This window comes from Gossypium arboreum, chromosome 10 (genome assembly GCF_025698485.1).
Source record: "Gossypium arboreum isolate Shixiya-1 chromosome 10, ASM2569848v2, whole genome shotgun sequence".
Classification (NCBI taxonomy): domain Eukaryota; kingdom Viridiplantae; phylum Streptophyta; class Magnoliopsida; order Malvales; family Malvaceae; genus Gossypium; species Gossypium arboreum.
The window spans coordinates 39,706,416-39,778,504 of NC_069079.1; the positions used below are offsets into that span (position 1 = coordinate 39,706,416).

The following is a 72,089-nucleotide window of genomic DNA, read 5'->3' on the forward strand; positions in this document are numbered from 1 at the left end:
GTAGCTCTGATACCAATAAAATTGTAACACCCCGAACCCGAGACCATCGCTGGTGTCGGACATGAGGGGTTAACGAGACAAATCCTCTTAAAGTACCGACCAATTCGGCATTTCCAGACAGGCTGGAAAACTGCGTCACCATCGCCTTAAAAATCATATCTTGAGTTTCAAAACTCAGAAACTGATTCCGTAAATTTTCCCTGAATTTAGACTCATATATCCATCCATGAATTTATTTCTAGAATTTTTGGTCAGGCCAATTGGTACAGTTTATTAGTTAAAGTCACCCATGTTACAGGGGTCGACTATGCTGACCTTCACGCGTTACAACTTGAATATCTCTCTGTACAGGGCTTTAATACTGGTGCTGTTTGTTTCTAATGAAACTAGACTCAAAATGGAATCTTCAAATATAAGGAATGACCTCTAATTATTTCTATATAATTTATAGTAAATTTTCAAAGTCGCGACAGGGGACCCAGAAACCATTCTGGCCCTGTCTCACGAGAACTTTAATATCTCTCGATATACTGTTCATATGATCGTTTCGTTACTTTCATATGAAAATAGACTCGTCAAGGTTCGTTTACATAACTTATTCACAATTTAATACCCTTCCTAAAAATTTTGGTGATTTTTCACATCCACGTCACTGCAACTTGGCAGCATCCGTTTTTAAGGTAGGCCTTACCTATTTTGTAGTTTCCATGGACCAACTATAGTCTAGTCATACATAGGTCCTCCTATGATCATGTTTAGCCATTCCAATGGCTGATCATGTGACCAACACTCCCATTCCAATCCATAATAACATCATGAAACCATATAAAATTACAAACCACAAATGGTCTAATTCCGTACTCCACTTTTACGAACCATTTTCGCATGGCCGTACATATATACATCACAAAAGCACTTGAAAACAACCGAGGGTAGTCCTATACATGCCATTTCCAAAGTTCAACTAAAAGAGTACCAAAATGGGGCTTTGATAGTGTGGATGACTTGACTTCAAGGATCCCGAATCCGATAGCTAACGAGCAAAATCTATAAGACAGAGAAAGCAGAGGAAACGGAGTAAGCAATTTATGCTTAGTAAGTTTGAGCAAGAAATTCCAGCACAACAAAAGCTTAGCATTCATAAAGCTAACGGATAATTTCATATGTACAAACTCTCAATATCATACTCATTTCACATTTCAACCCCTATGATCATACATAAGGGATCACCTTAGTCACATACCGGAAACTCATTACTCGACTGAGCGAATATTATTCGAAGGGAATCAACTGATTCAAGCTCATATGAACATACCTCATTGCTGGAATTTTCTCAAGTGCATTAACTGAAATTTTACAGCAAGATTGCTTATTCTAGAATCACGTACCTTCGGAATTTAACCGGATATAACGACTCGCTCAAATGCCTTCGGGACGAAGCCCGGTTATAGCGACTTGCACGAATGCCTTCGGGACTTAACCCGGGTTTAGTAACTTGCACAAAGCCTTCGGGATTAGCCCGGATTTATTAACTCGCACGAATGCCTTCGGATCCTAGTCCGGATATAGTCACTTAGCACAAAGCCTTGGGACTTAGCCGGACATCATTCAATAACCGAGCACAATTGTCAATAAATTATGGCACATTCGTATTTCATTTTCAATAGCAAAACTCAAACACAAGGCACTTTTACACTTGCAATTTCGGCTCAATAGCCACACACAAAGAGCATGATTTTAATTTGCTTTAAACATGATCTAATCATTTCGAATTTAAGCTCTATTACTCAAGAACTTACCTTGGATGTTGTCGAGCGATTTCGACGGCTACTCGACTACTTTTTCCTTCCCTTTATCGGATTTAGCTCCCTCGCTCTTGAGCTTAATTTGACAAATAAATTGATTTAATCATTTGAGCATCGAAGAGGAATTCAAGGTACTTAGCCAATATATATACTCATTTGGCATCAAAGTCGCATATGTACGAAATCATGAGTCGAACTCAACACATTAGTTAATATTCCTCTTAGCCAATTTTCTAAGCCAAGAATAGGCATCAATATGCTTGCCTCTAACCGAGTGCATGCACACCAATTTCCCTCATGTGGCTGAATATGCATGTCCATGTTGAGGCCAATTATACACTTTATACCACACCAAAAAAAACAGCATACATTTTACTAACTAATGCATTCCATAATGTAACTCAATACACATCTATCATTTCCTTCATGATCGAAACATCATCACAAGCAAATATACACCTTGAAATAGTATATATGTCATACCAATACATCATGTACAACATATATACATATATATATATATGCTAGAGCCGAATCTCAAGTTGATTGTAACTAAACACGAACAAAATTTCAAAATACAAATCTTACTTTCCATGCAATGAGCATAAATCACACTTTTGGATGTACCATGGCTGAATACATCACAACACCATAATTTTGGTCATGATTAAACAAAAAACTTAGCATCTCATTCGAAAATGCTAAAAGAAAATCTAAGAGTCCTCAATCCCCCCCATCACATGTATCATTATCAAGCTTGATATTTAGCATGCAATGGCATTTACACCATATTTACTTTGGCCGAATTTCATTCCCATGACATTGCAAAGATTTGAACCATGGGCTACCAAGAACATCAAGCTAGCAACTAAAAACATGCATGAATTTCATGGCACAATCTCAAACATACCTTAATCTTGATGCAAGTTTAGCCAACCTCTTCCTAATCCTCTTCCAAAACAAACATGAAGCAAAATTCCTTCCTTCCTCTAGTATTTTCGGTCAAGAGAGAATGCAAGGTTGGATGAACAATTTTTTTTTCTTTTTTTCATCTACAATACACGGCAATGGGGTTTCACACTCACACTCACATTTTTTTTTCTTTTCTTTCTTTATTACCCATGCTTATTTGTTTATTATTTCTCCCTAATGCCCAACAAAACATGTTTCATGACATGTTTAGCCCATGATTCCTTGTCATGGCCGGCCACTACAACTTGGGGAGGGGGGGAATTTGACATGCAAGTCCTCCCCTTTGACTACATGCACTATTAGGTTCTTATAGATTAGCCTTTCACTTTTCAAAAGTGTCACACAAGTCCTACTAACTGAATTCACATGCAATCGGCTAAATCGGAACTTGAAATTTTCACACATTCATAATTACATATTCTAGACAATAAATTTTACATTCAAACATTTCGGTGACTCGGTTTAGCGGTCCCGAAACCACTTCCCGGCTAGGGTCAATTTTGGGCTGTCACATCGAATCAGAGATAATCCCAAAAGTTCTTCAGAAAACACATCAGGGAATTCACTGACAACAGGCACCAATTCAACTTTCTTTTCTGACACTTTCAAATCGATCATATAGGCAAAGTAAGCTTCACAACCTTTTTTCACAATACTCAGAGCTTTCATTGATGAAATCATAGCTGGTAACCCATTCAAATAACTGGATTCAATTTGAACTATTTTATCATTCTTGCATTTCAAATCAATAGTTTTTCGTTTGCAATTCACAATAGCATCGTGCAAAGTTAGCCAATCCATGCCCAAAATTATATCAAACCCATCGAAAGGTAATAGCATCAGATCAGTCGAAAAACAAATCTCTCAAAACATCAACAGACAATTCTTGCAGACTTTATCAACCAAAACACATCTACGTAGGGGGTTCAATACTTTAATTACGAATTCAGTAGACTCTACAGGCAAAGTCTTACTGTTCACTAAGTTCATGCATATATAAGAATATGTTGATCCAAGATCTATCAATGCAATCATAGAAGTATCATAAAGAGTAAATGTACCCATTATAACATCGGGAGACGAAGCTTCCTCACGAACTTGAATGGCGTAGGCTCTGGCAGGTACACGAGCCTAGGATCTAACAGCAGTGTCTTTAGTTCCCCTCTGACTACCACTCTCATTACCCATATTTCTAGGAGGTATACCATGAGATGCATTGCCACTTGGCCTTGGATTTTGCACAATTTCTTGCTCAACAAATTCGAGGCAATCATTGATGAAATGGTCTAATAATCCACATTTGAAACAAGCCCGATCATACAATCTACAATTTCCAGGATGTCTTTTACCACAGTGTTTACACTCGGGTGGATCAGATAGAACATTTCTAACACTGGCAATAAATGTCGCTGAAGCTCTGAAGCTCGAATGTGATCTAGCACGATCTCTACTCGAATGTCCCACATTAGTTTTTGAACGACTAAAATCATCTCAGAATTTCTTTGACATAGACTAAAATGATTTACTTACAGATCTCTTTCTCATATTTCTAGCTTTAAAATCAGTTTTTCTTTTCTCTTTCCTGAGTTCTTTAGCTTTACAGGCTCTTTCAACAAGCAGAACGAATTCTTTTATCTCTAGAATCCCAACTAACAAACGGATATCTTCATTCAAACTATCCTCAAATCTTTTACACATAATTGCTTCAGTTGAAACACAATCTCGTACATACTGACTCAGTCTCACAAATTCTCGCTCGTATTCCGTAACAGATATACGGCCTTGTTTAAGCTCAAGAAACTCTTTGCACTTCTGATCGATGAATCTCTAACTGATTTATTTCTTCTGAAATTCAGCTTGGAAGAAATCCCAGGTAACTCCCTCTCTCGAAACCACCGATATCAGTGTCTTCCACCAATGATATGTCGTATCTCTCAGAAGTGAAACAGCATATTTTATGCATTCATCCGAAGTCAAAGACAATTCATCAAACACTCATATTGTATTCTCTAACCAGAACTCGGTTCTTTCAGCATCATCATTTGTTGTAGCATGAAATTCTTCAGCCCCATATTTTCTAATTTTATCAATCGGTGACTTGCTTAACTGAATCGGATTCACTTGTGACATAGCAGGAACTTACGGAGGATTAAGTGGGGTTGGGGATTCTTAAACAGCCGGATTAGTTCTAATGTATAGGGTGAACCAATCATTCATCATTTGATAGAAGGCTTGTCTAGCCTCTCCATCATGGCTACTCGTAACCGGTCTAGATTCAAATGGTGCTGTCCCTTGTGCGGAAGCAGGCGCATTGCTCTCGACATCGTCAGCTACGGCTCGTTTGGGATCCATTTACTATATAAAAGCACATTTTCATTGTAAGGATTCATCACACTATCGAGATTCATAAATATTGCATGTATCGCTAGATTCACATATGCTATGGTAGTCCTAAAATTGACTAAATTGTAGCTCAGATACCAACCAAATGTAACACCCCTAACCCATATCCATCGCTGGACTAGTGTTAAAGGCATTACCGGACAAATCGGAACATTACAAAATCATAAATCATACATCATCATATCATAGCAAATCATACACAAATAGTCCCTTCACAAAGTTTACGAAACCTTAAACATGCTTTGGAGAAGATTCGGGACCAAACCGAGCTCATACAAAATTTTTCAATAACTTAAACATTTTTTTCAGAGTTGTACAGGTTACACGCCCATGTAAACAGGCCGTGTCCAAAAAGGGCATACATACTGAATTGTCCACATGGCCACAAGACACACCCGTGTGCCAGGCCGTGTGAAAATTAGGGAGGCTACTGACTTAGATCACATGGCTAGTCACAAGATCGTGTGTCTAGCCCGTGGTTGAAACTGACTTAGCCACACGGCTTAGCATACGCCCGTGTGTGCGACCGTGTGTTTTGCCCAGGCTCATTTCTAAATGGCCCTCGAACAACACGGCTAAGACACACGCCCGTGTCCATGCCTGTGTAGGCAAAAATAGGCTATTTGCAAGGCCAAATTGCCACTCATAAGGGTCCTCCCCACAAGCATCAAAAACCACAAATTCATGCTTGTAATACATACGAAAACATGTTATCCCATAAGTCAAAATTATACCAAAACATATGGTTTCATAATCTCTAATCATACAATCAAATCTCATACCAAAACCTTACCAAATTCCATACTAGGCACATTCCAAAAACTTACCAAATTGACCAACTCTCTTGGCCATCCAAAACACTTCACATAGATAATATTGCATCATATAATTCATACCAAAAACTCATTTATATACACAACCAAAACCAAGCCAAATCACATGGCTAGATATATACACTTCACAACATATATTTAACTACTTCTAGCCTATACATGCCATACTTTAATATTCACATTTTCAAAAGGTACCAAAAAGAAGTTCGATAGTATGGTGATGATCCTCAACGATCCCCAGGCTTCCAGTAGCTTCGATGATCTATAAAAGAATTGAAAAACACACACAAAGTAAGCTTTCAAAAGCTTAGTAAGCCATATACAAATAAATTTAACAAATAACATCAATTCATTCATATAATTTAAGGCAAAATACATTCACTTAGCCATATATCTCTTATATTTCATTTGAACATAATTCACATATACATATCATAACTCATTTTCATAGTAACTCATACTTATATCATATATTCACCAAGGTACATATACTTACCTTTCATTCTCAAACATGGTATACAATTTAAACATACCTGAGTCAGATACAAATTCACATAGTAATCTATCCTCTTGGAATGCCCGTTGAACCGTTCGGAATCATAAGGATACAAGGATAGCTTAAAAAGCTCGTACAATGCCAACGTCCCAGACGTGGTCTTACATGTAATCAAATATCGATGCCACTATCCCAGACAGGGTCTTACACGAAATCAAATACGATGCCAACGTCCCAGACGTGGTCTTACACGTAAATCATAAGTCGATGCCAACATCTCAGATGTGGTCTTACACGTAATTATAAGTCGATGCCAACGTCCTAGACGTGGTCTTACACGATAACACATATCGGATCCTATGTCATGACATATGTATCCTAACTATTCCTAAGGTTCGTACGGAGCTTTACAGACGTCGGAGCTTTGTAGATACTTTCTCAAATATCTCATATTCAAGGCATAAAGCCATTCATCATTGTTCAATAACATATAAGCATAAATAAACTATTTCAAATACATTTATTTGTATATAGACTTACCTCGTATGGATTCAAATGAGCAGAATCGGCTACTCGACGACTTTCGACTTTCCCCGATCTAATTCTATTTTCTTTTATTCTTGATCTATATAAATTCAAATTTAACTCTTTTATTCACCAAATCATTCAAATCAATCCACAAACACATATTTAGGGAATTTTACAAATTAGCCCTCACATTTTGACAATTTAGTCCCTAATCAAAAAATCACAAAATACACAAAATTTGCATATACTTATGCTTTGCTGAATATTCATAGAACTCATACAAGTCTACCCATTTCATTTATTTTACATTTTAGTCCTTCAATTTACAAATTTCACAATTTAGCCCATTTTACTCAAATTCATCAAAAAGTCAAAGATAAAATATATCAACCCAACACATATCTTTTATTTTCCAACAACTAACATCACTAAGCTCACAATTTCATCAATGGAATATTTCAAAATCATCAACAAAATCAGAAATTAGGGCATGGGTTTGATAGATTACAGAACAACAATCACAAAAATGTGGAAATTATCAAAAACGGATCAAAACACATACCTCAATCAAATTCTTCAATGGTCGAATGTTAAAACACACCTAGCTTTTATTTCTTCAATTTCGGCAAGATGGTGAACATAATGGCTTATTTCATGCTTTGTTTTATTTTAATTAACATTATTAATTAGTTTACCAATTTGCTCTTGCATTAAAACATTAATAAACAATTATATATAAGGCCATTAATGTCCATTAACCATACCAATGGTCCAATTACATAATAAAGACCTCTCATTTAATAATACAAATTAATTAAACACTTTAACAAACAGCAGACAACTTTTACATTTTATGTGATTAGGTCCTTTTATCAAATCGGGCACACAACGATAAAATTTTCACACGAAATTTTCATATATACTAATTCACATATAATAAACTCAAAAAATAATATTACAATATTTTTATGACTCGGATTTGTGGTCCCGAAACCACTATTTCGACTAGGGTCTAAATTGGACTGTTACAATCACCACAAACTTGGGGTTCCAATTTTCATCAATTTAGTATGGTGATTTTTCCTTTCTAGACAAATGTTCACTCAATTGAGTAATTTTGTACTTTTGCCTTTACATGTTTTGGATCACATCAACAAGCTTATATTTTTATCTTTACTGTGTTAATATCTTCATTAATGGTTAAATTACTTTGAGATGAGATAGTTGAGATTATTTGATTAAGAGGGAGACCCTTAAGGGGAGGATATTTATATGTGATGATTTTATTTTTCATTGTACATGTTTTGTTCAAAAATTACTAAAGGAGGAGATTGTTGACACATTTGTTAACATATTTGGAGGCAAGGAAAAATTCTATGGCTAGTTCTGTGGCTAAAACATTGGCCACAACTGGAGACACTATTTCATTATTTCACTTGTCTATTTTCAAAGTTGGCAAATTTTAGAGCAAAAGTATTGGGCTATTTGTTCCAAAGATATTTGGACAATTTAGAGCCCAAAACATGAAGACCAATTGAGTTAAAGTTGAAGACTTAAAGAATGATTACTTAAGGATCAAGTAAAGCCACTTTCCATATTTGAATGCATTGGATTACACCGAGACTCTTATAGAATTACGTCAAGATTATCCTATGTTTATTTTTAGCTTTACTTTATAGAACAGTGATTAAACTATGACTCTTATGTAAGCAAAACTTAAGTAGTATATAAACTTAAGTTTTGTCGATGTTAAAGTGAAGAGAGATTGAGAGAGCACAGATTTGTTCAACTTAGGGACGTTTTATGTGTGAATTGTTTTTCTAAGCAATCAAGAGGATATCTTGTATTACAAAACTAAGCTTTTGGAGGAAAGCTTAGTGGAGGAGTGACCTAGTCTTTGTACAATGATGAGATCGCTAAATTAGCAAGAGTTAGTTGATGTTAGGACTTAAATTGTTGGTTGTACTGTGAGAAACATAGTAGATCGCTCTAGGCAAGGTCTCGAAGACATAGACTGAGGTCGAAATATGTAAACAATCTCGGTATTCATCTTTACATTTATGCACTTTTGGTTCTGTGATTGAAACTACGGCCATAGTTCCAAGCACTATTTCAACCACAGTTTTTGTTTGCTAAGCAAATAACCCCCTCCCCCTGTTTCTACAATACCAAATAATTATCCTAATATAAATTTTTTTGACAATGTCACATGAATAGAGTCAATTACTACGTACGACCTACAACATTTTCTTTTGAAAGTGCCTACAGCATTTTCTTTCAAACTTTAGTATAATAATAATTTCTTGAATCGAGTTGGATTCATTAGGGCTAAGCTTGGATTAAATATTAACTTTTGTGACTACTTTGCACCTTATTCGAAATATGGGTAGAATTTTATGCACATCCCACATTTACATGAAAATAGCCGAGACCAGCCTTGCCCTCCCAATTTTTTGTTTGAATAAAAAAATTCCCCCTTTTTCGTGATTGGGTGGATTTTTTTTTCAAAAATTATGATTTATTGGAGAGGAAAGAATCCATTAGAAATTATGAAAGACGTTTGTTACAACACTACCATTTTTAGTTTCCAAAGATAAAAAATGGCCTCGTTTTCAATCATGTAATAGGCTCAATGGAGCCACCACCATTGGCCTACTCAGATCTCCAAAAAGGTCTTGAACAAGTGTGTTATTTTAGTCTTTAGTTTAGATGTTATAGTGATTGGTTGTTCTTTGGCTGTGGAACAGTTAGTCACCGCTCTCATTTTTTTCTCGAACTTTGTTTGTATGTCAAATTTCAATATTTTTTTCTGATAAGATGAGGTTTGGTTGGAATAATAATTCTATCTCCCTTTTGCCTTGGATGATGGGAGACTCGATTCTCTATATTTTATGTGACTTTGTTTATGTGGAGTCCTTTGAGATTTTGACTCCTTGTGCTTATGTTCAATGTTATCTTCATCCTGTGGTTTTTAAGTCTATTAGTCAGTGAAATTGGGAGATTGGTGGATCAGTGTGGTAGGCGAGATCATAAGCATTTATACTCTTCTATTAAATATCTAACACCCTTTAGTAGGATTAGATTCCTCTTTGTAATGGTAATGATCCCACTTCCAACCTCACTATTAAAACGATTAATCGGTACTCGTTTGTTTAAACTTTTGGTAATATCACTGCCATTTATTTCTAGTTTAAGCTAGGATGATGTAATAATTCAATTTTGAGCCTTCCTCTTTTGAATGAAATGAAATCTTTTGTATGCTTAAGATTTTGCAGCGGGCTCAGTGGAGGACTAATGAATGCATCAAGGTAATGGTTGATGTTATAAAACTTAACAAAGCATCACTGTAACTTTGATTGTTATTTTTATTCACTTATTTGCCCAAAAGTATAATTCCATAAACAAGGGGAAAAAACCTTAATTTCCCGTCTTTTTAGCTTTTTAAGGATAATATGCCAAAATAAAAGGTAATTAAAAATTAGCAATACTATTCAGACCAAACTAGCTCAAAACTTCTATACCCAAACCCAACCCATTTTAAAATAGATTTAACATTTTATCCAAGCTTATTTTTTGTACCTAATAATCTTATTCAAATCCTCCCAAATATCGAACAAGTCTTCAAACTAAGATGAATAACCCGACCTTTTAACATACCTACTTAAAACTTACAACACCATTTATAATTCATTTTGACTCATATTTCATTTGTTTTGCACTTTGTGAAGCTATAATATTTCAATTCTACACTTTATACCTACCTCACCATGTGCACCATGGCTCGGTAACTTGACAAAGGGGTAAACTGGAAGTGCTTGGGGAGTATGGATCCATTCAAATCCCAACCAAAAGCACCACCACTACACAGCACTTAGTTCAAATGGGAGAGGTACGAGAATACTAGCATTGATATGTTCATAATACTTGTACCAAGGTGACAAGGTCCCTTGCATGGTTACTACACACATCACTGGAAGTAAAGATATCGAAGGATTAAAAGACAGCAAACTCCTCCTGAAAAATGTTAGAAATGACCCATTCCAAATCACCATCAAGTATGAGCAAGGGAACTATTGTTTCCGAAAACAACATAATAGAAACTTTTGTTCTTGGGTTGGGGATGGCAAAGAGGGGTAATTATGAAGAGCATCAAAGTAAACTCCTAAAACAGGTCCAAAAATTTAATAATGCAACTATACCCAAGTGTTCATTTCTCAAGCTGTAGCCTATTCTTTATATGGTATTTTGATCGTCCATGGGTCACCAAACTCAATTTCTGGTATCTAGGCAAATACTAACTTCCTACTTTAAGAGTAAATTATTACTCATTCCCTAAAGCATTAGATGTGAATTTCTAGACATAGTAAAACAGTAGCCCCCTATCTGTGTGTATATATATATGTAACATCAGAAAGTAGGTTTTTGCCTCATCCATTTTGTTGCAGACCATTTTTCTCCTGATAAAACTTCACATCCTCCATGTATGCTATTTGGATCTGACTGTCCATCTAGTCCCTAACAGAAGCAAGCAATAGAAACAACAAAGTTAACAAAATCAGTGAAATCCTTCTAAATTAATCTAAATCTGGGTAGTATATAAGAAAATATACCTTTAGCATATCCAATAGATATCAGTCAAGGCAACAAAACAAAGTCAAACTTAATGATCGTATCATATCGTTCATGATATCGGAGTCTCCATGATGAACAAAAATCATTACACTTAATGCAACTAAAATCAGAAATATTCGTAAACACTATTTTCAAACCAATCTCAACATGACCAAGTTTATAACCCTTGAGATATGTCAAAGAAAAACTCACAAGAAATTAAACAGAAAAATGAGAAACCTCAAGAGATGTACTGTAAATTACTAATAGAGAAAGAAAAGTTTTAACGAATGAACAAAGAAAAGTTCATGCATACAAAGGCATGCAAACAGGCATTTTTGAATTTACGAAGAAGAGCAAGGAAACGTACCATGCTCCAGAAGAGCACTGCATCTCCTTTGATCGGTTTTACAGACATCCCCTTCACAGTCTTCCCACCACAGCTACAATCGCCCGTACCAGCCTGAGATTTTAAATCACATGTTTAACAAACCAATACCATGAAAGATATAACATTGAAGGTATTGTCAAAGAAAAGTTGACAAATAAAAACAGTCAACAAATTTTAAACAAGAAGATTCAACGCAACATCATACTAAATATTGAGTGACTGGCAATTATGAACAATGACAAAACAAAATTGTTATGCAAGGCAAAGGCAAAGTATTTTGACTTATACAAGGGGCAAATATCTTGAAGAAAATTCAAATAGACTTGAAGTAGCTAGAGACAATAAAGACATGAAAGACTAAATATACCTCTCATTTGGCCAAATAAATAATAATAATATACCTCTCATAGGATTAATATCTAAATATTAGAAGTTGAGGAATTAAATACGAGCTGCCACAAGAAAATCAACAAAGACATGAAAGACTAAATAATATACCTCTCATTTGGCCAAATAAATAATAATAATATACCTCTCATAGGATTAATATCTAAATATTAGAAGTTGAGGAATTAAATACGAGCTGCCACAAGAAAATCAACAAAGAGGTCGGCCAAATTTCTTACTTGTCTCCATTATTTTTAAAACAATCCACTAGCTAAATCATATCGAAACCTGATAAGCCTGGAAAGCAGGTTGTCCAGTTGCAGTGTAGAATAAGATCATTTCAAACACAAATATTTCTTACTATTCATTATTCTAGACCCTACTTCCTCATTTTACTTGTCCAACCGTTTTCAAGAAAGAGCTAATTCTTATACTTCTCCTCTAGTATTTATTCACAGTTATGACTGCAAAAATCTTTTCATATAATAGATTATAGTTGGAAGTAAACCAACATTGTGGGGAGAGAAGGAAAGAAATGAAGAATGCTAGTGGGTTTGAATCTGGTCTTGTCCATTGGACTATTATATCTCCATAATTCCCCAACTCCACTGCCTTCCTCAGGAAACATTGAAATCTGTTTTTATGTCATTGCCTTCAAGTAACTGACTTCCTCACTTCCAAAAAACATTTTTCCATCATACTCTAATTATAACCCTAATTTTCATCCATTGAACCTAATCAACTTTCATTGTTACTTTAAAACCAGTTTCCAGTGCTTACCCTTGACACCCATTAACAGATTTCAGCAAACTTCTGTGCTTACTCTTTCTAGAGCAAAAGCATCTATAAATTGCCTATGCATGTCGAGCAAAGTACCAAAGGCATATTGACAGTTATTTCTCAAAATACCTATGAAAAGACAAATAAGTTGAATGTCTCTTTACATGCAATAGAAGCACCAGTTACCTAATATGATTAATCACGCAGGTCACTTAAAGAAAAGGAATTACCATGGGGAAATATGTTTCTCCCCCTTCAACATCATCACTTAGATACATAAGCATAGTTGCTATTCTTTGACCACCGCGCTTCAAGTTAAACTGAAAAAATAATAATAATCGTAAAGAAATGGCTCGGGATTTCTCCATATCATAAGAACAGATATATCTGACACAACCAATAAATCCACCATGAAAATTATGGGAAAGGCAGATAACTTACAGTATCAGAAAAATAATCATGATGGGGCTTGTAAAACTGATCCTTTTCATACCTGTGCTGCATTAAATGTTAGCCTTGATAAAGAACATATCAGTTCTCTTTCTTTTGAGCAATATTTTACAGATATTGAAGTCAGAGACCCACCTTAAAACTTGGATAAGCTCTCCATTTTCAGCTGGTATTTGAGAAAATACAGAAATCCGCTTTTCAATTGCCTTTCAGTTCAAAGGAAAAAGAAATCGAGGGAAAACACTCAGTTACAATCTATTAGATAATTGCAGAAGATAGATGCAAACACTTCAATTGCTAGAATGGAAACATGCATGCAGAAGAAAATTCATCCAGAGCTGCTTTAAACTTATGGTAAAAAAAACATCATAAGCTGATCAAAGCTATTTCTCATATTTATATATATATATTTCCAAGTTGGCATTCACTTTCTATTTGCCATCTAGAGGGGAGAATATGTTTCTGAATTCCAAGAGTTGCAGCCAGTATATCAAGTGCCAATGTTTGCAAAACCATACTGTTAAGTGTAAGTCCTCAGAGAAATAGATAAACTCGTAAACAGCTGCTTAGTAGTTATCAACAGAAGAAAGAGGAAAGAAAGATATATCTTAAACACATACCACGGAAACAAGGGCATAGTTCCTTCAGGTAAATGAGAACAAGAGCTTTGCAAACTTTTTTGAAGAGCTTCTGTGAGTGGGAAGTTTTAGAAACTCTCTCTTAGCCCATGAAAGAATTTCAGAGCTTACTAACAAGGAAATCATATAAGCCATGGGAGGTTTAGGGAACAATGAAATCAAATAACCAGGGGTTCGTCTTTCTACTTGTTGCCAATCTGGCGGGAGCAGAGTTTGACTCATTTTTGTGATCATTCCATGCCATGTATCAAAAGTTAGTCTCTCCCCGATGGTCTCCATCCACAGGTGAGATTAGTTGTAATGCCATTTTTGGCACTTCATTAAATATGCAATTCTGGCAACACCTACCATCGATGTTCCCATAAAACAAGCTATAATATATGGTAGTCTTGTAACTATATGTCAATTTGTACTGATGCTTGTGATTGTTTTTCCTTGGATACTAATAGATGCATTGTTGAGAATCTTTTGATTTTTTGATAGCATTAATTAGTATCTTTAGAGACTACAACTAATTTTTAGAGATTCTAATTAAGAGATATTCTTTCCTTAAGTTGATTCAATTTTCATGTATATATAGTTGTACATATTTTAGGAAATACATACATTGATAGAGTTTTTCCTGAATATATTAGATTATTCATCTCTAATTTCATCATGGTATCAGTTTTTTATCCTATTTTTGGGATTTTTTATTTCTGATTTTAAATTTTTTTCCAAAAACCCAAGAAACTCAAATTTGGTACTTTCCACCCTAGCCCTATTTTTTTATCTCACCGCCCCTACCATTGGAGTCGACATCCACTCGCCGACGAAACCCCAAACTCCGGTGACCAGCAAACCCACAAGTGGGCGCCACGTGCCGTCGCAAGTTTTTGCAACTCCATTTCACGCGCCATGCGTGGACTCCACCTACTGCCGCCGTGTTTTTTCCGACGCCTTCGCTGTGCTCTCTGCTTTCTTCCGATTATTCTTCTCTAAGTGGTGATGTGTTGTGGCTAAGTTTTTTTTTTGTGTGGGATTTTTTTTGGTTTTTTTTTTTTGTTCTAATTGTGCAAGCAGATTTTTTTGGGGTTTAGTTGTTTTTTCCAGCATTATGTCTACAGACGAGAAGCATGTGATTACAACCGATAATCCCTCGTTGCAAATTAGCCCTATGAAGCTTGATGGTCATAATTACTTTACTTTTTCAAGGTCCTGCTTGTTGTTTATCAAGGCCCATGGCTTGCAGGGATATATCACCAGTAAATCGTCGAAACCTGAGCTCACTGATCCAACCTTTAGTCAGTAGGATTCAACGAACTCTCTTGTTATGGCATGGCTTATCAACTTGATGCAACCCCATATTTCCAAAATTTATTTGCTGCTTGATACTGCGGAAAAGATTTGGAATGTTGTTGCTCTCACATACTCTTGTGTTGGGAATGATGCGCAAACTTTTGAAATTCGTAATAAGGTCCATGGTACAAAATAGGGGGAGCTAACGATTTCTCAATATTTTGCCGAATTATGTGGGTTGTGGCAGGAACTTGATTATTATCAATATTTTCAAGCGAATTGTGCCAAGGATGCCGAAAAATTTCAGAAGATGGTGGAAAAGAAACGTGTTTTTGATTTCTTGGTTGGGTTAAATACCAAATATGATCAAATTCATGGTCAAGTTCTTGGCAAGACTCCATTCCCTTCTCTCTATATGGCATACTCCTATGCACAACAGGAGAAGAGTCGTCGTGTTGTTATGCTCAATAATCCACCTTTAGAAAAAGCTGGCCTCATTGCTAACCAGGATGGTAAGTCTGCCAAGGATCACTTGACGTATGACTACTGTAGAAAGCCTCGGCACACTAAAAATTCGTGCTAAAAGTTGCATGGTCGCCCCACTCGAGGTCGTGGTGGAAAACGAGGGGGTAATTCTCGGCCTCAGGCAAATTTTTCGAACTCTGTAACAACAGAGGATAAGTCCACTTCTGATGGAAGTTTTACCTCAAATGAGATTCAACATCTTCGACACATCTTGTCTCAATTGGACTCTACCTTGATTGCCAAGTCTAATCATGCAAACTCAGGTATTGTTTTAAATGCTACATCTACTTCTTGGATTATTGATTCCGATGTGAACAAACATATGACAAGGTCAAACAAAAGCTTATTTAACTATACTACTTGTCCATCTAAAGATAGTGCGCGACTAGCCGATGGCTCCCTTACCTCCATCTCTGGAACAGTTTCTGTTGTTTGTACTCCTAATATCACTTTATCCTCTGTCCTTCATGTCCCAAAATTCCCAGTTAACATTTTATCTATTAGTACTATCACTAAAGCCTTGAATTGTAAGCTTGAATTCTTTCCCGATCACTGTGTTTTTTAGGACCTCCAGACAGGGAAGACAATTGGCAGTATTAGATTGTGTGATGGCTTATATATTCTGGATCGATTGTCCAAAATGTCTCAAGCATTATTTGGAAACAATAAATTTGTCAGCCGGGAGATTATTTAGTGGCATAGGTCGTTAGAACATCCATCATTTACTGTTCTTTCCAAGATGTTTCCTAACTCAAAAACTCAGGCTAGACTCTTTAGTTTGTGATGCCTGTGAGTTTGCTAAGCATATAAGAAACAATTATCCTTTGCGTAATAATAGAAGTACTGTTCCTTTTGAGATTATTCATTCGGATGTTTGGGGCCTTACTTGCTTTACATTTTTATCTAGTAATCGTTGGTTTGTTATTTTTATTAACTATTGCACTCGAATGACATGAGTATTTTTATTAAAAAGTCCAAAAGTGATGTTTTCTCGTGTTTTTGTTCTTTTCATAAATTGATAACTACTCAATTTGATGCTAAGGTTAAGATTTTGTGAACTGATAATGGAACCGAGTATAACTTTAAGGATTATTTAGAATCGTATGGAATTTTGCATTAGACTAGTTGTCCAGGTACAAGTGCTCAGAATGATGTCGAAAAAAAAAATCGGCATCTTTTGGAAGTGACTAGATCACTTATGTTCACTATGAATCTCTCAAAGCCTTATTAGAGGGATGCGATTTTGGTTGCGGCTTATCTTATTAATCGAATGCCTCTTCAGGTCCTTGATTTGAAAAGTCCCATAGAAACCTTACAGGACAAGACGGATTACCTAGTTTCATCGGTCTTTGGTTGTGTTTGCTTCGTTCATCTTCGACATGGAAACAAACTAGATCCTCGAGCAGTCAAATGTGTTTTCATTGGATACTCTCCCACACAGAAGGGTTACAAATATTATCATCTGCCATCTAGAAAGTATTATGTAAGTATGGATGTAACATTTTGCGAGGATGAACCCTACTTTTCTTCATCACACCAATCTCTTCAAGGGGAGGTTATGGAAAATGAAAGGATGACACCTTGTTCTATTACTCTTTCGCGGGAAAATTTAGTTCCCATAGAGACTCTGGTTCAAAAGAAAACTAGTGGACGGTTGTAGGATAGGCCTGATTTAAGGACATAAATTAAAAAAGGCAAGAAGGAAGATGTCATTATACAATCTACTTTATGCCCTGACTCTTCATTGCCAGGTGAGTCTTCTTTACCTCCATTTGCTACTGATTTGGAATTACCAATAGCCCAACGAAAAGATGTTAGAACTTGCACTTTACATACTATCCCTAACTTTGTCTCTTATGATTCCTTATCCACATCCTATAGAGCTTTTGCTTTGTCTTTGTTCTCTATGTCTGTTCCACAGGATTGAAGAAAAGCTATCACTGATTCAAGATGGAAAAAGGCTATGATTGAAGAAATGAGAGCTTTAGCAAAAATGAGACGTGGGAACTGGTTAATCCTCCTAAAGGGCAGAAAATGGTTGGCTACAAATAGGTGTTTACTATCAAGTATAAGGCTGATGATTCAATTGAAAGATTCAAAACCAGATTAGTAGCACAAGGATTCACTCAAACATATGGAGTGTATTATCAAGAAATATTTGCTCCAATTGCTAAATTGAACACAATTAGTATCCTTTTATCGTGCGCAGCAAATCTCGACTAAGACTTACAACAATTTGATGTAAAGAATACCTACCTGGAAGAAGAAATGTATATGGAAGTTCCTCCAAGATTCGAGGATAAAAATACTCAAGGGAAGGTATGTAAACTGAAAAAGGCCCTATATGGACTAAACCAATTCCTAGAGCCTCATTTGATAGATTTAGTAAGGCCATGGTGTCATTTGGCCACCAACAAAGTAATGTTGATCATACCCTCTTTATAGAACATCACAAAGGTATAATTACTCTCCTTATAGTTTATGTTGATAACATAATTATGATAGGAGATGACAAGGAAGAAATGACTCGGCTTAAGAAACAATTGGCTTAAGAATTTGAAATCAAAGACTTGGGAAAGTTACAATATTTCCTCGGAATAGAAATGGCCAGATCGAAAGAGGAAACTTTTATTTCACAAAGAAAGTATGTCTTAGATTTTCTGACAGAGACTAGCATGTTAGGTTGCAAACCAGACGAATCATCTATTGAGAGGAATCACAAGTTACAAGCAAGGATCGATGAAACGGTGGATAAAGGGAGATATCAAAGACTCGTCGGACGTTTGATTTATCTAGCCCATACTCGACCTGATATAGTCTATGCGGTTAGTTTGGTAAGCCATTTTATGCATGATCCTCGCGAAGCTCACATGCTGGCATTATTGCAAATTTTATGCTATTTGAAGTCTGCACCGGACAAAGGTATTCTCTTCAAAAAAAAAAAAGTCATCTCAAGATAGAAGTATTTACAGATGCAGATTGGGCTAGCTCTCTTGATGACAAGGTCTACAGCGGGTTATTGTACTCTTGTGAGAGAAAACTTAGTCACTTGGAGAAGCAAGAAACAAACTGCTGTGGCTCGATCAAGTGCAGAGGTTGAATATAGGGTCATGACTCAAGGTGTTTGTGAGCTTTTATGGCTACAAAAAGTATTGGAAGAGCTAAAGTTGTTGAACAAAAATGGATCAACCTTGTACTGTAACAACAAGGCGGCCATTAGCATAGCTCAAAATCCAGTATAGCATAATAGAACCAAGCACATCGAAATAGATCATCATTTTTTCAAGGAAAAAGTAGCCAATGGTGCTTTAAGTCTATCTTATCTAGCATCTGAAAAACAATTGGAGAATGTTTTTACTAAAAGGCTCAATTGTAAGACTTATCATAATCCTTTTTGCAAGTTAGGCATGCAAGACATCTATGCACCAACTTGAGGGGGAGTGTTGAGAATCTTTTGATTATTTGATAGCATTAATTACTATCTTTAGAGATTACAACTGATTTTTAGAGATTCTAATTAAGAGATTATTTCCTCAAATTGATTCAATTTTCATGTCTAATAGTTGTACATATTTTTAAGAAATACATACTTTGAGAGAGTTTTTTCCTCAATACATTAGAGTATTCATCTCTAATTTCATCATGCATTATGCATCAGCAAAATCTAGAAGGATTAAAACATTTAGGATGGATCAAAATCATTCTCTTGGCTCCCTAGATTACCCTCATCTAAGAATGGACTGATGATATATAAATTTATGTTGGAGGGAAGTAACTTGAAAACTAACCTGTATCATTGGATACTTTTTCTCTGTTGGACTCAAGAACATACCAGAGCTTGTCCTGACATTACTCTTAATTCCCTGAAAAACAACAGCTGCAATAAGATCAATTCTTCCTATGAAAAATATGGTCTTAAAACTATAAGTAATTGGCCAAAGGTAGGAAATATATATTTTTATAAAACTTACAAATATAACTGCCTTCATAGAGCATCATTATTCAAAGCATTAAAAACTTAAAAAATAGCAACACAAGTGGAAGAGTCCTTTTTGAAGTTTGGCTTGCAGGAATATGTAAGAATATATATTTTTTAATGTACACTAGAATGCATGATGCAGCTAAAGAAGGTAAGTTAATCCACCCAACTGCCAGACTCTAAACTCAAAATATTTAAGAGTTCTTCATGCTTAAGTATCCTTTCTAATGAATAATGAGAAAGAGGGCCCTTCATCTTAGTGAACCCTTAAAGTAATGGCAAAGTTTGATTGGTCAGTAGAAGCACCTATGTAGTAGTGCTGGTATGCTTCTTAATAATGTTTTCAAGTCAAACCCACTTCAAAATATGTGAAATAAGGGCTGGTATGCTTGAATGTTTTCATAGAGTCTTAAAGGATCATATGCTCCTAATAAAGAAATCTCGAATTCAGAACAAGACAATATCCACTCACTAACTTCCAGCGAACTTTAAAAAGTGGATATTTTACGCATCACACATTACCCAAAAAACAAAAAAAAAAAACTACATGCAGACATAAGCATATTTAGATATATGACCTCAATAAAATATGAAACCTGATGTATCATCAAGAAATTAACATGCCCAAAAACTTTTTACACCATTAGCAAGTAATTCAAGGAAAAAAAATAGTTTTCAGATGTACCTTCCCAGTTTTTACATCTACCACAGTGGAAACTTGAAGTCGAGGGCGGGCAATGGCTCTAAGGTAGTCACATTCCTGCAGAGAACAAAATAGTAGGTTTAACACTCTTTCGTTGAATTACTCATAAATATAGTATTTCCAAACCACTCAACTTAGCGCAATTTGATTGTGTTATGCGCCTTGGCGTAAGATCTAGTCACAGATCTAGACGAGAAAGTATCATTGCTTCGACCTATGGTTATTCAAAGGCAGATTCGTCTTTGACTAAACCCCCTACCCAAACTAACGTTTGTGATAAAAAATAAACTCGCCTTTTATTTCATATTGGCAGCCTTTTTATAGGCTGTTAATTACAAAGGAAAATCCTAATCTAATTCCTAATTTAAAGTCCTAATAGAATTCCTAATTTAAAGTTTATAAGGAAATAAAAAACCTAGTAAAACTAAAACTCCTAAAGAAATTAAATAAATGTAGAATTCTAATTCCTATTCCTCCGTTGATATTGTTTTCCAATGAAAACATCTATATCATTACTCCCCTCTCGAGTTGAGCTTGTCCTCAAGCTCAAATTCGAGATAAGTTGCTCGAAAATTATCAATTGGTTCCCAAGTGGCATCTTCTTGAGGACATCCTGCTCATTGCACTAATAGTTCCCGCCGACCCCGATTAAGCCTGGTATTAATAATAGCTTGTGGAGGAGGCGAGGCCTTGCCATCATATACTAAGGGCAAGTCTCCTACCGCATCTGGTTGAGGTCCCTTGTATTCTTTGAACAAAGAAACATGAAATACATCATGTATTCTGCTGCCTATAGGTAATTCAAGCTGATAGGCCACTGATCCTATTTTGTTCAAGACTTTAAAAGGACCAAAATATTTTGACAATAACTTGTGATGCTTCTGTTTAGTTATCGTCAATTGTCGATACTATTGAAGTCGTAACCAAACCCAATCCCCGACTTTAAAATTCAACTCTCTGTGCCCCAAATCATAAGTGGCTTTCATTCGTTGCTGAGCTTGCAAGAGTCTATCCCGAGCATTGTGTAAAAGTGCATCCCTATCTTGTAGAGCCTTATCCACAGCTTCAATCCTTGTAGAACCAAATTTGAATAGCAAAGAAGTCGAGGTGAATCCTCACCGTATACTAATTGGAAGGAGTGGCCTTTAGAGGCGTGTGATATGAGGTGTTGTAGCAATACTCACCCATGGAACCCAATCGACCCAATCGTCGTGGGCGATCACTAGAGAGGCATCGTGGGTACATTTCTATTGTTCGGTTAACTACCTCTCAATCGACCATCGATTGGGGATAGTATCTTTGAGGAAAAGCGAGCTTAGAACCACTTTGACGAAATAATTCCTTCCAAAACAGTGAGGAAAACTTTATCACGATGCGAAACTATGGATTCCAAAGAAGCCATGAAGTCGAATACCTCTGTAAAGAAGACGGTAGCAACAGATATAGCATAAATGGATGGGACAAAGGTAAAAATGAGCGTGCTTGACGATCATCACAACCACCATAAGTCTTGATTTCCTTTTACTTTGGGTAGACCCTCCACGAAATCCATAGAAATATCAGCCCAAACATGTTGTGGTATTGGAAGAGGTTGAAGTAAACTGCTGGCTGTAAATTTTGCCATTTGTATGCGTTGGCATACTAAACAATGTTGCACAAATTCTGAGGTTACAAGCTTCATTCCTTTCCAAAAAAAATCTTGGCGAAGACGATGCAATGTTTTCAATTCCCCTTCATGTGCCATAGCATGTATAGAGGAGATAAGAGTGGGAATAATTGGTGAGGTAGGTAAAAGGTACAACCTCCCTTTGAAGAAAATCAACCCATCTTGTGCAACCCAATCGGGCCCCAACTCTCCTTGTAAAATTCTTTGCTGGAGTTGTGATAATTCTGGGGAAGCTTCTATTTCTCGTCTGATGGCTTTAAGAATTTCAACTTGAGGGAATGAAACAGTCATGAGGTGTGGTAAGTCTTCGTCTTTTCTAGATAAAGCATCTGCAGCCCTGTTCAACTTCCCTGCTTTATATTCCACTCAAAAATCAAACCCCATTAGCTTGCTGATCCAATGTTGTTGTGGGGATGTCGTAAGTCGTTGGTCTAACAAATACTTAAGATTGAAGTGATCAGTACGGATGAGGAAATGCCTTCCCCAAAGATAGGGTCGCCAATGAGTCACTGCCTTTGCCAAACCAATTAATTCACGTTCGTAGGCAGCCAAATTAAGGTGTCGATCTGCAATCTTGCAACTGAAAAAGGCAATGGGTGTCCTTTTGTCGTAGTACGACTCAAACCCATTGTCCAAGCATCACATTCAACCACAAATTCCTCCGCAATGTTGGGTAATTGCAAAACTGGGGCTGCTGAAAGAGAAGTTTTTAATTGGATGAAAGCAACATCAGCTTCCTTAGTCCAGTTGAAGGCATTTTTCTTTAGAAGAGATGTTAAGGGTGCAGCCACTTGTCCATAATTCTTGATGAATTTTCTGTAATATCCTGCCAACCCAAGAAAGCCTCGTAGAGCCTTGGTAGTTTTAGGAGTTAGTCAATCGGTGACATCTTTAATTTTAGTGTGATCAACCTCGACCCCTTCACCATGGATGACATGACCGAGGTAGGTTACCTGAGACTCTCCAAAGAAACACTTGGATTTCTTTAAGAACAACATATTATCTCGCAAGAGTTCAAAAACTAATCTTACATGATGCATATGTTCAGTCCATGTTTTGCTATAAATTAATATCAAAGAAGACTAAAACAAACTTACGCAAGTAAGGGCGAAAAATGTCATTCATCAAACTCTGAAATGTGGAAGGGGCATTGGTAAGCCCGAATGGCATGACAAGAAACTCAAAGTGTCCATGGTGGGTTCGGAAGGCTGTCTTTTCCACATCAGTAGTTGCCATTCTAATTTGAAAATATCCCGATCGTAAATCCAATTTTGTAAAATATTTTGTCCCATGAAGTTCGTCCAACAATTCATCTACGACAGGAATCGGATATTTGTCTTTAACAGTGCAAGCATTAAGCTCTCGATAATCGATGCAAAAATGCCATGACCCGTCATGCTTCTTTACTAATAGTACTGGAGAAGAGAATGGTGATCTACTGGGTCGAATGATTCCTTGTTGTAACATTTGGTCATACTACTTCTCAATCTCATCCTTTTAAAAATGTGGATATCGATAAGGCCTGACTACAATTGGTCCCGTTCCTGGTTTGAGAGTTATACGATAGTTACATTTGCGGTTAGGAGGTAACCCAGACGGTTCTTGGAATAAATGCGCAAATTCTACCAATAGCTTATCTAATACTATATTAGTTAAATCCTGTCCCTGTATCAAGCTGAGTCGTGGAACGTCCTCCGGGTCTTGCCTTGCCAGTATCTTTTTCTTGTTTACTGCAAACTGCATAATTAAGGAGCTGAAATCCCATAAAATTGGACCAAGGGTACACAACCATTTAACCCCCAAAATCATATCAAACCCATCTAATGGTATTGTATAAAAATCAGCTTGAAAGTTGTCATTGGCCACAACGAACTGTACTGATTTACAAATGCCAATGTTAGGAACCCGTTCTCCGTTTGCCACACATAATTGCAACCCCCTTTTCTTTTGTATTTTCAGTCCCAATCTTGGCACTAGACCTTCGCGTAGAAAGTTATGTGTACTGCCTGAATCAACGAGAACTAACACTGTTTTTCCTGACACCTTTGCTGGTAGTTGCATAGTAGATGAATTGCAAGTTCCTCTAATGGCATGTAAGGAAATTTCAAGATCATCTACCTCATCATCTTGCTCATCTTCAATATCTGGTACTTCTATCCAAAATAGCCTTTTACATTTGTGCCCCATGGAGTAAGACTCGTCACAATTATAACACAATCCCTTAGCCCTTCTCTCTGCCATCTCTGCTCGTGTCAATCTTTTGATAAATGGTGCGGAAGAACCTATTTTGCTGTTATTCCCCATTAGTTTCGTTGTTTGTCCTCCTCCCTTTGCAAAGCTCTTAGTTGTTGGAATAATAGAATTGTTGCCGGTGTTTTGGGAAGTCGACCGGTTTAGATTGGTTTGAGATAACATCTTGGAAGAGACTTTTGTTTCCGCTCCAAAGCTCGAGCCATATTCATTGCAACTCCAAGGTTTCCCAGTTGTTGCATCTCGATATCAATTCTAAGTTCCTCTATTAATCCAGCAGTAAAAAGGTTTACTTGTTGTCGAGGTTTAAGATCAGTAGTCCTAGCCAGTAGTGATTGAAATTGACGTTGATATTCTTCTACCGTCCCAGGTTGTCTCAAGTTTGCAAGTTCCCCCAAGGGGTTATTACTCATAAGTGGCCCAAACCTGACATGACAACACTCTCTAAAGCGCTCCCAATCCAGATTTGCCTCCTCTTCCTCGATTTGATCAAACCACAATTGTGCTTCTCCTAAGAGATGGAATGAAGCTAAGCCAACTTTGTCTTCTTCGTTGGTCCGCTGATTGCCAAAAAAATTTTCGCATCTTTTTAACCATCCTAAAGGATCACCAACACCATCATAAGTGGGAAATTCCATCTTGGAGTATCTTGGCACCATGCCCCCACCGTATTGTGAATCAATTTCTTTTCTTGCCTCCACCTTGCCTTGTTCTTCATTATTTTTTCTAAATTCTCTTCGTTGTCTTTTGGACCGAAAGAGATAAAATCGCCATCTGCTCCTCTAATGCTTGTTGCCTTGTAGCCATTTGTTCCATAAATGCCTCCACTTGGTCACAAAGTTTTTTCGTCACCCATGACACTGGCTCGATACCAAGTTGTTATGCGCCTTGGCGTAAGATCTAGTCACAGGTCTAGACGAGAAAGTATCCTTGCTTCGACCTATGGTTACTCTAAGGCAGATTCGTCTTTGACTGAACCCCCTTCCCAAACTAACGTTTGTGATAAAAAATAAACTCCCCTTTTATTTCATATTGGCAGCCTTTTTATAGGTTGTTAATTACAAAGGAAAATCCTAATCTAATTCCTAATTTAAAGTCCTAATAGAATTCCTAATTTAAAGTTTATAAGGAAATAAAAAACCTAGTAAAACTAAAACTCCTAAAGAAATTAAATAAATATAGAATTCTAATTCTTATTCCTCCGTTGATATTGTTTTCCAATGAAAACATCTATATCAGATTGTTTTAGAATATTTAGTGCTCAATGAAAAAGGACACTTCATTCTCATTAAGCGGGTGATGGATGAAATGGGAAAGCACAGATATTCAAAAGGAGCTATTTACAGGGATCAGTCTTCTACCCTCCTGCCTTGGGAACAGACAACGATTGGCTTTCCTTACAAAATTTCTTTTACAGCCTCTAAATACATTTCCACTTAGCACTCAATCATTATAAGTATATTCTTTTCTCTTTCTTGCCACAACTAAATATATCTAACAATTCAAGACTCAAAACATCAACTTTTACTTTTGGCATTTTGTAGAGAGACATAACTCTGATTGGGGAATATTTAGCTGCATTTTTCTTACCATTGTGCGATGCAATCAACCATCCACTAAAGAATCCTAGGTTTGCAGCTAATGAATTTTTTCTCCTTCTTCATTTATTCATTTGTCCACAATTTCATATAAATATAAATCTTAAAGCTGCCAATATGCCCTAATCACATAGCAGTTAGCTGTTGTTCTATATCAGCTAGTCATTGCATGAATCAAACTGACAATGTGTACAATCAATTCTCAATCATGGATCACATACATACCTCATTGCTGAGGAAATTATGAAGTACAATTATTCGAGGTGACCAGCTTATTATTTCAGGTTTGACCTACATCATCAGAACAAAAAGTAAGTCAAACATTTTTGTTTTTCATAAAAAAATTTGAAAGATGTAAGAAGAATTAACTTCTAGATCAGTTTCATACAAGTAGAAAACCTTAAAGTAAATCCAAAATCCAAATAGAGAGCAAAAGTAATTCATTTCCATCTAAGGTTAAGTCCATACTCTGCCAGGCTCTAATATGCATAGAAAGGCTCCCACCTTCCTTTCTAACTTTGTATCAAAGTTTGCTCAATTTACTCCAAGTTGAATTATGAAAGAGCCACTCAACCCACGCTATTATATAAACAGTGAGACTTCCCAACCTCTTTTCCTCCATCAATCGCATTCAAGTTCAGGTATAGTAATTCCAATATAATTTGCGAGCAAATAAAACTCCACTTATAAGATAGGCAATAAGAATGTGTGATTGTTCTTGTCTGTATAAAGCCGTGCAAGTCTAAGTATGAATTATTCTGCAAATGGCTTAGAATATTTTAAAACAACACAAGGCAGAGTCCAATGTACTAGTTATAAATGGAAATCTTTTAATATAAGCTTTCTCTATTCTTTTTGTTCTCTTTCTCCATCAAAATTTTAAAACTTAATTGATTTCATCAAAAAATTAAGGTTCATACTTATCCCTAAGATTTAAAAATGAAGGGTTAAAAGGATAGGCAATAAAGTACTAAAAACATACAAATCCAAGACGCAAAATTTCTGCTTCTTTGTCACCGTGCCAGTGACTCATACCTGACCAAAACAAAAATGTAAAGAGACAAAATAAATCAATGAACTTACAGAAAAAAAAATATACAACTTGGCTAAGATCAAAGATTCTTTAACTGAAGTTCAATTAGTTAAACAAATTTCGATTACTTTATTGTTTGTGAACCGAAAAGAACAATACTAACCTCTTGGCAACTTAAGATATCCATCACTCTGACGTCTATGTAATTTTGTAGTTGGAAAGTCATCACCTATTAAACATGTCCGATAAATTTAAAATATGTCTATATCATCAATGAAATTTTTCCAATGGTTATTCTAAGTAGCTATAAATAGATACTTCAATAATGAGTGAATAAAACAAAATATTTAAATAAAATCAAAGCTCCACAAAAAAGGGAGCAACGGCATTTTACAAGGATGAGTTCTCGAAATTCCCAAAAGATGCTTTTCTAATCATATCTTTTAAATTCAAATCATTCATTGGATAGGCCTGGTCAATACTAACATTTAATTATAGCAACCTGCAGTGGTCAAGCTCAAATGCAAAATCTATCAATACCATGCAAAAGCAAATCTTAGAAATGTAAATTAAGCCTACAAAGAAGTAAACCCGATTTTAGATGAGATTCTGAAATTTTCAGTGCTAAAGTTAAGGAAATAACTTAAATCCCACAAGTTATGGGTTTAGACTTGAAAACTAAGACAAAGGATGAAGTCAATAGATTATGAAACAACCAAAAATTCTATTGAAGACTGATTGAAATGTTGTTATAAAAGTTATTTATACAATTAAACATAACCAACAATTTGCCAAACACTAAAATGCTAATTTATTGTAAAGCCTAATGGCTAAGTTTAGCCCATTAAAAGTTCAAAAATCTATCTGAAACATTGTACTGAAATAATAGTAGGAGGGATGCAAAACAATATCAAATAAAATTACGGTCTAAGGAAACATCAGAAAATGTTTTTGTCCTAAGAACAAAAAACTTACAACAGCTCTATAATTCTTGATCAGAGATACTTGGATATGGTAAAATCATAACTTCCCCCCTTTATTATGGTATTTCTTAAGATGATCCATAAACAGAAGCAAAAGGTCCCATATTTAAACAATTAAAGCCCCAATGTGGCTCGCTTAAAGATAATTTTTGGAAATTTTTACCAAAAAAAAAAAAAACTAGGACATTGTAATGGCTGGTTACTGGTTAGTAAAACTCAGACTGTTGAAGAGTCTTGTTCTACTCATTAAACCTATGAGGAAAAATATGAAATCTAAAAATAGTTATGTTGGATAGTTCATACATATGAAGAAAACATAACAAAGAAACTTCACTTTTATAAAAATCAGATTCTTGCACAATAACATAGAGGGGAAGCAAGTAATTAGAGAAACCAACATACAGAAAACTATATACTACCAAAAGATATTGAAAGATGAAAAGTATACCGTATGAATCTTCTAACCCGCGTATGAATGCTAGCTGAAACAAAGCCCCTGCATTTCCCAATATCATTAACACTTAAAATAACGATGAATCTATGCCTCAAAACAATTGAAAAATTCAATCCATGCTCATAAAAATTCACAAGCAGCTAAATTTGGAACAAATAGGATTAAATTATTAGAACCAAATCGCTAAAAATTGAAAACCAGCCAAGAAAAACAAAACCCCATTTCTAATCTCAACCAATTACATCTCTGTCGGATCAACTAAATCTCCCTTTTGGAATGCATATTTCAAGGAAGAAAAGAAACCATTAAAAAAAGTGGGAAATCAACCAAAACATTAATTACACATAAAAGAACAAGAGCTAACCACCACCGTGTTTTGAAGTCGAAGGTTTTGCGAGTACAATTAAAACTTAAAAAAAAGATAGTTGAAAAAAAAAGATTTTTTTTTTCGAATCAAAGGGAAAGACATACCGATTATCATTCCAACAGTGACAAATGTTAACAATCCGAAAACAATTTTCATAGGAGGGGCCATGGCGTACGGAAGTTGGTGTCCCAAGAAGAACGTTGGAAGCAAAAGTAAAAGCAAATTGAGAAAAAAGAAGACCAACAATCTGGTTTCCACGCCCCTTGTATTTTCCTTCCCCGTTGTCTGTGTGATCTTCTTCTGTTTAAACTACTTTATTTATTTATATTTGCTTGGATCTACGGTCATCTTGCTTGTTTGTTTGTTGTTCATATGTTAAAAAAAAAAAAAAGGCAATGACTGTTAAACTTGTTGACTCCTTGTCTTCACTATTGAGTATCGCATTGACTAACAGTATAAAATTGGAAAAAGGTAAACTATAACCGGACCGTGAACTTCCTTTCTGTCGCTTCATTAAAAAAATTATAATTTTTACCGCAAAACTTTTCATTTAAATTATTAAATTATTTTAAAAAATTTATTTAAATTATTGGACTATTAATTTTTTTTAAATTTCTCCAGCGAGACTCAAATAATTATTGATACGGTGGATAAGTACCCATCAACAAGTAAAATAACATATTTTATATCTAAATCGATCTGATAGTCAATATCAGAGATAAGAGAAAAACTATTTAATTTTTTGTTTACAGGTTTGTAATGTCCAAAATTATTTCATAAAAAAAAAAAGAATTGTAGAACTTTTGATTTATGCAGGTAGTGTGAACAGAGAAAAAACTATCCCATACACTGATACGCATGGGTCGTGTAACTTACTGACTTAGGTCATGATCGTGTCATAAGCCGTGTGCCAGCTTGTGTGAACCCTGCACCTAACACGTTTGGGGCACATGCCCTTGTGGGTTGCCCGCGTGTGACACACGACCATATGACAGATCATGTCCCAAGCGATGTGTGGCAAAAAAATGTCCAAAAACATGTTCATTTCACATCCAAATGCTTAGGTACCTAATTATACACTTACATATATGTTCACAAGACTTTGGAGTGCATTTTAAACTATTATCAAGATAAACTTTCAAGCCATTCATGTATATTGCATCAAATAACAAAATTTACCAATTCATGCTTAGTATCAACCACTCATGCCTTCACTAGAATTCAACATACATGCCTCAAATAGTTACTTGGCACAACAAAAATACAAGTACATCAAGCTAGTGCATATGTGCTTAAGACTATCAAAAAACATCCACCATTAGCCTATTACATATCATATAAGCCAAGCTTATACTCATAGTCTACCAAAAGATTCTCGGTTAGTGTGATTCTTTGAGTTGATCCGATCTCCCGATTTTCACAAAGACGTAATCTACAAAGAAAAAGACAGGGAGACGAGTAAACTTACATAAAGCTTAGTAAGTTCGTCAATTAAACGATAAAGCTTACCGAAATAAAATAATAATTCAATAACTATGTTACTAACAGAGTTCCTGTTAATCACAGTTCACAGCAAGTGAGTAATGCTCAAACAATAATACAAATCAATTTCTCAATCCTGTTAATCACAACTCACAATAGGTGAGTAATGCTCAAACAATAGTACAAATCAATTTCTCAATTTCAATAACATTCAATGATTAATAAAACATTGCCCGATGAACGATATACGGATATAAGTACACAGTTAACCATCTAGAACACACTAGACACTCATACAAGCCAATCCAGCCGATCACACACCTCGACACTAAGTGCCTAGCCCATAGGCTAACATCTGCCCTCGTAACACACTAGAAAAACACTGTAATATAACACTATAGTCCGCAACATATGCAGGACCTCGGTATATTTAGTGAACAGAGGATATACAAAAATCATCTTCACATCTTATACAAATCTCATACCATGCAAAAAACAACCTATTGGCATGCCAATCGTACTTTATCCTACGTTCATCTAACTCACAGCATTTCATTAGTGATCAAGCGATAATAACACATTAATTCTATTTCCATGTACAAGCATTAATTCATTAATCAAGATTCAATAAATAAGTCTGTATAACGAGCATTTAGATTGTATTACAATTAAATCGAAAGAACTTACCTGACTAAAACGAAGTCAAAGTTGAGACAACAATCAATTTGTTACTTAGATTTTCCGCGATTTGAGTCTGATCGATTTATTTCTTAATCTAAAATAATAATTCCATTCAATTATCAACTTCTAAAAGCAAATTTAACTCTTTTTATGCAATTAAGTCCTATTTGAATTTTTTACAAAATTACCTCTACCATTTTACTTTTATGTAATTTAGTCCCTAAGTCCAAAATATGCAAGTTAACCATTTTCAATTAAACTAAGTTTAACCGATTAACCTAGGGCCTCCCTATAGTCCATAACTGCTATTATTTCACAACAAGTTCTTGTACTTTTACTGGATTCACATTTTAGCCTTTAAACATTAAAATCACCAAAAATCATTTTATTAAATAGTCCTATTTAACAACCAAGCTTAATAATCTAACATAAAATTTCAAGAACAACTCAAACTCATCAGTGGAATAATCCATAAAATCTGAAAGTTTTACAAATTAGTCCTCAGGTTAGCTAAATCAAGCTAATATAAGTTCAAAAACATAAAAATTATTAAAAACAGACGAGGTTTACTCACCAAATCGAAAGACCAAAGTTGACCAAAGCTCTCTCTAGTTTCTTCTAGGTATTTTGGTTCTTTCCACACGAACCAGAAAAGAAAATGCTGATATTATCTGTAATAGCCCGTTTTTAGGTCAAATCAGAACAGTGGTTTTGGGACCACAAATCCAAAGTCAAAATATTTATTGTATAATTTTAATAAGGCCTACAGCATGATAGATTAATTATGTGAAATTTTTGTAAAGAAATTTTACCGTTTAAATGCTTAATTCGGTAAAAATGACTAAATCGCATAAAGTGTAAAAGAGGAGTTCCATTAGTAAAAGGTGTTAAATAGTTATGGATTATTAAAATGGAAGTCCTTATGTTGTATTTAGTCCATTTATAATGTAATTGGACATTCTTGGACATTGTTTAAATGATTTTTATGTTTAATTAATAAGGTTATTTATGTAATTTATTAATTAAAGGTTAATTAAAATAAAACAAAGTAAAAATTTGTTACCATCTTTGTTCTATAGCCAAAAATACGAAGAAAGAATAATCCATGGATGTTGTTAAGTTTCGACAATTGCATGAGTAAATTGGGTATGTGTTTTAGCTCGATTTTTAATGATTTTTACGTTTTTGATATTGTTACTAGCTAGCCCATGCCTTAATTTTTGAATTTGTTCATGATTTTGTGAAGTTCCATTTTTGAATACTTGAGTTCTTTAATGTTTAATGATAGATTATGGAAGTTTGATAATAGTTAAACTAGTTTTGTAAAGTGATTTTTAACAAAAAATGCAAAATAGGGATTAAATTGTGAAATTGTAAAATGTGGTGGTTAAAAGTATGAAATAATGAAAGATATAGGATGCTAGTTGTATATAGTAAATTCGAATAGGCATGGGTTGGTACTAAATTGCATGAATTTGCAAATTTATGTGTTAAGGACTAAATTGTAAAAATTGAAAAGTATAGGGGAAATGTGTAAATTTTCCAAAATATGAATTATAGAATAAATTGAATAGATTTAATTTTGAATGTACTGAATTTGATAATATATAGATCAAGATAAACCGAGATCGTGTTTAGATCGGGGAAAAGGAAAGATCAACGAATAGCCGATAGTTTTTATCTGAGCAATACGATGTAAGTTCGTATAATTAGAATCGAACTTTTAAAAAATTGTAATTATTGAAATTAATGTGTATAATTGAGTAATTGATATACATGAGATATGAATGTTTTATTGATATAATATATTTGTTACCGAGCCCCATTTGAACCGGATGAATTCGTATGATACGAGTGACATGTCACTAAGGTTACCGTTTTGGTCGAGCTCTTGCATTTGTTGCAGACTCACCACAGCTTGAATGAGCTTACCGATATATCAGCTCGTAAGAGCTTACTGTTTTTAGCTCATTGGAGTTTACCAATTCAGCTCGTATGAGCTTACTGTTCAGCTCGTATGAGCTTACTGTTCAGCTCGTTAGAGCTTATCGTTTCAGCTCAATAGAGCTTACTATTCATCAGCTCAGGAGGAGTTTACCGATCATGGCTTGAAAGAGCATAAATGATAATGAATGGACGGATTACTGATGTTTATCACCTGAGTATCCTTTGAAGTTCTAATAGGTTCAACGGGCACAAATACTGTTTATATGGATGAGTTACGGTTTACAAATAAATTATTGTTTATATGATTGAGAATGAAATGTTATTAATGTTATATATATATGATATATGAATTTGGTATGATGCAGGGTAATATATGAATGGATGGTTTCATGTACTTTAAATGACTAACATGTGATAAATGCTTGTGTTAGACATTTGACAAGTGAATTGATTACACTTTGGTTATTGCTTTGATTTTGTATAAATAGTAAGTTTAATTCTGAGTTATACGGGCTTACTAAGCTATCAAGCTTACTCTGTTTCTTTTTCTACGTTTTATATAGCTCGCTCATTTTTGGACAAGTCGAAGTTGCACATCACATTATCCAATTGCCGATTGGTACTTTTGAACTTGTGGATAAATGTGAATATGGCATGTATAAGCTAGTTATAAAGATGTTAGTTATGGTTTTTGGTATATTTTGTGTATAAGTTAAGCCATGTGATTTGGCTTATTTTGGTACAATGTTTTGGTTGTGAATAAGTGTTCAAATATGGTAGGTAGGAGATATATGGAATGAAAATATGCAAATGAGGTTTTGTTATGTAGTTGGCATATGAATGGAAAATGCATGATATTAATTAAGTAATTCAATACCAAGTGAATTGGTATAATATGTGTATGAAATGTTATAGAATAGTTGCTAATTGGGTTATGAAATGTTACCATTTATGCTTGCGTATGCTTATGAAAATAGGGTGGCAAAAATGGCTGTGCGAATAGCCTATTTTTGTCCACACGGGTAGAGACACGGGCGTGTGTCTCAACCATGTGTGACACATGGTTATATTACTCGGCCGTGTGCCCCCTGGTATTGAAATGGAATGGAAGTCAGTATGCTCCACACAGCCTTACACACGAGCGTGTGACCAACCATGTGGTATAAGTCAGTATACCCTATAGTTTTGGTACGGCATGATACACGGGCATGTGTGGCCATTTCGAAGGGCACATGGGCTAGACACACGGGTGTGTGGTTGGCCGTGTGACCCAAGTCAGTATCCTTTCCAGTTTTCACACGGCCTAACACACGGGCGTGTCCTGGGCCGTGTGATGCAAGTCAGTATGTATGCCCTGTTTCCACACGGTCTAAGACACAGGCATGTCTACTGACCGTGTGAGGCACACGGCCTGTTCACACGGGCATGTGACACTTGAAATGTTGAAATTTTTTCTAAGTTTCCAAAACTTTAATATGTTACCGATTTAGTCCCGAATGCATGATTTAAGGTTTGTATGCTCGATTTAAGTACATATTGAATGTGAATGAATGATATTTATTGAAAGAAGATGATATTTGATAAATTATAGTTCTAAACTTTGTTACAAGTCCGGTAATGCCTCTTAACCTATTCCGGCGACGGTTACGGGTTAGGGGTGTTACATTATCTTTTAATTTTCCTTAATTTAACTTACATTTTAACTTTTTAGTAAATTACCCTTTAAATATAACTTATAAAATTACTAAATCATGTCCATAAATGTCCATAATATAAGTATATGGTATAATTACCATCTAAGGAGGGTTTAATTGCACAATTTGGCCTTCAATTATTTTAAATTTTAACTAAACAAGCTTAATTTCAATTTAACCGTAAACTAATTAGAACTTAATAAGCAAATAGCTCAAAAGCTAGTGGATTAATCATATCGATCACCGCTTGGACTTTTTGACCATGGTTTAATCACCATTTTGGTCCCTTTACTATTTTAAATCTATAGTGATTGACTTTTACCTCTTTTAGAATTTAATCCTTTTACCTTAATTAAGCAATCAATCGTCAAAATTACCAAACAAAACTTTAATTTACCTATAATACAACTCAGTAAATATTTAATAAAAATATTTATGACATTAAATTATGAAAACAAGGTACTAATACCTCATTTCCAAAAACCACTTGGCTTTTGGACTAAACCACTTATACTTATTTATTCATTCAATTTATAAAAATTATTAAACCAGAATTCAATATAATATTGTAATTGACTCATAAATATTAAATAAAAATATGAACTTATTCATCGGATTTGTGGTCCAGAAACCACTATTTTTGATATCATTGAAAAATAGGTTGTTATAAACAAATTCATTCTTGATCTCTCCAAATTTGAGCCTTTCAACAGAACTAACTATCGTCCCTGGTCTAAAAGGATGGTAATAGCCATTATGGTTTCCGAAGTAAACCTGATTGATAAAATTGTTGAGTGGATTGCAGACACATGTAATGCCCCAAAATTCTTATTTTTGTTTCTGTTGAATTATGACACAACTGTGCATCTGCTTCAGTGGTTAAGTGTTCTAAATGTGTGTGAGAGGTCCCAAGTTCAAGCCCTAACTTTGGCAAATTTTAGTATTTTTCTAACTTAATCCCTATAGCTATTAGGCTTTTAAATAATTGCTTGTAAGTTTACATCAGAATGAGCATGTTGGTTTGGTGGATAAGTGGAGTGCTAAGGGGATGAAGGTCTTATGTTTGAATCCCTGCGTGAGCAAGGGAATTCTTTTTGCATGGGGCGTGTGACGTGTGGATGAGTTCAACTGAAATTGGAATTCTAAAGTGGTTGTGATGGAGGGGTAAGTGGGAGAAAATTGAGGGATGTGGAAGTTATCGGCTTAATTGGGATTCCTTTGGGGAAATTTTTTGCATTCTCTTCCTCTCTATTCCACCTCTCTATTCCACCATTTTTTTCTGACGTCTCCCTTACCCTTCTCTACCAATTTACTTTAGCTATTTTCATTATTCCCGATTCTTTTGTTTTATTTCCTTATTTTCATCATTCCCGATTCTTTTGTTTTATTTCCTTCTTTTACTTTCTTTTTGATAACCGAATCGATATTCCATCGTCCCCATATTGTTCATACGTTAACAGTAGGTTGGTAAGTTCCAGTGCTTGCTTTTCTAAACGCTTTTTGAATTCTGTCTAAAAAGGATTCCTTTTGATGTCTAGGAAGTAATCAGTGGACTGAACATTGCTCTCATTCAGTGAGTTAAACTCGTGGGGTTCTCGTTTAGATTGAAGGTATGGGTTTCGATAGTTAAAGGATGAATGTCCCATTACAATCCCATTTAGGTTTTGTTAATGTTATGAAATTGAGTGTTGGAATGACGACTTTTAGGTTCTAGAGTGCTCAAGAATTGTTTTAGCATCAAAGCGTACCAGGTGTGTTCCCGAAACATAAGAAAACGTATTTTCGGCAAAAGCCAAAAACCTTTCTATCGATGCCACACGGCCGTGTGGTAGGCCGTGTGCCATAAGGCGGGCGTATGATTGACGAGACTAGGCCGTGCACGCAAGACACAGCCGTGTGATTGCTAGGTAGGCTGTGTGCGACACACGGGCTAGATTGATTTGGGCTGTGTGGGCCACACGGGTGAATGGGCCCACACGGGTAGTCTACACGGGCATGTGAAATTTTGGGTCAGGCCTTGTGATCCACACGGCCAAGGCCAAATTAGGCTGTGGCCATATGGGTGATAAACCATAATATATACATATTTTTATCCCATGCTTGGCACATTTATGGATGATTTATCTTTGGTTTTATTGAATTCGATGCTCCTAATCCTTTAATTTCATGTTTTATACTCAGAAGAGTATAAAATAGTGAAAAGAGTAAGAAACGGCCCAAAAAGGGACAAAATAGGCTAATTTCAGTGTTCCACTCGGCCTAGGCACTTCCACACGGGTAATCCACACAGCCGTGTTAGACACACAGGCTGGCCACACACCTATGTGTCATGGCTGTGTCGACTTAAAACCATGTGAAAATTACACACGGCCTGAGCACTATGACACGGCCGTGTGACACGCCCGTGTCCCTGTCGGAACCTATTTTAATTCTACTCAGAAAAAGACTAATTTTGGGTTATTTTGGGCATTCCAAAGTCTACTTAAACAAAGAAGAAGAGGATCAAAGGCGGGACGGAGAAAGAAGACAGAGAATACTCAAAGACAGCCAACGGAATCAGTTTAGAAGAAGGATCTACTTCAAGCCTGAAGATCTCCATTCAATTTCTTTAGAAGTTCTTTGGGTTTCTTTATATTTTGTTGTTTTCCCAATTTTGATATGTTTTTCCTAATTGTTATGAACTAAACTCCCTAAATACCTGAGGGAGATGAAACCTAAGACAAATCTTATTACTATTTGAATCATATGATAAATACTTATTCTTATTCTTAATTATGAGTTTTAATCATTGCTTTAATATTTCAAGATATTAATTCAGGTTTTGATGTGCTTGTTTAGTGTCCCTGTTTAATAGTATATCTCACATAATTAAGCGGAGTTGCATGCAATCCTAGACATAGGACAACATAAATTTGCCGGATTAGAGTCAAATCTAATAAGGGAATCCATAGATTGAGTTAATGCGATAATAGGGGTTTTAATTAGAAAGAGATTTCAGTTAATCAACCTAAATCAGTTGTTTTTAATCTCGAGAGAGATATTAACATAAATTAGGGATTTCTACGGATTAAGTTAAGTGAATAATTTGTCTAATTCAGAAGTAATAAGTGAAATCTAGGTGGATTCTTCCTTGGGTATTGTCTTCTCCATCGGTTTTCCAATAGCATTTTCCAACTTTTATCTCTGTCGTGTTCTTAGTTAATTAAACAGTTAATCTTAAGTTTAAAAACATCTCTTTAATTCTTAGGCTAGATAATAAAAAGATAGTAATTACTAGTACTTTTAGTCCTTGTTGATACGGTATTTTCAGTCTTACCACAACTATACTACTGTTCGATGGTGCGCCTGCCTTAGTCAAATTTTTTAGTTAGTTTAGCGACCATCAAGTTTTTGGCGCCGTTGCCGGGGACTAAGATATTAGGAACGCTTGATTTTTATTACTTTAGCCATTTTTACTTTTATTGCAATTTACTTTTTATTTTTAGCTTAATTCCTCTTTTCTAATTTTTCTTTTTAATTGCTTCTGGCAGGTGTCTCTAGTTTATGACTAGAAGGAACCCGTCAGGACCCTTACTTTTCGATAGTGAAATAGAGAGTACAGCTCACAAAAATTGAAGAGAAATAAGGCGAAGTCTACAATGTATAAAGGAAGAACAAGAGGACATTACAGATTTTACTAAAGAGATGACAGATAATCAGAATAATCTGCTACCTCCTGTAGTTGTCGCAAATCCTGTTAATCAGAATCCTGCTCCTCATACTATGTATGATTATGCTAAGCCTACTTTAATAGGAACTGAATCGAGTATTGTCCGACCTGCTGTTGCTGCAAATAATTTTGAACTCAAATGATACAACAGTTTGTTCAGTTTGATGGTTTACAAGACGAGGATCCAAACGCTCATTTACAAATTTTTTGGAATTCTGCGACACCTTTAAGATCAATGGTGTTTCTGATGATGCCATTCGCCTTTGGTTGTTTCTCTTCTTATTAAGGAATAAGGCTAAACAGTGGTTGAAATCATTACCACAAGGATCAATCACTAATTGGGAACAAATGACCGAAAAATTTTTACTCAAATATTTTCCGCCGGCTAAAATGGCTAAATTGATGAATGATATCTCTTCTTTTGTGCAGATGGATTTAGAAACACTATATGATGCATGGGAGAGGTACAAGGATTTATTGAGAAGGTGCTCTCACCATGGGTTACCTTTATGGCTACAGGTTCAAACTTTCCACAATGGTTTGTACCCCTCAACTAGACAGATGATCGATGCAGTGGTTGGTGGAACCATTAATAACAAAACACCTAAGGAGGCTTATGAGTTTATTGAAGAGATGTCACTGAATAATTATCAATGGCAAGTTATGAAAACAAAACCAACGAAATCAACCGGTGTTTTCAACATAGATGCAGTCACCATGTTATCAAACCAGGTTAAACTCTTTAATAAGAAGATTGATGGTCTATGTGGTTCTACGCAGGTACATCCAGTGATGTAGTGTGACACAAGTGGATGTGGAATGGGTAATTCAGAATATTTGCCCTTTGACCCCAATATGGAGAACGAGCAAATAAATTATATGGGTAATAATCCTCAACCTCAAAATAATCCTTACAGTAACACGTACAATGCAGGTTAGAGGAACCATCCAAATTTCTCATAGGGAGGCCAAGGGAATTAGAGACCACCACCCCCTCCAGGCTTCCAACAACAACCTTACCAACAAGATAAAAAGTCTAACCTTGAAGAGATAATGATGAAGTTTATTTCAGTGGTGGAAACCCATTTTTAGAACACTGAAACTGCACTTAAAAATCAACAAGCATCAATTCAATGGCTCGAGAATCAAATAGGACAGCTGGCTAAGATAATTTCAGAGAGACCACAATGGAGCCTGCCTAGTAACATTAAACCCAACCCAAAAGAGCATGTGAAAGCAGTTACCCTAAGGAGTGGGAAAGTGTTAACTGAATCTGAAAGGAAGCTGCCATAAGAAGCTGATAGGAAAGATGATGAGGAGGTAAAACCCGAAAACAGTGAAAAAATGGTGCTGAGGGAATATAAACCACCAATCCCGTATCCAGCAAAGTTGAAGAAAGACCGCATAGATGCACAATTTGGTAAATTTCTTGAAGTTTTTAAACAGTTGCATATTAACTTACCTTTTGTTGAAGCTATCTCGCAGATGCCTACATATGCAAAATTTTTGAAGGAGCTCCTAACAAATAGAAGGAAGTTTGAAGAGTTGTCTACAATAGAACTCAACGAGGAGTACTCGGCATACTCCAAAATAAACTGCCAACCAAACTGAAAGATCCAAGAAGTTTTACTATTCCTTACTTAATTGGTAGTTTAAATGTTGAGAAGGTAGTAGCTAATTTAGACGCTAGCATAAATTTGATGCCTTTCAAACTGTTCAAGCAACTTGGCCTTAGGGAACCAAAACCTACTAGGATAAGTATTCAACTAGCTGACAGATCTATTAAATATCCTAGGGGTATTATTGAATATGTACTAGTTAAAGTAGATAAATTTATATTTCCTATTGATTTTTTTGTGCTTGACATGGATGAGGATGTTGAGGTGCCTTTAATTTTAGGTCGCCCATTTTTAGCCATTACTAAGGCTGTTATTGATATGGGTGACAGTAAACTTGTACTTAGGGTAGGTGACAACAAAATTTATAATGCCATGAGATTTTTTAGAGAACAAGATGACTCTTGCTATTTTATTGATTCTATTGATCATGCTACTCAAGATTCTTTACAGGAAATTGTTCATAAGGACACACTGGAACTGTGTCTTGCATAAGGAGAGGAGGCAAATGACGATGATTCTGTGTTAGGTAAGACAAAAGCTGAATTAAATTCTAATGAGTCTTCACTGCGACAGAAGAATTATGAGGGTATTGAGGTAAACAATGAATTACAATTAAAACCCTCTTAGAACCTCCTAAATTGGAATTAAAGCAACTACCAAATCACCTAGAATATGCGTTTCTTGGAAATAATTCCATATTACCAGTGATTATTGCTTCAGATTTACAGCCAACTAAAAAGGACGAGCTACTTCAAGTATTGAAGGAACATAAAAGAGCTATAGCTTGGAAGATTTCTGACATAACAAGGATCATTTTTTCTTTTTACACACATAAAATTTTAATGGAAGATGAATATAAACCTTGTGTGCAAGTTCAAAGACGACTGAATCCTAACATGAAAGAAGTCGTAAAAGCTGAGGTTGTCCCTAAGAAATGAGGCATGACTTTTGTGGCTAATAAGAAGAATGAATTGATCCCAACACGCATAGTTACGGGATAGAGAGTCTGCATTGACTATAGGAAGTTGAACGATGCCACGAGAAAAGATCACTTTCCCTTACCATTCATTGATCAGATGTTGGAAAGATTATCTGGGCATATGTATTATTGCTTCCTAGATGGACTCTCTGGTTACTTCCAAATCCCAATAGCTCTTGAAGACTAAGAGAAAACGACATTTACATGTCCATACGGTACGTTTGCTTATAGACGAATGCCTTTTGGATTATGTAATGCTCCTACTACTTTTCAGTGATGCATGTTAGCCATTTTTGATGAGCTCGTGAAGACATTATGGAGGTATTTATGGACTACTTCTTGGTATTCGTTCACTCTTTCCATTTTTTCCTTAAAAATTTAAAACGAATCCTAATGAGATGTGAGGAAACAAACCTTGTACTGAACTGGGAAAAATGTCATTTCATGGTTCGTGAAGGAATTGTGTTAGGCCACAAAATTTCTAGTAACGGGATCGAAGTTGACAAAGCGAAAATTGAAACTATTGTGAAATTACCTCCCCCTAGTATAGTTAAGGCTATTCGAAGCTTTTTAGGACATGCTGGATTTTATAGAAGATTTATTAAGGATTTTTCTAAAATAGCTAAGCCTTTAACGAATTTACTAGAAAAGGATATGCCTTTCAATTTTAATCAGGAATGTTTAGAAACATTTAATACTCTGAAAGATAAATTAATTAACGCTCCAATTGTAGTTGCACCTGATTGGAATTTATCATTTGAACTAATGTGTGATGCGAATGATTTTGCAGTAGGTGCGGTTCTTGGACAATAAAGAGACAAGCATTTTCAACTAATCTATTATGCTAGCAAGACATTGACAGCCGCACAAGAAAATTATACGACGACTGAGAAAGAATTATTAGCTGTGGTTTTCGCATTCGATAAAGTTAGACCATATTTAATATTATCTAAAGTTATCGTATACACTGACCACTCAACTCTTCCATATCTCTTTTCTAAATTAGATGCAAAACCTCGACTAATAAGATGGATACTATTGTTACAGGAATTTGATTTAGAAATTCAAGATAAAAAGGGAGCAGAAAATCTTGCAGCAGATCATCTTTCCAGATTAGAAAACCCAAATCTTAAGGAGCTTGATGAACATGAGATAAACGACTCGTTCCCTGAAGAATAACTTTTTGCTATATCTCACTCTGAGGTCCCTTGGTTTACAGACATTGCGAATTATTTAGCTGCTAACGTTAAGCCAAAAGGGTTGACACATCAGCAAAAGAAGCGATTCTTTATTGATGTTAAAAACTACTTTTGGGAGGATCCTTTTTTTTTCCGTATATGTACAGATCAAGTCATCAGAAGATGCGTTACAATGTCAGAAGCAATTAAAATCTTGGAACATTGCCACTGATGACCGACTAGAGGACATTACAGTGGGACTAGGACCGCACATAAAGCACTCGAATCACGTTTTTATTGGCCCACACTATTCAAAAATGCCAGCAGGTATGTTACTTATTGTGATAAATGCCAACGAACAGGTAATATCTCCAAACATGATGAAATGCCTCAAACGTATATACTTTCATGAGAAATATTTGATGCATGGGGTATTGATTTTTTGGGTTCATGCCCTAGCTCATTTGGGAATAAATACATCTTAGTAGTCATTGATTATATGTGCAAATGGGTGGAAGCCCAAGCCTTACCAACTAATGATGCTAGAATGGTGGTGAGGTTCCTCAAGAAACTCTTCTCTTGATTGGAACACCTAGAGCAATTATCAGTGATGGGGGCACTCATTTTTGTAATGCTTAATTTGATAAAACCCTTAAGAAATATGGAGTTTACCATAGAACAACCAACCCTTACCATCCCCAGACTAGTGGTCAAGTTGAAGTAGCAAACTGAGAGCTTAAACGTATCCTAGAAAAGACTGTAGAGTCAAATAGGAAAGATTGGGCAATGAAAGTAGATGATGCTTTACGGGCCTATAGAACTGCTTTTAAGACCCCAATATAAACATCTCCTTACAAACTTGTTTATGGGAAAAGTTGTCATTTACCGTTTGAACTAGAACACAAAGCATTCTGAGCTATAAAGTTTCTAAACTTTGATCTCAAACTTACAAGTAAGAAAAGGTTGATGCAGTTGAATGAGCTAAATGAATGGCGAGCTAATGCATATGAGAATTCACAATTATATAAGAAAGCAACAAAGTGCTACCATGATGCTCGTTTAAAGCAACACAAGCAATTTGAAGCTGGAGACCTTGTCTTGCTATACAATTTAAGGATCAAATTATTTCCTGGGAAGTTAAAATCACAATGGTCAGGTCCATTTGTAGTCCAAACCATTTTTCTATATGGCACAGTAGAGGTAAGTCATCCAACCCACGACACTTTCAAGGTAAACGGACATCGTCTTAAACTTTATAACGGCGAGGATTTCAAAGATTATAGAGAGGAGCTACGGCTCCGCGAACCTGCCTAAATATACCACAAGGTAAAGTCGAGTTTAGACTTTAAATAAGCACTCATCGGGAGGCAACCCGAACACTAACCCCACTAAATAAGTTTATTTTTCTTTCATTCATTTTTCATAATTTAAATATAGGTATTTTTTACACACACGGCCTGACACACGAGCGTGTCCTTTGCCGTGTGCTCACTACGAGTTGGAGGAATAGGTGTGCTTTGAGCCATGTAAACTATTACAACCTTAGTATTGGCATTCGACAGTGGCAAACACGGCCTGGACACACGGGCGTGTCTATGGTCGTGTTAAAACAAGATAAATATTTTTCCAAGACAGGATGACACACGGGCTGCGATAACTAGCCATGGCCGTGCGGTACGGCCGTGCGAACTATACAGCTACGGGGCACGAGTCTACCTCAAACCATGGTGAAACTGCACTTCAATTTCCCAAAAATTGCCAGAGGCACGGAATGTGATAAATCACCATGGCTGTGCAATACGGTCGTGTAAACCACACGGTCATGAAACACGGGCGTGCCTGAGGCCGTGTGGGAACCTGAGCACACACTTTGAAATTTTTAAGTTAGAATGGAAAACAGGCATATCCCACGACCATACTTAAAAGCCGTGGGCAATCCTGACTACAGAACACAGGCATGGTGGAAGACACACGGGCATGGGAGAAGCGAAGGAGAGAGCACACGGCAGTGCGATGTGGCCATGTGTGCTACAAGGCCTGGACACACGGGCATGTCTACAGGCTGTGAACGATACTGACTTAAAATTTTATGAAAAATACGGGCTAGAAGTGAGACATACTGGTATGGGCCACAACCGTGTGGTCTAAAAAGGGGCCTACATGACCATGACCCCCTTTTTATTTGAAATCCTAACCCTAATTTCTTCTCATTCCTATTTAAACCCCACTATTCACCCATCACACCCCCTTTCATTATTCATCCTTTGGACCAGTTCATGCGGCTGCTTCATTGACATAAATTTCTGACCACCTGACTATATTCGAGCACTATTGCACTCAGCGATTCGACAATATAGAGGCGACTCTGCAACAGATTTGTCAGCATTTCCACATTTCGCCTCCAGCACCACCACCTCACCATCCAGATGCCGATGAGGACTTTTGAGTCCATTTATTTTACTTTGTTTTTCTTTTCCTTTTGTTTTTATTTTTATTTTAATTTCATGTTCTAAAAGACTTATATTAGCATATTTTGAATTTCGTGTTTATATGGTTGTTTCATTATGAGTAATCATAACAACCCCTTCGATATTACTCCCTAAAATAGTACTGATGATATCGCAGTTCCAAAAGATTCAGCTACTTGGTGCAACTCAGGAATATACAAACAATCCTCTAAGGAAAGGTATGCTACGACTACCATGTCCTGCTCGACCATAACCATAGCCACCACGACACTGACCACCACGATAACCTCTTTGCTAGGCATTATGACTGTGGAACCCAACCTCTACCACCACCGGAGTATCTTCCCCTACCTTCATCTTAGCCTAGTTATACATACACTTCAATTCTACTATCTACAAACTTGAATTCAAGGTAGTTTCACTTTTTCCTTTCTCTTATAATATTCTGCTTATCTTTGTACATTGAAGACAATGTACATCTTAAGTGTGGAGAGGTTAATCATATCATTATCAAAAAAACCCTGAATTTTGTCTAATCCCCAAGTAATTTTCTCATATCACTATTAGAATGAATTTGAATTAATTTATGATTTTTATTGATATGTTTTGGATTAAAACATAGGTAATTGTGCATTGATTGTCTAACTTTAAGACAGTAGAGAATCAAGCATGATAAGTTGACTTTTGAGAATTAAAATTGCTGGGTTGTTTCCCTAAATTGAGGTATTATCTTGAAGTTCTAAGTTTACAAGATTGACATCAAATACCCATAATTTTCATGAGATTTTGAGCCTTTTAGAGCATATATCTTCCTTGCTCACTTATTTTATTGGTTATGAGTATGTCAACATTGATTTGCTATTCTAGAACTTGCTTCAATTATGTATGTCAAGACCACACCTTTGATTTAATATACTAAGATAATAAAGGCACTTAGGTTTTAACCCACTTATCCGACAAAAAGTCTACCCACATAATTGACCCTTAGTGAACCCCTTTGAGCCTTAAACATTGTTTCTTGATTTTCCCCTTAATGATAACCTACAACTTAACCCTTTTTGATTTGTTAAGAATTTCTCCCTTTTTATTGACTCCCTTTTTATCAAGATTTAATTTGATTAGTTACCTAGCTATGTTTGTTCATTTCAGTTGCTGAATTATTTCTTATTATGTACTTTCCATTTTGTACTTGTTCTTATTCTTAAAAAAAAAGTCATATATTTATTCATATAATTACATATTGTTATAGAGAGTTTGGATAAGTCAGTTATTATATTGAGAAAAAGCTCACCTAATTAGTTTTAGATAGTTTTAATTCTGGCACTTATTTGTAATTCAGTAATTAGATTTATTTTTCTAAGATTGGTAATCTATTCAATTAATCTCTATTCTAACCCTCTTTTTTAGCCTTTATCCACACCTTTAACCTAAGCCCCATTACAACCCTGTTAAAGACCTTTTGATTCGTGTATCATCTCATTTATAGTAGTGGAGATATGATTTTCATGCAAGCCCATGGTAATAATTTTTCATGTTTGACTACTGAGTGCTTAATTATTGAAACTTAAACACTTTGAGTGATTTGAGTGATTTAAGTGAATCTTTAGTGAGGATGTAAACCCTTGTCAATTTGGAATTAAAGGTAATTACTTAGATAAAGGGGGATACCTATGATCTTATGATTAAAATGGTCAACTTGGATTGTTTAAAACTTTAATGTTCTTTTAGTTGAATTCTCAATGTGTGATTACTTGTGGATTGCTTTGAAACATTCTTGATGAGAATTATAAGTTGAAAAGAATTTATTTTAATTGTAAGTTGAGGATTTTGCTTGAGGACAAGCAAATGCTTAAGTTCGGGAATATTTGATAAACCATAATATATACATATTTTTATCCAATGCTTGGCATATTTATGGATGATTTGTCTTTGGTTTTATTGAATCCAATGCTCCTAATCCTTTAATTTCATATTTTATACTCAGGAGAGCATAGGATAGTGAAAAGAGCAAGAAACAGGCCAAAAAGGGACAAAATAGGCTAATTTTAGTGTTTCACACGGTCTAGGCACTTCCACACGAGTAATCCACAAAGCCGTGTTAGACATATGGGCTGGCCACACGCCCGTGTGTCATGGCCACGTCGACTTAAAACCATGTCAGAATTACACATGGCCTGAGCACCATTACACGGGCATGTCACACGGTCGTGCCCCGTCGGAACCTATTTTAATTCTACTCAAAAAAGGCTAATTTTGGGATATTTTAGGCATTTCAAAGTCTACTTAAACAAAGGAGAAGAGGATCAAAGAGGGGACGGAGAGTAGAAGGCAGAGAATACTCGAAGACAGCCAACGGAATCAGCTCGGAAGCATGATTTACTTCAAGCCTAAAGATCTCCATTCAATTTCTTTAGAAGGTCTTTGGGTTTCTTTATGTTTTGTTGTTTTCCCAATTTTGAGATGTTTTTCCTAATTGTTATGAACTAAACTCCCTAAATACCTAAGGGAGATGAAACCTAAGACAGATCCTATTACTATTTGAATCATTTAATAAATACTTGTTCTTATTCTTAATTGTGAGTTTTAATCCTTGCTTTAATATTTCAGGATATTAATTTAGGTTTTAATGTGCTTGTTCAGTGGAGCAAAAGTCCCTATTTAAGAGTAGATCTCACATAATTAAGCAGAGTTGCATGCAATCCTAGACATAGGGTGACATAGATCTACCGAATTAGAGTCAAATCTAATAAGGGAATCCATAGATTGAGTTAATGCGATAATAGGGGTTTTAATTAGAAAGAGATTTCAGTTAATCAACCTAAATTCAGTTGTTTTTAGTCTCGAGAGAGATATTAACATAAATCAAGGATTTCTACGGATTAAGTCAAGTGAATAGTTTGTATAATTCAGAAGTAATAAGTGAAGTCTAGGTGGATTCTTCCTTGGGTATTGTCTTCTCCATCAGTTTTCCAATAGTATTTTCCAACTTTTATCTCTATCGTGTTCTTAGTTAATTAAACGGTTAATCTTAAGTTTAAAAACATCCCTTTAATTCTTAGGCTAAAGAATAAAAAGATAGTAATTACTAGTACTTTTAGTCCTTGTGGATACGATATTTCCGGTATCACCACAACTATACTACTGTTCGATAGGTGCGCTTGCCTTAGTCAAATTTTTTAGTTAGTTTAGTGACCATCAATGGGCGTGTGAGCCCATTTAATTGAAATGTGTGGTAAGGTTACACGGGTTGCCCAACTCAACTGTGAACCCACTGTAGTGTCGGTAAGCACTACTTAGACCCTAAATGCGTGAATTATATGTATATGATTATATGCATGAATACTGAACTGTATGTATAACGAGAATTCGTGTATTAGTATGTCATATATTGTATGTTGCATTGCATTGGGTTGGGATGTTGGTATTTGGAGGAAGTGTACTGAAAGGCTCTTAAGCCTATTATCTGGTAGCTCAGCTGCAAATTACTGATTATGTGCCGCATTCGGTACTACTTGGAATGTAAGGATGGATGGGTGTTTTAAACCCCACATGGAGTGTAGGGATAGACAGAGATAGTATGTAAAGGCTGGTTGGGTAGGACTCTGTTTACTGATTGATGCATATCTGATACTAAAACTGAAATGGGCTAAGACCAGAACTGCTACTGAAACTAAAATGGGCTAAGACCCGAACTGCTACTGAAACTGAAATGGGCTAAGGCTCGAACTGCTACTGAGACTGAAATGTGCTTAGGCCCAGATTACATTTGACTGATAACTGTTGTTTGACTGTGTGTAAGTTTTCTATCGGGATTACACACTAAGTTTACGCAAACTTGCCCTCTTCTGTTTTATCTGTACAGAGACTCAACGGTGATCATAAGTTTATTGAATGGTCCTTATCTCTTTAATGGTTTTAATTCCTATTTGTTTTCTGGGTATTTTTTATGTAATTTGGGACTTTTTGGACTATTTACCATTGTTTTGGGATTTTAACTATTTTTCAAGAACTGTTGAACTGCATCGAAACTCAATTTTATTAAACGTGACATTTTTCCTAAAAATAAACGATTTTCGGTAAACATCACTGTTTTGAAAGCTTCTGCTACAAAATAGGCTTTGAATGAACTAAATTAATGAGAAAATTATTTTGAATTTGACGAGAGATAAATAGAAGATAGTAAACAAGAACGGTTTTGACTTGGTCATTGATTTCAAAATTCCATTCCATGTGACGTCGCCAGATTCGACCATAACGTCTAGGCCGGGTCTGGGGTGTTACATCACAGGCACCTCTAAACACTTCTGCGCCAACAAAGAAATGTTTTAAAGTGTAGCTGAAGGAAACAAGTCTACACGGATAATTCTAACAATTTAAAAGTACTCAGTAAAATAAAAATCTTACTTAAGCTTACTTCTAGCAAAACATTAGCATTAAAAAAATACTCTTTACGTACCTGCCTTGCATAAAAATTTAATTAGTGGTGGATTACTGAATAAGGCAAGTATTAAACTAATCTTTGAATTCGATAAAATTGTACTTTCCTACAATGGAGATTATGCTAGGAAAGGTTATTTGAGTGAAGGTTTATTTGTGGTTGAGACTATGTTTAATAATAAAGCCATCACTTCTGCTTATATTACTGAATCTTTTTATATGTGGCATGCTAGATTAGGTATTCTGAATATTCATTCTTTAAAAAAAACTCATAAAAACGAATCTACTCCATAATCTAGATGATAGTAGGTTTAATAGATATGAATTTTTGTGTTGAAGCCAACATGCTAGACCTTCCTTCAAAACTCTCACTAATAGGAAGATTGATCATTTAGAGTTAGTTCATAATGATCTAATAAACTTTAAAAACATAAAAAGTAAAAGTGGAAAATGCTATTATATCACATTTGTAGATGACTACTATAGAAATACAAAGGTCTATCTCCTTAGATCAAAAGATGAAGCTAATAAAACCTTTCTTATTTATAAATCAAAAGTAGAAAACCAGCTTGATAGGAGAATAAAACGTCTTAGATTTGATAAAGGTGGTGAATATGGCACTTATTTTCTTAAAGAGGTTTGCAAGAAAAATGACATTATACGCGAATTTTATACTCCTTGTGTCCTTCAACAAAATGGCAAAGCTGAAAGGAAACATAGAACTCTAAAAGAAATGATGAATGTTTTACTAATAAGTTCTGGTTTACCTAACAATATGTGGAGGGGCCATACTTTCTGCAAACCATATTCTTAATAGAGTGCCTCATAAAAACAAATTAGACTGTGCCCATTAAAAATTGTGGAAAGATTATGCCCCTAATCTGCAATACTTGAAAGTGTGGAGATGTTTAGCAAAAGTAAGTTTGCCTAATTTTAAAAAAATCACTATTAGATCTAAAATTGGTGATGTCGTATTTGTTGGTTATACTCTAAATAATATTGCATATAGATTCATGTCTTTGTATGATCATTCTATATGTATATTTAGAGAGATGTTACTTTCTTTGAAAATGTTTTTCCTTTAAAGAAATCTAGCATGAATACTAATATACAGTTAGATGTGCTTGTTTCTTTTAATACACATAATAGAGACATTCCTAATGATGATATTGAACCTAGGAGAAGTAAAATACAAAGGACTGCCACTACTTTCAGATCGAATTTCCTTACTTCCTTTGCAAATGAAATTAGAGATTTAGACTTGATAAGTGATTCTGTTGCTCATACATTTTTGATAGATGAGGATTTAAAAAACTATGATGAAGCCATAAAATTAATAAATGCTAGTTTTTGGAGAGATGCTATTAATAATGAGCTAGAGTCTATTATGTCCAATCATACTTCGGAACTAGTAGACTTGCCTCAAGGTTTTAGACCTATTAGTAATGAATGGATGTTTAGAAAGAAACTCAGACTTAATGGGTCAATTCAGAGGTGTAACGTCCTGAATAATTATTTCTATTTCTGTCAATCCTGACACAAGTGTGTATTTGCTTCAGTGGTTAAGTGTTTTTGGTGTGTGTATGAGGTATTGGGTTCAAGTCCCACATTTGGAAATTTTGTTATTTTAGATCCTAGCCTTATCCCTGTTGGGTGAGCTTATATAACATTGTTTGTAAATTTATGTCAGAATGAGCCTGTTAGTTCGAGTGGTGAGGAGTTAGTGTACTGGAGGTCTTGTCTTCGAATCCTTGTGTAAGCAAGGGTGATAATTTTTATTTCGATTGGCTCAAAGAGTTTGGATGGACTTGAAATTCTGATTTGGTTGGGTTGTTAGTGGATGTAGTGGGATTATGTTCAAATTAATCAATTTTATTTTTTATCTTATTATTTTAATTTTTTTTACTTTTTCTCTCTTCCCAAATACCTTTTGACATTTCTTCTCCAAATTCCTCTTCCAAACATTTTCTTTTTTATTTCTTCTTTCTTTGATTTCTGTTCACTATACTATTGTTTAATCATTGTGCTTTGGGTTCCGTAATCCCTGCTCGGACTGTGGTAGGTAAGTATTCTTGAAGTTTTGTGCAATTGGGAATTGTTTTCGGGTGTGTTAATGTGGTGAATTCTTGTGTAGATGTTAATCAAGGGAATCGAAATTCATCTTCTATTGTGTAGTGTGTTTGGGCTATCATAACTATTTTGGTACGTGATCGAGCCTTTTGATTGAGTAAAATTTTTAAGTATGTCGATTGGGGTTTTGATAGATAGGTGTTTCAATACTTGAAATTGATCGATTGAATAGTTTGCTTTAGATTTGAAGGGCTTGGGATTGCTTACGCGTCAAAAATGAACCAGGTGTGTACCCCTAACGCAAGAAAACGAGGTTTGACGGAAGCCAAAAATTGGGTCTGTAGACGCCACATGGGCGTGTGGCCGGCCGTGAGCGAGACCTGGCCGTGTGACTGATGAAGGTTCAACTGTACTTTTAACACGACCGTGTGTTGTTGTGAGTGTGGCCGTGTGGGCCACATGGGCTAGGCCAAGTTGGGCGTGTAATTTTTGGGCTAGGCCGTGTGTGCCACACGGGCGTGTAGGTTTTGGGCTAGGCCTTGTGGGCCATACGAGCAAGGCCAATCTAGGCATGTGGGCCCATACAGGCAAGCCACACGGGTATGTCTAAGATTTTGAAATTTCCCCTAGGGTCATTCTGATCCACTGTAGGCCTATTGCAGGGTCGGTTAGGGCTAACCAAACCCTAATTCATGTGATTTGATATTCTAATAGTCTGACCTAAGTAGGACACTGATATGTATGTAGACTGTTCTGTTTAAGTATATATGTTATCTATATACGAGCATGTTAAGCATGCTAATTCTGTTAATTCTATAGCCTGTATCTATGATAGGGTGGGATTTGCATATGTGAAGGAAGTGATCTGTACGGTAACCTTTCGCCTATATTCTGGCAGCTTGACTGGTTATTATTCTATTATGTGTCACATTGACACTATATGGTGTGTTGGGATGGGTGGGTGTTTTCAACCCTACATGGTGTGATGGGATAGTCAGAGATGGTGTGTAAAGGATGGGGGTAGCATTCTATTATATGTTCTGTTTATCCGATTTTGATATATGTATTTGTTACGGACTTAGGATCGAATCTGTATCTGACTATATATGAAATTTTGTGTATGTTGCATGACTTTTTCTTTTAGGTTACAAACTGAGTTTACGAAAACTCACATCTATTTGTCTGTTCTGTTAAAGTAATCCACTGACTTAGACGGTCTGTGTGATGGAGGCTCAGCAATAACCACTCGATAGAGAATTGTTTTTATTTAGTAATATTGATTTTATTTTAAAATCTGGTTTTTCTTGAAAGTTTGTAATTTTTAGGACTCTCTGGATTGTATGGTTTTAACTTTTGGATTTGGATTTTGTTTTGCTTTCTTTTCCACAACGTTGACGAAAACACTTTACATAAACAAATGGTTTTTAACAATTGGTTTTTGGAAACACGAGCTTGGCTTCAAATAATTTTTTTTTAAACTTCCATTGCAAATTCTTGATAACTTTAATGGTCTTAAATAAGACTATAAACTCAAGTTTTTCTGGATATTAAGACTCTGATTGTTAAGCTAATAAAATGATATATTTTAACTTAAAAGATATATTTTAAAACCCTTTTTTATAACACACCCAGATTTGGCTATAAAGTTTAGCCCAGGTTATGGGTGTTATATTTGGTGGTATCAGAGTCAGGTTGAAAAACTCGAGCTGTGGATTTTGAGTTCTAAAATTGTGTTTTGAAAAAGAATTGGTTTTCAAATAATTTGGATCATTTTAAGTAAGTATGTGGTAACCGAGTCTCCAGCCCCGATCCTGTAAGTATCTCAGAATTTAAAAAACACTGTAGTTAGTACTTTCTCAAACTCTACTCAGTTGGTTAGAGACAAAAACCTATACAATACTTCTAAACTTCTGATAACTTGGGTATAAAATATCTACTAAAAAATACTGGAATGATGCATAAAATTTTATAATGTATATAAAACTGAAAATATGATGAGTGCTGGCGAAACTCGCGGTCATGGTATTCGTGGGTGAGGCGGGCACCGTAGGGGGCTCAAGCTAAGTCTTCCTTTCTGGGTAGTATTCCGAATTTGGATACGAGTGAGACACCTGTTTCACTCGCTATTAAGACTGGGTCTCAAAGTCGCTTAGCTAGGGACAACGCACTATCCCAAGCCATGTTGAGAGTGTTGGAGAAGGTCGCTGGACCCCATTCTGATATGGGGGATGTAGGTCAGTAACTGAACAACTCCGGTCCAATGGAGCTGAGCTGTTTAGGGACATCACTAGAGTCGACCCTACTATGTCTGAATATTGGTTGGAGGCCATCGAAAGGATTATGAACGACATTAACTGCATTCCTGAACAAAAATTGAAGGGTGCAGTTTCTTTGCTTCGCGATGAGACATATCAGTGGTTGTTGTTGTTAAGGAGGGAAACTCAACCGAATAGTCTAAACTGGGACTATTTTTAGACTGCCTTTCAAGGGAAGTATGTGGGCGCGAGCTATGTGGATGCTCGTAGGTGTAAATTTATGAATCTCACGTAAGATGATAAATCAATGGTCGAGTATGAGGCTAAGTTTCTGAGACCAAGCCGTTACGCTTAAGGCATGATGGCATCCAAGTATGAGAAATGTGTCTGTTTTGAGGACAGTTTGAGGGATAGCCTGAGGGTTCTGATTGCTCCACAGAAGGAGTGTGAGTTTGCTGTTCTAGTGGATAAGACAAAGATCGTCGAATAAGTTAAGCGCGTGGAATGCCAGAATAGAGACCGCGAAAGGGACAAGAATAAGAGGGATTCAGAGCTTTCTAGTTCTATTTAATGGCCTAAGAAACGTGCCAGACTTGATAAGCCTGTTAGAGTGGGAGTTCTTTTTGCTCCTACTGGGATTTAGCCTTGTGGTGATTGTGGTAGGCACTATCCAGGTGAGTGTTGGAGGAGATTATGGGCTTGTCTGCTGTGTTGGTTATTAAAGTACCGAATTAGAGAGTGTCCATATCGTGTTTATCAGATGTAAGCTTCGGGATTGGGTTTTGTTCAACCTCAGAGGGCAATACAGCAGCCACCTAGGGGCCGTGGACTGGCTAGGGGTGGTAATGGTATGGGCCGAGGACACAGAGCACCAGGTAGATGTACTAATCAGACTGAGGTGAGGCAGTCTGCTCTAGCTTATGCTGCTCGATGCCAAGAGGACAGAGACGCCCTTGATGTGATCACATGTATGTTTTTTATTTTTCATGCTCCATATACTACTTCGATAAACATAGGTTCTACACACTTCTATATAGCTAGTTCTATTTCAGAGAACTTAGGGATTTCTATTGAGTGTAATTCCAGTGAGATTAATGTACTGAGTCCGTTAGGACAATTTGTTCAGGTAAATAGACGTTATAGGAATGTTTTATTGGAAGTACAAGGGACTGTGCTTCTGGCAAATCTAATGGAGCTACCGTTTTGGGAGTTTGACTTAATTTTTGGTATGGACTGGTTAGTTGAGCACTGAGTTAGTTTGGACTACGCGACTAAGAGGGTCATTTTGAGAACCGAGGATGATAAGGAGCTGGATGTGATTAGTGAGCGCCAATATTACTTCTCTAATGTAATCTCCACTCTAGTGCCTGAGAAATTGGTTCGGAAAGGGTGTGAGGCATATTTGGCTTACGTCAGTGTTTCAGTATCTAAAAACTCTTCTGTCAAGGATATCCGAACAGTAAGGGAATTTTCGGATGTCTTTACCGAGGAGTTACCGGGTTTACCTCCGGATCAAGAAGTTGAGTTTGGCATTGAGCTTCAATTGGGTACAGCTTTGGTGTCCATTGCTTCATACTGTATGGCACCGAAGGAGCTTATAAAGCTTGAAGCCCAACTTCAAGAGCTTCTGGATCGTGGTTTCATCCATCCTAGTATGTCTCCGTAAAGGGCACCGGTTCTGTTTGTGAAGAAATAGGATGGTACCATGAGGATGTGCATCAACTATCGGCAACTAAATAAACTAACTATGAAGAATAAATATCCACTTTTGAGGATCGATGACCTGTTTGATTAGTTTTATGGGGTTGCGGTATTCTCGAAAATAGATATTTATTCCTAGTATCATAAGCTTAGGGTTAAGGAAGTTGATATTCATAAGAAAAGATTTAGGACTAGTTATTCCCTTTGGTTTAACAAATGCTCCTGCTACATTCATGGATCTGATGAACCTAGTTTTTTAACCCTATCTAGATTATTTATCGTAGTCCTCATTGATGATATTCTGGTGTACTCTAAGACTAAGGATGAACATGATGAGCATCTTAGAGTAGTGCTTCAGATACTCTAAGAGAAACTGCTCTATGCTAAGTAGAGTAAATGTGAGTTCTAATTGCAAGAGGTAACTTTTGTGGGGCACATAGTTTCTGCTGAGGGGATCCGAGTTGATCCTAGAAAGATTGAGGTTGTGTTTGATTTGAAACAACCTAAGAACTTTTCTAATATCTGCAGTGTAACACCCCCTAACCCTAAACCGTCCTCAAAACAGGGTTACGGAGCATTATCGGACCTATCAGACATTTACAATTAATATACACATAAATACCAACACACCCAGATACACTCATATTTTCCAAATTTAAACATTTATATATTATCCAATATTTAATTCTATTCAAATATCAAATATCATCAAATAAATCAATTTCATACCAAATTAACCAAATTCTATTATATATCATAACCAAACCTAAATCTATTTATTTCATCCTTACATTTACAATTTCAAAATGACACACACATAAGACATCCTAGGTACATGCCATTACCAATAATTAACAAACTTTACCTTATTGAATTCGGGATTGGCCTGGGATGTCGACTCAACATTCTATCTTCACTTAACCTGCGCATAAAACCAAACCGTACGCTGAGTATAGGTATACTCAGTGGTATTTCTATAATCCAAACATTTAATAATATAACAAATACTTAAGATTATAATAACAATTACAATTATTTAATTATTTATTTCATAGATAAATTTCAACTACTTACTATATAAATTCTATACAAAAGATATAATAAACACAATAACATAATTGTTCAATTCTTAAATAAATCCATTATTATTTATTCCATTCTTTCACTTACTAATCGGTATAGCTTTCCTTAATTTATTCACAATTCAATATCAATAAACTATATTCAACTATGCACTTATCAATCATATTCCATTTTAATCCATTTCAATAACAGGCAATTTCATTTATATCATATCAACTTACTATCCCTGATAGCTTTAACTATATAAATACGATTCATATATCTCAAATCACATTTCAATTCATCAAGTGGCATCATATATCATTAATTTGAACTCCAATCATTTCATGAACCTTTGATTCAGGTTTTCAATCTCATATCTCAATTTTCAATTCTCAATTCAATTTCTTGTTTCATTTCAATAGCTTGATCAATCAAATTTATTCGATTTATCTTTTCACTTATTTACCCCTATTAACAAGACTCAGACCTTGGCGGATACACGGATCCAACCAATCACACCAGTTTGGCACCCAGTGCCTCATCGGATAGTTCGAAGCAAAGTTGACACCCAGTGTCTTATCGGCCTAGCCGATGAAAGTTGGTGCCCAGTCCCTCATCGAATCTATCCGAAGAAATATAATGACACCCAGTGTCTCATAGACTCGAGGTCGACGTATCCCTGAACTCTTCCAATCCTATGGCATGCCAACTATATCCGACCTAGCCCGATACTATTAATAGGGTATTTCATTCACTTTCTCAATTCAATAATTCTTTCATCAATATACCATTCTAATAATCACATATATTCACACATTTTCACAATTTCATACATTTTCATTCAATTCAACAAATATATTTCAATTATTCATATTAATTCATAATTCATGTAACACCCGCACGCCCGAGACCAACACCGGAGTCGAGCTTGAGGGGTTACCGAACATAATTTATTAATTTAAGAACTTCAAATCATTTATTTCTACATTCACAGCTTTCTAGCTACTCGCATCACAGTTACAAGAAAAATCATATCTCGAGTTATGAAACTCAAAAACAAGATCCGTAAATTTTCCCTAAATCTAGACTCATATATCTATTTACAAATTTTTTTTCTAGAATTTTTGGTTGGGCCAATTAGTACAGTTTATTAGTTAAAGTCTCCCTTGTTTCAGGGTTCCACTGCTCTAACATATGTATATTACGAATCAGATATCTCCATATACAGAATTTCAATGACTATAAGGTTTGTTTTTCTTAAAACTAGACTCAATAAGGAATCTGTAAATATAAATAACAACTTCTAATTACTTTTTTAAAATTTATTATGAATTTTAAATTCAGAATAGGGATCCAAAATCACTCTGCCCTGTTTCACAAAAGTTTAAATATCTCATAAAATATAATTTATATGCCTATTTTGTTCAATCCACATGAAAATAGACTCATTAAGCTTCAATTTCATAACTTACTCATTATTTAGTTCCATTTATGTTATTTTTAGTGATTTTTCAAATTCATGTCATTGTTGCAGCAATATTCTGTTTTAAGGCAAGTTTCATCTTTCCATGAATTTTTATGAACTAGATAACCTATTAAACTTCCATAATATCAAACATGATCTAAATTAGCCATCACCATGACTTCTCAATATCAAACATTTTCTCAACCAAACATGGCCATATCATAAAATTATTTACACAAAATAGGTATATTGCTATACATGCCATACTTAAGTAGTTGTACAAGCCATTTACCAAGATAAAAGTCCTTTGGATAGTGTGATCAAACTTTCGACTGTCCCGATTCCCGAGCCACTTGTTCAAAACTACAATGAATGAAAAGGAAGGAGTAAGCATAAATGCTTAGTAAGTTCATATGTAAATAACAAGTAACATAACAATACAAATATACCAAACAACTTTAGCATGGTATCACCAAAACATATATCACATTTCTAAACATCATTCATCATCTTACCACCTTATCGTTGTTGTATCTATTTTCAACCCGAGGGTTAAGAACATACCTGTCCAAAGTGTCCATTTCACAACACTTAACAAAACGTCACTTGCATCTAAAGTGTTCTTCCATTTCACTAGAAATTTCACCCGTTGAACACATCGGAATACAACTCGGATACAAGAATAATTTGCACATAAGTGCCTCATATGTAATCAAGCTACCATGTAACTCGCCCATAAGTGAACTCGGACTCAACTCAACGAGCTCGGGCGTTCGCATCCATAAGTGAACTCGGACTCAACTCAACGAGTTCAGATGCCTAGTTACATCTCACGAACTCGGACTCAACTCAACGAGTTCGGACATTCGCATCCATAGGTGAACTCGAACTCAACTCAACGAGTTCGGATGCTCAACCATCCTAGTGACATGTCACTTGTATCCTAATCTATTCCTAAGGTTCAAATGGGCTTTTTCCCTCGATCTCATATTTTTCGTCTTCCATGGAATATCGGAACCGATACTTGGTAGCAATTCATATTTATCAAGTAGTAAACATAACTTGCATACTACTCAACATTAACCACAAAGCATAATATTTCACGATTAAAAATCAGCGTATCATATAATTAACATCAATAACTTAAAAATAACAATTATGCTACATTATTTACACATGAACTTACCTTGGTACCAAAATATAAAGATTTTACAATTTAGTCCACAATCTTTTCTTTTCCTCGATCGCGACTTGAATCTCGTTTCTCTTGATCTATAATGCCAAATTAATCTTATTTAATACATACATTCATCAAAACAGCATTTAATACGAACTTTGGAAAAATTACACTTTTTCCCCTAAAGTTTTGCATAATTACACTTTTGCCCCTAGGCTCGGGAATTAAACTTTATTCCTTATTCTTATGTTTTATAACATGCTGATCACTTTTCCCTTCTATGGCAACATCAAATTCTCTCTCTAACATATACTTGTGACTATTAGGTATTTTTGCCGATTAAGCCCTTTTACTCGGTTTCACTCAAAACCGAGTAGCACAAGTTGTCTAACATAATTTAAAACCTCATATTCTATCATAAAACATCAAAATACACAAATTTCACCTATGGGTATTTTTCCAAATATAAACCCTAGGTTGAATTATTGCTAACATAAGCTTAATCGAGCTACCGGGATTCCAAAAACGTAAAGAACATTAAAAACAGGGCTTGGAATCACTTACTATGGAGCTTGGAAGCTTGAAACAAACTCTAGCTATGGAGAACCCTTGAAATTTCGGCCTAATGAAGAAGATGGACAAAAATTGGCTTTTAATTTTGTTTTTAATTCATTTTAATAACTAAATGACCAAAATACCCTTACTACTAAACTTTCCAAAAATTCCTTCCATGTCCTAATTTTGTCCATGAACTTAAAATTGGTCAAATTGCTATTTAAGACCTCCTCATTAATATTCCAAAACAATTTCATACTAAAAACTTCTAGAATGCAAGTTTTGCAACTTATTCGATTTAGTCCCTACTTTCAATTTCAAAGACTTTAGGCATAGAATTTCATCACGAAATTTTCACACAATCATGCAATCATATCATAATCATCAAAATAATTATAAAATAATTATTTCTATCTCGGATTTGTGGTCACAAAACCACTATTCCGATTAAGCCCTAATTCAGGATATTACAATTCAATACAATTCAGTTCACTTTTCAATATCAAATATTCAAATATCACAAATCTCATATATTCATATCAATTTCCTCATATTTCCAATCAATATATTTTTCAATATAACATTCATTCAATATTCAAATTTTTACATAAATCATATATATTATATAATTCAATCAATATAATTTCAATCAAAATAACTTCAATCAATATAAATCCAATAAATTCATCGCATACCAAAATCAATCCATTTCAATTGTAAAACATCATAATTCTAACACTAACAATTGCCATATGTATATAAATATAACAAATAATGACTAAGTTCGGATTATATAAATACAAACCGTATTTTCTCGAGCTAACTCTCATTGTCTTTGCCATTTTTCCTTGCTTAGCTGAGATTTCTCGAGACGACATTAGCTACGATAATTAAAACAATTCATATTCATTAATTCACTACTAATTTATATCTAATTAATCAATTTCTATTCCATTTCCACTTTAATTTCAATTTAATCTTAACTAAATTCACTTACTTTTTCTATCTCAATTCATACTTCATTTCTATTCAAATTTTGTCCAAACTCATACTTAACTATTAAATTTCCAGCATATTTCAATTTAGTCACTACAACATAAAACTTATGAATTACTTTACAATTCAATACTTATTTCATTTCTAACTTGAATTCCTATCAATCTAACCCTAATTCATCTTTTTATTCAACATGAACAATATTTAGAAATCTAATAACTTTCAAAATATTAATTTAATTTCATCAAAACTTTGTTCTAAAGCTTTTAAAACATCAAAATTAAGTGAAAAGGGCTATATTGACTTATCAATTAAACTTTAAAGCTTCAAACCTTCAATTTTCCCTTTTCTTTCTTTCCTTTCTTTTTCTCCCCTATTTCAGGTTTGCTTTTTTGTTTCTTTCCTCTCTTTTTTTCTTTCATTTACTTTGTTTTGTTATATATATAATATAATATAATAAGTTAATAAATATCTATTTAATAATCAATATTTATTTTACATTTGTATACATTTTATTATTACACATGTCACAAAATTTACCATAGGTTTGTCATAATTTAATATATTTATTACATAAAAACCTCATAATATAATTATTTAATTAATAAATATCTTTCACTAAATAATAAATATCTTATTTAATATCAAATACTAATATTACAATTGTACACATTTATATTTTCACATTTGTACCAATAAATTTATTACAATTGTCATTATTTAATTTATTTAATAATAATAACAATAATAATTAATAACTAATATATAAACCATAATAATAATTATAATATATTTATATATGACTTAAGAAAAATCTTATATTTTAATTACATGTATGTCGCCTCATCTATTGTCAATGGCTTAATTGTCATTTTAATCATTTTACTTTCTTTTAATCTACAATTCAACTTTCATCCTTTATTCAATTTAGTTATTTTTCCTAATTTCTCTTAATTAAGCTAAATTCACTTAATTAAAGCCTAGTTAATTACTCAATTAACTTCGTAATTATTTTTGATAAATATTTTCTAATCCATTTTTCAGAAAAGGAGACCCGAAAATACATTTTTCTGATAACCTTAAAATTCGGGTCGTTACACGCAGTTTCTTGGGTTTGGTAGGATATTATCGGAGGTTTGTCGAGGGGTTCTCACTGATTGTAGCTCCTTTGACTAAGCTTCTGCGCAAGAATGTTCCTTTCGTCTGGACTGATGCGCAACAATCTAGCTTTGATGTAACACCTCTATAACCCGTATCCGTCGCCGGAATGGGTTATGAAGTGTTACCAACCCAAAATATCACATTTGTACAATCACATTGATATAAGAACATTAACTTTTATATGCATTCAAAAACTTTATACAAACATTCAAAAGATGCCATATTCGCATGGTCCATATACAACAACATCTCAAAAATACCATTCACTTAAGTCTATTCTATACATGTCATACTAGCTTCAAAACATAGTAATACCAAAATGATAGATAGTGTGACGAGTTGCTGACGATCCCTTTCCGAACAGGTGACTGGAATCATCAATCTATAAAACAGAGAAACGTAACAAACGGAGTAAGCTTTCATAAGCTTAGTAAGTTTTAAGCAATGCAACAAATAAACTCAATTTTACATCAATTATTCAATTTCTTAAGAGGTCATTTTTCTAGATATATTACCATTTGGCCTAATATACACAAGCACATAATGCACAATTAGCATTCTAATTTCACTTAATCTGAATTCATATGGCATAAATAAATCGAATATTTTCGCATACTTTCACACCTTGATCGAATGTATCATGATCATAGATATAGATATAACATTTATTTACATATGTATCACGTTATACACTTATGATTCAATTCAAATCATACTCACATATAAATACATAATACGTACCTGGCCAACTTAACGTATTGAATGTATTCATTTGTCGTTCTAACACGAGGTATCTTAGTTTTAAACTTTTATCAAATCACCGGCATTCAGCCTGCTAGGTTTAAAAACTTGAATTCATTCACCGGCATTTCACCTGCTAGGCTCGAAGCCCAATATCATTTCACTGGCATTATAGCCTGCTAGGCTCAAAAGCCCGAATAGTATCTCACCGGCATTATAGCCTGCTAGGCTCAAAGGCCCGAATAGTATCTCACCGGCATCATAGCCTGCTAGGCTCAAAGGCCCGAATAGTATCTCACCGGCATTATAGCCTGTTAGGCTCAAAGGCCCGAATAATACTGTGCGATATTCAAATCAACAAGTTTCATATAACACAATCACACCAAATTGGGTACAAGCATTATTCGAATATAACATCCTACATTTTATTCACTTTTATCTCATTTCATCACTCACATTCAACATTTGATAGTTTACACGTAACATCTTACTCATATTCATCTAACACTATCATTTGATCATGAAAGCATATCACATTTTATTTCCATTACAATTGCCATTCGGCCATATACATATATGACAAGTAATACTTAATTCTCATAATCTGTCATGTCATTATCGAATATTATATATATTTAACTACTTAAAACTTACCTCGAATATATTTTCGAACAGTCTCGGTTTGGCTATTCAACTACTTTCTCTTTTCCCCTGTCCAACATTGGTTCTCTATGCTCTTGAGCTAATTCAAACAAAATTTAATTTATTAAGGTCCCATTAAGCTAGCTTATAGCCGAATATTCATTGTATACTTAGTTCACATACACAAACACAAAACTCATAAGGCTTATCATATTTTCATATATATATCACATATATATCTTTACCATATAGCCGAATATATATATAGCTCATCAAATAGGTATTTATTTACGTTTCCCTTTTAACATATATTGCTCAACTAGTCCATGCATTAGCCATTGACACATTCGGTCATTAAAGCAACAACCTGTTAACATTCAAGCATTTTATACCAAAATTTCTCCCAAGGCCGAATTCATCTACAACCTTTAGTACATATACAAAGTTTATATTAATTTATACATACACCATTAACCTAGTATCAATTAACTAAGTACTTTAAAATTTTCTTTAACTAAGTAACATATCCGGAAATAATAAGGGCAAATTTAACAAGCTTAACTAAGTAACTTATCCGGAAATATTAAGGGCAAATTTAACAAGCTTAACTAAGTAACTTATCCGGAAATATTAAGAGCAAATTTAACAAGCTTAACTAAGTAACTTATTTGGAAATATTAAGAGCAATTTAGCAAGCTCTAAATTCAACTTATAATTTGAGCATAACTCATCAAGGCATCCATACTAATTTATTATCCAAACATCCATAGCCGAATACACATATTCTTTCATTCATTCTTAACAAAATTCTATCAAGCTTAAATCTCCATTTCATCATTTTAAAACGCAACATTACTCAATGTTATCTAAATTCACATTCTGCAACTACACATACACACAAGCCGATTTCGCCTTCTTATCTAATGCACTTATATGAACATTTAGCTAACTCAAACTTCACTCATCCAAAATTACTCATTAAAACATGAAGAAAACAACCATTCCCTTCAAATTCTTCCATAGCCGATTACTCATATCACCACACAATTCAAAATTTTGACATGGGCTAAGTAAGGGACTTAGTAACTAGCTTAAATTATGCTAAAATCTCAAAAACTAACATGAATTACTTACCTTAATTCCAACTCAAAGGTGACCGAATGGCTCTCCTTTTCTTCTTTAAGATTCGGCTAAGCTAAGGAAGAAGATGAACCAAAACATTTTGTTTTTCTTTTTATCATCTTTCTTATTTTAATTAATTTTTATTTCATAATTTAAGCCATTAACTATTATAATATTAATATATAATACATATATTGCTTCTCATCATCATTATGGCCGGCCACTACAAATTAAAGTGGAAAATTTGACATGCAAAATCACCTATTTTACACCATAAATTATTTGGCCGCTTCAAATTAACCTATCACATTTTCAAAAATTTTCACATAAGTCCTATTTAATAATTTCACATACAAATGACAAAATCAAAGCATGAAATTTTTCACACATGCACTTTCACATATAATAAGCATAGAATATAATATCTAATTATTTTCATGACTCGGTTTTGTGGTCGCGATCCGACTAGGGTCAAATTAGGGCTGTCACATTTGAGAAGTTCAAGTCTATTTTGACTTAGGCTCCTGTTCTAATACAGCCTGAATCTGGTAAAAAGTTTGTAGTGTACGATGATGCGTCGCATGTCATTTTGGGATGTGTACTGATTCTAGATGGTAAATTTGTGGCTTATGCGTCCCGTCAGCTTAAGTTACACAAAGGGAATTATCTGACGCATGATCTTGAGTTAGTCGCTGTGGTGTTTACGTTAAAGATTTGGATGCACTATCTGTATGGTGAGAGGTGTATCATCTACACCGATCACAAGAGCCTCAAGTACCTCATCACTCAGAAGGAATTGAATATCAAGCAGTATCGCTGGATTGAGCTACTTGAGGACTATGACTGTAAGATAGAGTATCGTCCTGGTAAGGCTAATGTGGTGGTCGATGCTCTCAGTCATAGAGTGATGACTGATTTGAAAGTGATGTTTGCTCATCTTAGTTTGTTCAATAATGGGGGTTTGTTAACTAAGTTGCAAGTTATGCCAACTTGGATTGGGCAAATTTGAGAAAAGCAGGTAGGGGATGAGTCTATGGTTTGCAGTTTTGTCAGGTTGAGAATGGCAACACATCTGATTTTAGACTGAATAAGGATGGAGTTCTGTGTTTTTGAAGGCAGGTTTGTGTACCGAACGATTTTGATCTGAGATAGTCGATTTTGAGGAAAGTATATAGTACCCTTAATGCTATGCATCTTGGTGGAAATAAAATGTATTGGGATTTTTGTGAGCTGTATTGGTGGTTGGGCTTGAAACGTGAGGTAACTGATTTCATTTCTCATTGTCTGACATGCCAGCAAGTTAAGGCTAATCACCAGTTACCTTCGGTTTTGCTCCAACCAATTAAGGTTCCCTTATGGAAATGGTAACGAGTGACGATGGACTTCATTAGTGGGTTACCCTTGACACCTACTAAGAAGGATTTTGTTTGGGTCATCATGGATCGATTGACTAAGTCTGCTCATTTTATTCAGGTTCAGACGGAATACTCTCTACAAAAGTTAGCGAAACTCTATATTTATGAGATTGTGAGACTGCATGGGGTTTCAGCTTCAATAATCTCTTATAAGAATCCTCGCTTAACTTTTTAGTTCTAGAAGAAACTACATGAAGCTCTACGTTTAAGATTGGACTTCAGCACTGTATTTTATCCTCAGATCAATGGTTAGCCTGAAAAGGTGATTCAGATGCTGGATGATATGCTTCAGAGCTATGTGATTGATTTCTGAGGTAGTTGTGAGGATTTTCTACCGTTAGTTGAGTTCGCCTACAATAATAGTTTCTAGTTTAACATTTAGATGGCACCTTACGAGACTTTTTATGGTCGTAAGTACCGTACTCCACTAAGTTGGACTGAGTTGGATGAGTGACAGATTTTGGGTCCTAAGTTGGTTTTCAAGACTGAAGATAAGGTTAGACTAATTTGAGATCGTTTGAAGGCGGCTTCTGATAGACAGAAGTCTTATGCAGATCTAAAAAGTAGGGATATTGAGTACATTATGGGTGACTTTGTATTCCTTAAGGTGTCTCCGTGGAAGAAAGTTTTGTTGTTCGGTCGTAAGGGCAAGTTAAGCCCTAACTTTATTGGGTCGTATCAGATACTAAAGCATGTGGGATCGATTGCTTATCAGTTAAAGCTACCTCCAGAGTTGGACCGTATCCATGATGTGTTTCACGTCTCAATGTTGAGGCGGTATCGGTTTGATCCATCTCATGTTGTCTCTGTTGAGGAGATCGAGGTTAGACTAGACTTGATGTTTGATGAAGAGTCGGTTCAGATTTTGGATCGAGGTATTATGGTTCTGAGGAGGAATTCTATACCATTAGTTAAGGTTCTATGGTGGAATTATAGCACTAAGGAACCCACGTGGGAACTTGAGGACTCGATGTGTTAACAGTATCCTCATCTGTTTGAGTCAGGTAAATTTCGAGGCTAAAATTTTTTTTGAGGTAAATTTGTAACGGTCTGAACAATTTATTTCTATTTTTGTAAATCCTGACACAAATGTGTATCTGCTTCAGTGGTTAAATGTTCTGGGTGTGTGTATGAGGCATTGGGTTCAAGTTTCACATTTGGAAATTTTGTTATTTTAGATCCAAGTCTTATCCTTGTTGGGTGGGCTTATATAACATTGTTTGTAAATTCATGTCAGAATGACCCTGATGGTTCGAGTGGTAAGGAGTTAGTGTGCTGGAGATCTTGTGTTCGAATCCCTGCATAAGCAGGGCTGATAATTTTTGTTTCGGTTGGCGGAGAGAGTTTGGATGAACTTGAAATTCTGAATTGGTTGGTTTGTTAGTGGATGTAGTAGGATTGTGTTCAAATTAATCAATTTTATTTTTTATCTTATTATTTTCATTATTTTTAGTTTTTTCTCTCTTCCCAAATATATTTTGACGTTTCTTCTACAAATTCCTCTTCTAAACGTTTTGTTTTTTTATCTCTTCTTTCTTTGATTTATATTCACTATACTGTTGTTCAATCACTGTGTTTTAGGTTCCGTAATCCCTGCTCGGACTATGCTGGGTAAGTATTCTTGAAGTTTTATGGAATTGGGAATCATTTTTTTATTTATGATCGCCACACTATTGTTCAATCACTGTGTTTTGGGTTTTGTAATACTTGCTCAGACTGTGGTGCGTAAGTATTCTTTCAGTTTTATGCAATTGTGAATCGTTTTCAAGTGTGTTAATGTGGTGAATTCTTGTGTAGGTGTTAATCAAGGGAATCGAAATTCATTTTCTATCGTGTAGTGTGTTTGGGCTATTGTAACTATTTTGGTAAGTGATCGAGCTTTTAGATTGAGTAAAATTTTTAAGGATGTCGATTGGGGTTTTGACAGATTGACATTTCAGTACTTAGAATTGATTGATTGAATGGTGTTTTTCTAGGTTTGAAGGACTTGAGATTGCTTATGTGTCAAAAACGAACCAAGTATGTACCCCTAACGCGAGAAAATGAGGTTTGACGACAGCCAAAAATTGGGTCTGTCAGTGCCACACAAGCGTATGGCCGACCGTGTAGCTAGCCATGTACGACACACGGTCGTGTGACTGACGAAGGTACGGCCGCATGTTTGACACTGTCGTGTGTTAAATGTGAGTGTGGTCGTGTGGGCCACACGGGCTAGGCCAAGTTAGACGTATAGTCCACACGGGTGTGTGGAGCACAAGGGCGTGTGGACCACACGGGCAAGGCCAATCTGGACATGTGGGCCCACACGAGCATGTGGGCCCAAGATTTTGAAATTTTCCCTAAAGTCACACGGGTCGTTTCGAACGACTGTAGGCCTACCGTAGAGTTAGTAAGGGCTCACCAAACCCTAATTCATGTGATCTGATAATCTGATTTGAGTAGGACACTGATATGTATGTCTAATTGTTCTGTTTGAGTATATATGTTATCTGTATTCGAGCATGTTAAGCATGTTAATTTTTTTAATTCTATATTCTATATCTGTGTTGAGTGGGATTTGTATATGTGGAGGAAGTGATCTGTACAATAACCTTTCGCCTATATTTTGGCAACTTGACTGCTTATTATTCTATTATGTGTCGCATTGACTCTATATGGTATGTTGGGATGGGTGGGTGTTTTTAACCCCACATGATGTGACGGGATGATCGAAGATGATGTGTAGAGGATGGGGTAGGATTCTGTATATCTGTTCTGTTTATCCGATTCTAATATTTGTATATGTTATGGACTTAGGACCGAATCTGTATCTAACGGTATATGAAATTTTGTGTATGTTGCATGACTATTTCTGTTGGGTTACACGCTGAGTTTACGAAAACTCACATCTGTTTGTCTGTTCTGTTTAGGTAATTCACTGACTTAGGCAGGTCAGTGCGACGGAGGCTCAACGGTGACCCTTCGACAAAAAATTATTTTTATTTAGTAATATTTATTTTATTTTAAAATCTGGTTTTTCTTGAGAGTTTGTAATTTTTAGGACTCTCCGGACTGTATGGTTTTAACTTTTGGATTTGGATTTTGTTTTGCTTTCTTTTCACAATGTTGACAAAAACACTTTACACAAACAAATGGTTTTTAACAAATGGTTTTTGGAAACACGAGCTTGGCTTCGAATAAAACGATTTTTTAAACTTTCGTTGCAAATTCTTGATAACTTCAAATAGTCTCAAATAAGATTATAAACTCAAGTTTTTCAGATATTAAGACTCTGATTGGTAAGCTAATAAAACAATACGTTTTAACTTAAAAGATATATTTTAAAACCCTTCTTCGTAACACACCCAGATTTGGCCATAACATCTAGGTCGGGTTAGGAGTGTTACAAGAGGTATAAGGCAAGACTAGCTATAAAAAGGGTACACTCAGAAATTTGGAGTGGATTATTTTGATACATACTCTCCCGTAACAAAGATCTCAACCATTCATGTTTTGTTTGCTTTAGCTTTAATTCACAATTTGTTGGTACATCAGATAGATGTGAAGACAACTTTCTTGAATGGTGATTTGGATGAAGAGATCTATATGGAGTAACCTCCAGGATTTGTGGCACTTCGTATGGAACATGAAGTTTGGATAATCAAAAAAATCTGTAAGTTCTCAAACAAGATCTAAAATAATGGTATGAAAAAGTTCATAAGGCTATTCTTAGTTTTGGTTTTATTTTTAATGGTGCAGATGCATGTGTATATTCTAAGATGTTTGGTTTTGATTGAGTCATCATAAGTCTGTATGCAGATGACATGTTAATTTTTAGTATTAATATAGAAGCCATTAATAAAACCAAGAATTTCTTATCTATCAAATTTAATATGACGGATTTGGGAGAGGTCGATGTAATCTTAAGAGTTAAAGCTACTAAATTAGAAAAGAGATTTGCTTTAAATCAATCTCACTATATAGAAAAAGTATTAAAAATTTTTAATAGATTTGATGCCATCCTTTTCAGAACTCCTTATGATTCTAGCATGCAATTGTTGAAAAATAAAGGAAATAGTGTTTCTCAATCAGAGTATGCTAAAATTATTAGAAGCCTTATGTTCTTGATGACCTACACTCGGCCAAATATTGTTTATGTAGTTAGTAGACCAAGTAGATATACCTATTATCCTAGAAATGAGTATTGTAATGCTCTAAAGCGTTTACTTAAATACCTTAAAGTACAATAACTTGGGAGTTGGAATTTGCCGGATACCCTACAATCTTAGAAGGATATTGTGATGCCAATCAGGTAACTGATAATGACAAAGTGAGCTCTACAAGTTGGTATGTTTTTACTTTGGGTGGAACAACTATTTTCTTGGAAGTTTGCTAAACAAATTTGTATTGCTCGCTCCACGATGGAGCCAGAGTTTATAGCTATTGACTTAACTGGGAAAAAGGCCAAGTGGCTTAGGAATCTACTTGTAGAGATTCCTTTATGTGAAAAATCGACACCTCTAGTATCTCTATTTTGTGACTCACAAGCTGCAATTTGCATTGCTAAGTGGCAAGCTTACAATGGTAAGAAGAAGAATATTCGAATAAGACATGAATCTATGAGACATTTAATAAAGAATTGAGTAATTACTTTGGAGTACGTGAGGTCTAAAAGGAACCTAGTTGATCCTCTAACCAAAGGGATAAGTAGGAAAATGATTTTTGATTCATCGAGAGGGATGGGTCTTAAGCCCAATGGTTAAGGAATTCATGGTAGATACCCAACTTAGTTTTCTAAGTTCAATGAGGTCAAATGAAACCATGGAAAGACTCATAGTGTACACTTTACATATCCCTATGGTAAACGATGTGCATGCATAAGGTTGAGTTTTTACTCTTAATGATTTCATGGCCAGGGTTTGGGTGTCCTTATTGAGATGGACTTGATGAATTCACCGACATGTGAGGTTGCATTTATTACTCTTAACGAATTTATATCCCAGATTTTGGGTGGTGCTATTGATACAGACTTAATGAATTCACCGAATTTAAATTTGAAGGGATGTGTAACAGCCCATTTTTCAATGGTGTCAAAAATAGTGTTTCGAGGCCACAAATTAGAGAAATAGTCATTAAATATTATTATTTAATATTTACTAGTCAAATATAACAATATGTTGAATTTTAATTTGATTTTTTTTGTTAAGTGAACAAATAGTTAGGTACAAATAGTTTGTCCCTAAAGTCAAGTGGTTTTGGAAAATGAGGTTTCAGGATCTTGTTTCTGTACACCGAGCTCATAAATATTTTTATAATATTTGCAGAGTTACAATATAATTCTGTAGCAGACCTTATTTGTAAAAAAAATGTGTGTGAATGCTTGTACTTGTTTCTTTGACATGGATTATCCTATAGATATCCATAATGCTGTAATTTGTAATGTTATTTGAACATAGTTGTTTTTGACCCTTATGGTCATTTTTTACTCAAATAAAATCTTTAGTGAGTTACAATATAGGTGTATTTAAATTTGGTTCAGAAATTTTGGTGATTTGATAGTCAATTAAAGAAACAGGACTAAATCATAAAAGTTGTAATAGATAATTATTATAGGTTAAATTATATGAAATAATTATAAAATCATGAATGAAGGGCTTAAAATGGTAAATTTACCCATTTGGTTACATGATGGACGGTATGGTGATAGTTTTATGTTAAATTGATTAATTAATAAAGGTTAAAACGGTAATTTAATAAACAAACTAGAAATAAAAGATAACAAAACATGTTATCATCTTTATTAGTTCACCACCACCATCGATTGTAAAAGGAAAACACCATTGTTGAGTTCTTAAGTTTCTCCCAAGCTATAATTGGGTGCATGTAAGTATTTTTTTTCAATATGTTTTTCATGATTTTTTATGTTTTTGACATCATTGTAGATTAGTCTAACTATCCTGGAGGTTAATTCTTAATATTTTTAAAATTTTAGGGGCCTACTATGAATTATTTAAATATATTTATGAACTTAGTTGATAAATTCATGAATTGTGGTAGTTAAATAAAAGTATTTTGTTAAGTGAATTTTTGGTAATTTTAATGTTTAAGGGTTTAATTGTTAAAATAGTAAAACTTCATGGAATTTTGGTGAAATAGTGATAAATTTGGTCTGTAGTGAGTCTCTAAGAAATTCGACTAGTATGAGTTTTGATTAAATATGGTGAGTTTAGGGACTAAATTGCACAAAACGTAAAATGTGGGGGTAATTTTGTAAATTTATAATGAAAGGGCTTATATGCTTAAATTTAATTGTTTCATATTTTTGAATGGATTATTTGAATGAAAACTATTATTTAGATCAAGAAATGAATCAAACGGACCTACGTCACAGAAAGCCAAAGTAGTGGAATAGTCGTTGGTT

General features: G+C 35.0%; 1 protein-coding gene and 1 non-coding gene across 2 annotated transcripts; both read right to left on the reverse strand.

Annotated features, from left to right (window-relative positions):
* Nucleotides 1-11,110: 11,110 nt before the first annotated feature.
* On the reverse strand, nucleotides 11,111-29,576 carry LOC108489243 (prolyl 4-hydroxylase 1). The gene is made up of 12 exons (XM_017793630.2): nucleotides 29,235-29,576; nucleotides 28,758-28,805; nucleotides 27,490-27,555; nucleotides 27,276-27,328; nucleotides 26,519-26,584; nucleotides 20,762-20,836; nucleotides 19,886-19,960; nucleotides 13,792-13,862; nucleotides 13,648-13,699; nucleotides 13,437-13,526; nucleotides 12,019-12,111; nucleotides 11,111-11,552 (listed from the first exon to the last, which is right to left on the reverse strand). The coding sequence occupies exons 1-12, from the start codon at nucleotides 29,296-29,298 to the stop codon at nucleotides 11,445-11,447; spliced, it is 861 nt and encodes a 286-aa protein (XP_017649119.1). The 5' UTR covers nucleotides 29,299-29,576; the 3' UTR covers nucleotides 11,111-11,444.
* Nucleotides 29,577-39,039: 9,463 nt separating this feature from the next.
* Nucleotides 39,040-39,146, reverse strand: LOC128283045 (small nucleolar RNA R71). The gene has a single exon (XR_008273387.1). It is a non-coding gene; the product is annotated as a small nucleolar RNA R71 (small nucleolar RNA).
* Nucleotides 39,147-72,089: the final 32,943 nt, after the last annotated feature.

Excerpts from the sequence above, each read along its gene's own strand:
- LOC108489243 (XM_017793630.2), bottom strand. The coding sequence starts at position 29,298 with ATGGCCCCTCCTATGAAAATTGTTTTCGGATTGTTAACATTTGTCACT. Across the intron at positions 12,112-13,436 it reads GAGAAACATATTTCCCCATG|GCTGGTACGGGCGATTGTAG; the intron begins GTAATTCCTTTT and ends TTAAAATCTCAG. Across the intron at positions 11,553-12,018 it reads CAGTGCTCTTCTGGAGCATG|GGACTAGATGGACAGTCAGA; the intron begins GTACGTTTCCTT and ends TGCTTCTGTTAG.